At 50.4% G+C, this 67043-nt stretch overlaps 5 protein-coding genes and 1 pseudogene across 8 annotated transcripts; all 6 read right to left on the minus strand.

Moving 5' to 3' along the window:
- Positions 1 to 7451: 7451 nt before the first annotated feature.
- Positions 7452 to 8791, minus strand: LOC308657057 (eukaryotic translation initiation factor 2A-like; annotated as a pseudogene). Its single transcript has one exon. The product of its transcript is annotated as a eukaryotic translation initiation factor 2A-like (transcript).
- An 18255-nt stretch (positions 8792 to 27046) lies between these two features.
- On the minus strand, positions 27047 to 28471 carry S100A6 (S100 calcium binding protein A6). Its single transcript, XM_081306674.1, has 3 exons — positions 28320 to 28471; positions 27602 to 27760; positions 27047 to 27294 (listed from the first exon to the last, which is right to left on the minus strand). Exons 2-3 carry the CDS (start codon positions 27737 to 27739, stop codon positions 27154 to 27156), a joined length of 279 nt encoding a protein of 92 aa, XP_081162800.1. The 5' UTR covers positions 27740 to 27760; positions 28320 to 28471; the 3' UTR covers positions 27047 to 27153.
- An 810-nt stretch (positions 28472 to 29281) lies between these two features.
- S100A5 (S100 calcium binding protein A5) lies at positions 29282 to 32367 on the minus strand. Its single transcript, XM_081306673.1, has 2 exons — positions 32202 to 32367; positions 29282 to 29770 (listed from the first exon to the last, which is right to left on the minus strand). Exons 1-2 carry the CDS (start codon positions 32337 to 32339, stop codon positions 29627 to 29629), a joined length of 282 nt encoding a protein of 93 aa, XP_081162799.1. The 5' UTR covers positions 32340 to 32367; the 3' UTR covers positions 29282 to 29626.
- Positions 32368 to 35627: 3260 nt separating this feature from the next.
- S100A4 (S100 calcium binding protein A4) lies at positions 35628 to 37918 on the minus strand. The gene is made up of 3 exons (XM_081307830.1): positions 37852 to 37918; positions 36839 to 36994; positions 35628 to 35915 (listed from the first exon to the last, which is right to left on the minus strand). Exons 2-3 carry the CDS (start codon positions 36977 to 36979, stop codon positions 35751 to 35753), a joined length of 306 nt encoding a protein of 101 aa, XP_081163956.1. The 5' UTR covers positions 36980 to 36994; positions 37852 to 37918; the 3' UTR covers positions 35628 to 35750.
- A 1268-nt stretch (positions 37919 to 39186) lies between these two features.
- Positions 39187 to 41028, minus strand: S100A3 (S100 calcium binding protein A3). 2 transcript variants are annotated; one of them, XM_081307829.1, is made up of 3 exons: positions 40856 to 41028; positions 39977 to 40122; positions 39187 to 39519 (listed from the first exon to the last, which is right to left on the minus strand). In XM_081307829.1, exons 2-3 carry the CDS (start codon positions 40115 to 40117, stop codon positions 39355 to 39357), a joined length of 306 nt encoding a protein of 101 aa, XP_081163955.1. In that variant the 5' UTR covers positions 40118 to 40122; positions 40856 to 41028; the 3' UTR covers positions 39187 to 39354. The 2 variants fall into 2 exon arrangements, with proteins under 2 accessions (XP_081163955.1, XP_081163954.1); XM_081307828.1 differs by lacking the exon at positions 40856 to 41028 and having other exon boundaries at positions 39977 to 40840.
- A 10092-nt stretch (positions 41029 to 51120) lies between these two features.
- Positions 51121 to 55938, minus strand: S100A2 (S100 calcium binding protein A2). Of its 2 annotated transcripts, XM_081307961.1 has the most exons (4): positions 55888 to 55938; positions 55213 to 55371; positions 52484 to 52631; positions 51121 to 51504 (listed from the first exon to the last, which is right to left on the minus strand). In XM_081307961.1, the coding sequence occupies exons 3-4, from the start codon at positions 52622 to 52624 to the stop codon at positions 51352 to 51354; spliced, it is 294 nt and encodes a 97-aa protein (XP_081164087.1). In that variant the 5' UTR covers positions 52625 to 52631; positions 55213 to 55371; positions 55888 to 55938; the 3' UTR covers positions 51121 to 51351. The 2 variants fall into 2 exon arrangements, with proteins under 2 accessions (XP_081164087.1, XP_081164088.1); XM_081307962.1 differs by lacking the exons at positions 55213 to 55371; positions 55888 to 55938 and adding an exon at positions 53867 to 53999.
- Between the last annotated feature and the right edge of the window lie 11105 nt (positions 55939 to 67043).

The following is a 67043-nucleotide window of genomic DNA, read 5'->3' on the forward strand; positions in this document are numbered from 1 at the left end:
TGATAGTATCTCTTCCATCATGTCGTGCAAACTAAGTGAATTAATACCATCAAGGGCTTGGAACGGGGCCACCGTGCGGTATGTCCCAATAATGGTTAGGTACTTCCTCAAAAACCAGGGCATCTCCAGCGAACCAGCAGGTCGCACTGCAGCAGGCTCTGAGGACACAATCAAGCATCGACTAGCGCAGTACCAGGCACTGGCCCGAGATCCTCCTCCCTCCTCATGAATCCTCCTGTGTCTACAACTCCATCCGGCCCAAGTTCCAGGCCAGCCCTGCTCCCTTCTCTCCTGGAGCCCCTCCGACAAGACAGCGCCAGCCTCCTTCTCAGCCTATGCCCCTGGGCCACCCTTCTCAGTTCTGAGGCCCTTCATCTCAGGACTAGGCAAAGGTTGAAGCATAGACCTCCTTAATTTGGTTCCTTCCCACCCCTGCTTTAAATAAATAAATAATAAATTCAGGCTGAAAACTAAATGTGGATGTGGATGTGGATGATGATCCAAAATATTAAGACGGAAGTCTCAGGGAAGTATCACCTCCTTCAAGAAAATTTAAAAAAAAAAAAAAACCAGCCTCAGATTGGAAAGCAATCAGAATGCACCAGACGAGGGTGTGTCAAAGGTAGGTGTGACAGAGGCCAGGTAGAGGCAAAGAGAAACTCAACCTCCTCCACCCAGAAGCCCTGGGTCCACAGAGCCCAGAGCTGAGCCAGAAGTCCCTCCAAGGCTAAAGCCTGCAGCAGGGCGGGCCCTTTACAAGCATCCTGGGCTCTGCACCCACCGGCACCCACCAAGCTCTTCCCCACCCTCTTCGTGGGAGCCCTTTCCCCCACACCAACTTTTTTCCTTCTCCCTCCTCCTCCACCCGCCATCTCTCACTAAGGTAATGCTGTTGTCCCTGCTTGGGAGCAATGGCCCTGGCCTGCTCTCTGACCAGCTCCACTCTCCTACCTCTTTCTAAATTGAGAGCATCCCTGTTCTCAGCCCTCGCCCATCCCCAGCCCCCAACTACGGCTCTCCTGAAGCCCAGGGACAACCAGCCAGCACCTTCATGGCATTAGATAGAGGACGGGGGGGGGGGGGGTCAGGGGGGGTCAGTCTGACCCAGCCAGAGGAAAGCTACATGATGCCCGATCCTTCCCATTAGACAGGCAGCTCCGATGACCGGGAGCATCTTCTCCCAGACGGGAAGCTTCCTGGGGGTCATTGTGACTAAGGGCCAGAGCCCCTTTTTCTGCTGGGTTCTCAGGCCAACTGGAGGGGAGGCTAATGGAGTAAATCCAGTAGACCCCCAGCACATAGGTGAGGGTGAACTTTACAGGTGAAGTCCCAGCTATGAGGACGGCTGGTCCCAGGGGACAGGTGGCTGGGATCTCAGGTCCTGAACCATGCAGCAACAAAGAGGACCCACTCCCAAGGCGTGCTGAAGTTTCTCTCAGAGATTAATCCCATTAGCAAGGTACAGAACACATAAGCTCCTCCCTGGCTGCTGGCCCAGCATCCCCACCTACCTCCCGGGAGAACACACAGGCACGACCCGTCACTCCCCAGGGCCATAGCTCTATGACCCCAGTGGCCTGGGCGTCAGCCCATAGGCACCCCATGGCCTTCTCCACTGAAGGTGAAGCACCCCTGAAACTCAACAGTAGGTGCACCCCTACCTCCCCCTCCAGCTCCCCGCCCACCTTCTCCCACCTCTGCTAACCCTTTACTTTTACATTATCAGGTGAAGCGCTGACACACGGTTCTGGAACCACGATTAGATCTTCAGGCTTTGTTTACGGATTCATTGGAGGTGCAGGGTTTGCAGAGTGGCGTAATTACAGGATGGCAACCCAATTATTGTTTACTACAGAGCACAGAGTTGCTAAGATGACATTCCTTTGTCTAATGGTTCCAAGTCACAATCTCTGGTCTCTTTCAGGATGATATTCTAGGGTCAAGACCAAACATATTCTTTTCATTCTTTTTGCTACAGGTTGAATATTTGGGCTCCCCCTAAAAATTCACATGTCAAACCTAATCCCCAATAGTATTTGTAGTGTTTGTAATGAGATCTTTGGAAAGGGATTCAGTCACACAGTAGAGACCTAAAGGAGTCCCTTTACCCCTCCCACTACGGGAGAGCCCAGCAGAAAGACAGCCAGCCATCGGAAAACGGCCCTCACCAGACCCCGAGGCTGCTGGCCCCTCTATCTTGTACTCACAAGCCTCTGGAAGTGTAAGAAATAAATTTATGTTGTTTAAGCTACCCAATCTGTGGTATTTTTTTAAAAAAACAACCTGAATAAACTGAAAGGGCTAAGACTTTTTAACTCTCATTTGCTCAAAATCATGCTACATTAAAAAAATATTTTTAGTTATACATGGACACAATATCTTTATTTTGTTTATTTGAGTTTTTTTTTTGTTCTTTTTTGTTGTTTATTTGTTTTTTATGTGGTGCTAAGGATAGAACCCAGTGCCTCACATGTACGAGCCCCAACCCCACCCCAAAATCATGCTACATTTTAATGTGCTTTCTTCCTGGATCATGATCTCATTTTTATTTTCTGTTTTATTTGAACATCTCTAATTGCTTTGGTGGATTATCTTATTAAGAAAAGAAATATAGGAGCTGGCGTTGTGGCTCAGCAGTAGAGTGCTCACCTACTACAACTAAAAAATAAATATTTTAATAAAAGAAATATATCTTTTATATTACTATATAATATAATATTACATATATAAGGTCATATGTATTACCAAATAATATAACTAAAGATTCTTATTCTATTAAATAAAATTATTTTCCACCAAACAGAACTTTTCTGGAAACCCCATGTTGAATATTTTTAAGAATGCAGTTTTCTTCTGGTTCCTACATTTTCTCCTTTCCATCTAGGGCCATTGATTTTTCTACATATTGTTTTAGTCTTCCTCTTTTATACTGTGAGTGTTAATATTAAGGTGATATTACATCCTTAGGAATGAATGAAAGGTTAAGTTAGCTTTTCTAAGTAACTCTTTTTTTTCTAACCAAGGATTGAACCCAGGGGCACTTAACCACTGAACCACATCCCCAGTTCTTTTTTATTTTTTATTTTGCAACTCACTAAGTTGCTCAGGGCCTTGCTAAATTTTTAAGGCTAACCTCAAACTTGCAATCCTCCTGCCTCAGCTTCCTGAGCTGCTGGAATTATAGGCATGTGCCACTGTTCCCAACTCCAAGTAACACTTAAATTAATGCAGGTTTCCTGCATTGCTATAAACATATATGTTTCCCAGCTGGTTTCTCCCCTGCACAGGAGAGCTGCCTATAGGTACCATTTATAACACTGAAGAGCTGAAGACTGAGTTAACAATTGTTCATACCTACATAATGAAGCCTCCATAAAACATGGGGTTCAAAAACTTTCCCAAGTTGTCAAAAGCATCCTTAAGGGCTGGGACTGTGGCTCAGCAGTAGCACACTTGCCTTGCATGTGTGAGGCACTGGGTTCGATTCTCAGCACCACGTATACATAAATAAAATAAAGATCTATCAACAATATCACACACCAACTTCACAGGACAGAATCTCCTGCACCTGGACCATCCCATCTCTTCATCTGCAGTACATCTTTATCCTTCACCATATCCTTTATAATTAATCAGTAAATATAATGGCATAGCAAATTATCAAACATAAGGAGAGGATTGCAAGAACCCACAATTGTAGCCAAAACATATAGAAGTGTGGGTGACCCAGGGACCCACTACTGTCAATTGCCATCTGAATTGACAGCATCTTGTGGGACTAAGCCCTTAACCTGTGGAATCATGTTCCCAGCCAGGTGCAATGGTGCACACCTATAATCCCAGTGGCTGGGGAGGCTGAGACAGGAGGATCACAAGTTCAAAGCCAGCCTCAGCAAAAGCAAAGTGCTAAGCAACTCGATGACATTCTGTCTCTAAATAAAATACAAAATAGGGTTGGGGATGTGGCTCAGTGGCTGAATGTCCCTGAGTTCAATCCCTAGTACCCAACTTCCCCTCCTCAAAAAAAAGAACCATGTTCCCACTCAATGTGGTGGCACACACCTATAATCCCAGCAGTTTGGGAGGCTGAGGCGAGAGGATCTCTTCAGTTCAAAGCCAGCCTCAGCAACTCAGCAAGACCCTATCTCTAATAAAATATAAAAAGGACTGGGGATGTGGCTCGGTGTTTAAACATCCCTGGGTTCCATCCTTAATACAAAAAAAAAAAAAAAAGAATGATTCCCCACCACTCAGGAGCCTGAGGCAGGAGGGTCCCAAGTTCAAGATCAGCATGGGCAACTTACCTCGTCTCAAAATAAAAAGGTCTGGGAATATAGTTCAGTAGTAGAATGCCCATGAATCAACACCCATACCAATAAAAAAGAAAGAAGAGATAAAGAGAGGGAGAAAGGAAGGAAATACGTTAAGATTTTGTGACTCTTTCACATAATCCATTTTTTTGGTAATACAAATAATTTCATCCTCTAAATTGTGCAATAGCCAGGCATGGTGGCACACACCTGTCATCGCACCGACTCAAGAGGCTGAGGCAGGAGGACCACAAGTTCAAGGCCAGCCTCAGCAATTTAGTGAGCCCCTAAGTAACTTAGCAAGACCCTGTCTCAAAATAAAAAGTAAAAAGGTCTGGGGATGTGGCTCAGGTTAAGTGCCCTGGGTTCAATCCCCGGTAAATATCCTGTATGTGAGTGTGTGTGTGTGTGTGTGTGTGTGTGTGTGTACCCTTCATTATATTTATATATATATATAAAATGAAGATATGTGGGTTCTAATGTTAATTATATTTAATAATATAAAGGGCTAATAATTCACGTGGTAGATGCTGTAGCTGTAGAGAAAGTAGTTTAAGATTTGTTATTATTGGTGGCTTTTGTTTTTATTGTTTTTTGGTTTTGCTTTTGTTTGGGGAGCTCTGGAGAGCCCAGCACTGTTTACTTTTTGTTTCGCACACCCCTGCGCCACTTCGTCCGCGCTCACCACCCAGGCGGGCTGCAGGGATCCTCAAGTCAGCCGGGACAACTACCTGTGGCTGCAATGACATGGCCCTTCTTCTCTCTGGCACTACTTCCTGCCCTGTTCTTTGGGAGCTGTGGGCTCTTATTAGATAAAGGAAGATTGGAAAGAGGAGGGAGCTCAGAGCCCTGGCTGCCCCTTATTAATAGATAGGAAGAAAAACTCAGAAATTCAATCAAACAGACGATGAAGACTTGTCCATTGAAGGACCTGGGGTATGACTCAGTGGTAGAGCTCTTGGCCCGCATGTGCAAGGCCCTGGGTTTCATCCCCAGCCCCACTAAAAAAAAAAAAAAAAAAATGAAGGGAGGGTCGGTAAACCCTGTATAACGGGGAAACTCCTTCTCCCCCCACCCGCCCCTGTGAAGGAGGAAAGGGAGGACTCCCCTTTTAAGCACCACTGCCCAGAGAGGGTTGCACACAAGGTGGGAGGATGCGAGGTTCATTGAAGTGTCCAGATCCAGGGTCCTCCTCCTGCTGGGTGCTCTCTGCTGCCACCCTGTCTGACACCCTATGAACTCTCTGGCTTAGGAAGGGATTGCATAGGCTTCCAAATCATTATTATCTAGCTTCTCTACCATGCTTGGATTTTTTTTTAAGTGCCAAAAAATAAATAAAATCCTGCCAAGATTGCAATGCCCGTGTTTTTTTCTGTCCCTGTGTTAACCACCTCCACTAAAGCCGCAGCAGGCCTGGTTTGAGGCTGGATGTGGGGGAGGGGGGGGGCACTCCAGGAACCGCTCAGTGAAGCCCAGAGGAGGATAAACCCAAAGGGAGGGGCGGGGACTGTGGCTCCGTGGGAGAGCGCTTGCCTAGCACGTGTGAGGCACTGGGTTCCATCCTCAGTATCATATAAAAAAATAAATAAATAAAAAGTGAAGGTATTGTGTCCATCTACAGCTAAAAATAAACATTAAAAAAACCCACAAAGGGATGCCCATCCCCTACGTATCTCTAGGCCCTCCCAGAAGCAGACCTTTGGGGACAACAGTTCTCAAAGTGTGGCCCCCAGATCCGCAGCGCCTGAGAAGTTGCCACAAATACATATCCTCAGTCCCCTGGACTCGCTATGTTAAGGGCCTCTGGGAGTGGGGCCCAGTGAGTTCCCCTGTCACCAGCACTTGGGGTGATTCCAATGCAGGCTCGAGTCTGGGACCACTGCTCAGAAACCAGCGTCCACTCGCACTTTCACAGGCTGCAGAAACTGTTCTTAGAGCAGAAGAACCACGCACGGCCCTCGGCCCTCGAGTTCGGTGCCCATCACGCCGGGTAGTATGAGGGTGTGGTTTTCTCCCCATGTTCATGGGGTTTTCGCAAGGACATATGGCTCCAGGGGCCACTGTCTGTCAGTGCCTCCTGTGTTGCAAGGCTCAGAGGAGGGTCAACAAGGGGCCAGGCCAGGGCCCATGGCACCAGGAGACAGGGCCCGAGGGTCAGCTGGGTCTGCGTCACACGGTCACACTGTAGCAAACAGAAGTAGGGCAGGAAGATCGGGAGGACCCCAGACCAACATGGAAATGGGAGAAAGCTCCACTAGGAAGGCGGGGAGGTATAAATGGGGAAGAGACGCCAGTGGACAGACGCCAGTGGGAATGAATGCAGGGATGACGCCAAGGACCCACGGGTGGGACCAAGGCAGAGGACAGGAGCTGACTTCAAAGAAAAGGAAATGGGTGAACGACACTCCCCTCACCCGGTGCTAACAAGGCTGGGCAGGTTGTGCTTTTCAACACAAGCCACCACCACCCCCCCAAGGCTCTCTTCCTGCAGTTTTGGTCATCTTTCGGTCACATAAGCATGGAAGAAAGAAAACCAAAAATCTATAAAGGGGCAACACACCCCGACTCCCTCGGGTACCAGCTCTGGACCCCCTCCTCTCTGGAAGAGTGAGTCTCTCTCTCTCTCTCTCTCTCTCTCTCTCTCTCTCTCTCTCTCTCCTATTTCTTAAATAAAATTTACTCTTTTATTCTTGCCTCAGCATTCCTCTGGTATTTAATCTTCAACACTGGGTGAACAAGGACCTGATCCTTATTTTCAAGGCCAGTATTACAACCATGCAGCTAACTACACATCCTTAATTCCTCCCACCCATCCATGCCTCTACCTACTTGTTCATCTGTCCATCTGTCTATTTTTCCATCCATCCACCCACCCAATAAGCAAAAAGAAAAAAAAATTGATCATTAGTGAAAAACTCCTAGGGGTTAAGTTCTATACTAGGTGCTGGGCATCCAAAATTAAATACACTAACCAGTCCCTGGAGCCTGGGTGTGGTTCTCTATTCTATGCTCATGCATAATTCATTAAAATTACAGACCAACATTAAATATGAGCACATAGATGTTCCATGAACCCCAACGAGTTTGACAGAAACTGTGTTTGCTCTGTTTTATGGTAACCACCTTGCTTTCTGGGAACCTTTAAATACCCAATTCCGAATCTTCCAGCTCCTGGAGAAGGCTTTTCTCTTTCTCAATTTGCTCTGACTAATTTTTTTTCTAACTGCTTTCCAGCCTGTTCTTTCAGTTGTTCAATAGCTTTCAGCTTCTTCTTTAGGTTTCTGTTCGTCTGTCTGTCTACTTCAGGGTCACCAGAAGATGACGGAGAGTATTGATGTGATGTGCTCTGTGGAGCAGGAGTAGGTGCCAAATCTGGCTCTTGTCATTTTTTGCTTCCTGCTCACCAGCGTTCTTAGCTTCATGCTTCCTTTGGTTTTTGAGGGCCGTGTTTTGATGACAGCTTATCATTTCCTGGCTGTGGGTTCACATTCTGAGGTGGCTCCTCTTCATGCAGTTTGGAACTGGTGACTGGTTTATTTCTTAAACCTGGAGGTCTGTAAGCTGTGGCAACTTCAGCGTCCTCACCGGGCTCTTCATTCAAAACTGCTTCATAACTGGTAACTGCTTATTCTTGTTGCTGGGAATATCCCATCAAAAAATGGCTGCCAAGAAATCTCCCACGATTCTGCGTTCGATGGCACCTTGTGCTTGTGCAAGACAGAGCCAGTGTGGTGCCAAATCTTGTACCCATTATTAATGCATAACCTGGGAGCACATGTGGCTGTTAAAATATGCTCACTGTCTGGGCACCGAGCAAAATAATAAGTTTGTAGTTTTTAACATCCCACACTTCCATTTTTCCCCTCAGATTTCCAAATCCAGCTGGGACTCCTATATGTCCAGGAGTGCAGAAATAGAGTGCACTGCAAGACCCCATCCCAAAGTCAAACGCAGGGTCACATTCCAAGTTGAAGATCATTGCCTTGGCAGGCATAAAACCATAAAAGCACAAAACCTGGTAGAGCTAGAATCACACGCTACATCCTAAATGGGGCCATTTTTTTGGTAACTGCACTCTCCGTCTGTTGCAATGTAGTGCCCTTTGTTCTCCGTAATATGAAGCTCCTGTCTTGTTAATATCACCAACACAGCAGTAGCTTTTTTATTCCATAGCTCTGTAACCTTATCGGCTTTAAAGAAATTTTATTGGCTAAAGCTGCATGAGGTCCAGCAGAGTTGGGGTGCTGACACAATGTAACAATTGAAGGTGCCCCTTTACTCCCTGGGACATGGACAGCCACCTGAAATGGTCGTGGCCCAGGTGGTAAAACAAAATCATCCACTTTTTGCAAATGTAATTCACTTACAATTGTGTCCAAGTTGTTGTTTTCAAAGAAGTGAACTTCATTGTTGACATTTCGGGCACAAATAATTTCATCTTCTGACCAGGATGGACACCAATTTTGCATTTTTTTTTTTCTGTATGAAAGATTTCAAACATGTCCCAGTTTTCCTGGGACAGTTTTCACATCATTAAGCTGCAGGTTGGGTAATCCAGCTGGGCCGTCTTTAGAAGTTTTCTCCATTGCTCCAGGAAAATAACGTTCCCTCCTCACTAAAGGCATAGACCTTTGCAATTTCCCCAGATTGCCTTGGAAACACTGTGCTGTCTGTGAAATGCAGTGGTCTGTCCACTTTCTGATCCTTGGACTGTCAATAGCGGCATGGACAGAGCCATCTTGTCCCAGCAAAAGGGACCCGTTTGGTGTTAAACACCTAGCAACAACTGTCATAACTAAAGCACAACAGTTCTTTCAGTGTAACTTAGGATATCACCTGTGCCAACCCCATCGAGAGCAAGGAACACTAGAGGCTTTGGAAGAGGAATTCTTAGGCAGAAGGACGACCTGAAAACTATCAAGACTCCAGAGTCGGAAGATTTTGTAGTCAGCTGTAGGCCTGCAGGTCTTCCTAACCCCCTCATAGGCAGACTTGGCTTGTTTACTAGCCCTAAGTGACAGAAATAAAGGGACCTCTACCAAACAGAGGCTCTGCCAATAGAAAGATATTTTACAAAAATAAGATGCCGTTAGAATCTTGACGATACCTGATGGAGGCATCTGTTACATTATAAAAACTAAGTGTGGTGTTTACAGTCCTGATAACTCTGGCAACGTATCTGTCCCCAATAGAGGCCACGTCCTCACTGGCTTTGTCACGGAAAGAACCTCTGAGCTCGTGCACTTCCTGGTGAAAAGTTACTGGTTTCTCTCGTCCTCGTGATAGTCATTGATGGGTTCCAGATGCTGCGACATTCGTTTTGTAGAATCTCGTTCCAGCACTATGTGTTTTTGTTCCTCTCATAGAAGCCCTCCCTCCCACGTGACTTAAGGCCTGTGCTTTCTCAGCGAGACTTTTACTATAAACCCCTTGACAGACCCAGAACATTCCTAAAAGGAAATCACAAACTGCTTGCCCCTCTCAGCCTGAAGCAGCTTTACAGCAGTCAGGGTGGCCTTACCCAGAAAGGAGAATGTGACCCGGGCAAAGACAGGCAGCTAATCATCCGAGAAAGGAATGGAGAGATAACTCTCTCCAGAGGAGAGGGAGGTTGCCCTTTCCAACACAAGCCATCACCCTCTGGAAGGCTCTCTTCCTGCCTTTTGGTCACCTTTCGGTCACATAGGCATGAGAAGAAAGAAACCAAAAATCTATAAAGGGGCAAGACACCCCCCATTCCCTCAAGGACCAGTTCTGGACCCCTTCCTCTATGAAGGATTCTCTCTCTCTCTCTATCTCTATCTCTGTCTCTATCTCTATCTCTGTTCTGTTTCTTAAATAAAATCTACTTTGGGCTCTTGCCTCAGCATTTCTCAGGTGTTTAATCTTCAACACCAGGGGAACAGGATCGCATTCTGATTTTCAAGAACGTTCTCACTTGCACTCGGAGCTCACGAGTCCTCTTGCACCATCCTCTGTGCCACCTGACTCACCGCCTGTTCATCAGCTCCATGAATAAGTGTTTCCACTCCCCCCACAGGGCTAGGAAGTCTTTTGCCAGAGAATCCAAGGAGCCCATGAGTCAGCTCCCCAGACCAAGGTCCGGACCCCTCTTCCAGGTCCGTCCTGAGCTGTGGGGCTGACCCTGAAGACAGGAAAGGGGGGAGGAAAGAATCTGGACTTGGGCTCGGAGTTCACAGAATCCTTTCCCCCAGGGCAGCTCTGCTGGGCCGGGCCCAGGGCTGAGCTGGTCCTCCCCAAGAGACAGAGTGAGAGGCTGACGTGCAAGACTGAGATGTGTCCTCAAGATGGGTCAAGGACCACGCCTCGTGGGGTCTGGTGGAGACGGGAGGGTGTCATCTCTGTTATCCTCCAACCACTGCCCCACCCAGGGCTGGACACGCCATGGCTCCCACCTCCCACCCACCCTCCCCTCCTGATGTTCCCAGCCAAGCCAGGGAGCCAGCCTGACCAGCACCTCTGAGAGGAGCGGCCATGCCAACCGCGGGGGCCTCGCTGGGGCGGAGAACCTCCCGAGAGCAAATGCCCTCCTCCTCATGCTCCTTAACCCCACGTGGGTTCAGGCACCGTCCCTATTTCAGAGATGTGATAATTCTGAATGAGAACCAGCAAATTTCCCAAGGACAAGCAGCCAAGAAATAAGACAGCCAGGATTCAAGCCCAAGTCTGTAGAGGGGATCCACAGCGGAGTCCCCCCACGGCTCCCTGCTGACCTTCCTCCCTTCCACCTGCCTCCTTTCTCACCAGGAAACCTCCCAAATCACAGCCCCTGGCTGATAATCCTGAATCCAGCCAACCAGGCACAGTGGCACATGTCTGTCTCCCAACTACTCAGGGGACGGGTGCAGGAGGAACTCGAGTTGGCGGCCAGCCTGGGCAACACTGTCTCAAAAAAAAATTTTTTTTTAAATAAAAAGTACTGGCCTCCGTGCCCCCGAGTTCAACTCCCAGTTATTGAGGGCAGGGGGACGAAATCCATCCATTTACTTATTCTTCCTACAAAACCCTGTCTTACGGGATGCTAAAATAGAACCTTTTCACTGTCTCCATTTTCACGGTGACTCCAAAGCTGAGGGATGTTAAGTTCCTACACTTTCTAAAGAAAGGTTCTTGACCAGCTGTAGAGAATGTTCTAGGCAGGAGGTAATAAAGTCCATTGATTTTATCCATCAAGGGAAGGAAAGGCTGAGATTGTTCAAACACAGGCCCGAGCTTCCCCCTCCAAGGCAGGGGAGCCGGAGCTTCCCTTCCCCTCTAAACTGGGGCAAGGACCTTGAAGACCACCCACCAGAGGGCTGGACTGTGTCCTGTGGGATTGGAGATGCAAGAAATGGCTCCTGGCTCACGTCTAAAGCAATCTGGAAAGGAGAGCCGGGCAGCTCCAAAGCACATGAGGGGAGGCAGCTTGAGAGGTGACCGGCACTTCCAATGACCTCCAGCAATTATTAGGGTCCCACGGGCAGATATGAATCCCCACCAAAGGGACCTGCCTGCAGGACTGACCCCCAACACAGTCTATGTAGAGCCTTCTGCTGGAACCCGGGGGCAGGAGGCTAAGTAATCAGTTCACAAGGAGGGGGGAAGCTCAGGGAACCCCCAAAAGCCACCCCAACTGAGGGAGTCAGCATTTGAATTTCCACCACCCCAGGAGGACTCCAAGGTCAGTATTTTGTTTGTTTGTTTGTTTCTGTGCTGCGATGGAACCTAGGGCCTCCGGCATGCTCTGCAAGAGGTCTACCACTGAGCCCTATCCCTGTCCTTCAAAACCAAATTATAAATGCTCCTGTCAGAATACCTTCGTGATCCGTTCTCTGTCCCCTCCCTCTCCCTTAGAAGGGCCAGGGTGGAGGAAAAGGAGGCTTGAAGGACAGAGAAAGGCTGCCGCATGCTGCAAGGCGAGCCCTGGACCCGCAGGAGAGGCACCTTGACCGGGATGGGACCCAACTTCTCATCATCTGAGAATCGAGACCCCAAGTGACTAGGGAGGCCATAGGAGGGCTAGGTTATAGCTCAGTGGTGGAGCGCCAGCCACCTGCACAAAGCCCTGGGTTCAATTCCCAGCTCTGCCAGGAAGGAAGGCAGGCAGGCAGGCCTGTGATCCCAGCCATTTAGGAGGCCGAGGCAGGAGGATCACAAGTTCAAGGCCAGCGTGGTGAACTTAACAAGACCCTGTCTCAAAATAAAAAACAAAAAGGGCTGAAGATGCAACTCAGTGGCAAAATGTGCCCATTGGTTCTACCTCAAGTACAAAAAGTAAATGAAATAAAATTAAAAACTAAGCTCATCTTCCCAGATTTGTAAGGGTCGGAGCCCTGTGTAAAACACCTTTTTCAGGCACTCTCCGTCAGCTCTTTATCCCACAACCCTCACAGCATGGACGTGTGTTCAACCATTCAGCCAAGATTTAGTGAGCAGCTACTATGTGACAGGCCCTGTGCTAAATAAAGATGAGGATGACATGGTGCCTTGAGATGAGTAAACTGCAGTCTGAATATCAGGAGGAGGGGGAGAAGAAGGGAGACAGAGAGACGCATAAACCAGTCCTTAGCACTACAGTGTAATAAAGACTACTATAGAGGCCTGTATTATTTCCAATGGGAGATAAGAGCAGGTGGCCCTTACCTGTGCCTAGGACCTGAGATGTCACCAAGGAAGTGGCATAGAAGGTTGTGGGGGAGGGGGTTTCAGGCATTGCCAAGAGACGGAAGAAATTGCACACACACAAATCATGGAGGTGCAAAGGACTGGCAAGATGGGGAGGCCAGAGCAAGTGTCCTGGGTGTGGGCAGTGCTCCTTCTTTCTGCCAGCAGGGGGTGACTTTAGCAAACTGTTCAGGGAGGAGGTGTGGGCTTGGGTCCGTGGAGCTGGGCTAGCAAATATTCTGTCCACTTTGGTTCTACGATCAGGGTTTCTTCTGAAATGCCTGTTAGCAAACACAACTCACCAGAATCAAATTTTCTACCTGAAACATACACAGTCCCCCACTCCTGTACCCTCAGTCCTCTTGGTAAAAGGGCAACACTAGCTGTATTATGCTGTGGTGAACTTTTCTTGTTTCTGGTTGACTCCTTCAAAGGACCCCACATTAGCTGCCTCAGCCATCAGACCAAATAGCTCCTTGCTGCTGCATCTTGTCCTAACTCCACGTTTCTCTACACGTCACTGAAACAAAGGTTTCTTTGGTCTCCAGAAGTACTTCTACCCAGGGCCCAGACCCAGGCCTAGGGAAGGAGACAAGTTTCAGAAACAGAAAAAAAGTCAGCGACGAACTCGTGAAGGTCTTGGTGCAAACCTAAAGACCTAGGACTGGTTCTATGGTGTTGTAGGAAGGCAAGGTAGGGTTTTTGGAACCAGCTTTATTTGCCAAAATAACGAATGTACCACAATGTAAAAGTCTAACTCAGCTTTTTTCCTTACCCTGGGTGGCTACACATTATCAGAGCTCGGTGACTTGACCCTGAAGAGGAGCAGAAGGGTCTGGACTCTGCCCTAGTCAGCTGTTCAAACACCTGGCTTTAGGTTCTTGAAGGTGGTCCCTTGGCAATCCCCCCACCCCCTCCTCTCTCCCCAGGGCAGAACCACAGTGAGAGGGAACGGATGGCCAGCAGGGGGAGCCAAAGGGCCAGTGATGAACAGAGAAGAAAGCCACTGGTCCCCAAGCCCTAATACAGCTGACCCTATGGGCTGTCCTTCCTAGCCCCATGCTCTGACCTCAAGTGGACATCAAAACAGAAAGGAGACATTTTCAGTCCCACATTTGGGGCAGGGGACCAGGCAAACACTACCCTCACACCAGGTTTTTTGAGGGCTCTTCCCGGTTCCTTGAAGAGATTTTATTTTCCAAGCCTGCTCATATCCTGATCAAATTTTGAACAGTAAATTCGCATGTTCCTAAACAAATGCTGCAGCTCTGAGATGCAAAAGGCACTTTGTCAAAACATAGAATAATCTGTCAGCACGCAGTGCAGGTCACAGAACTGGCGGATCTGGCGATGATTCATCCTCTGGAGAGTAAGTGGCAGACAAGATGCTGTACTTAGGACAGATTTGCCACAATCTGTAACTCAGGCAAGGGCACCCAGAAACAGAAACTGAGTGTTGGAAACTTTGGCAAATATTGAACATCAACAGGAAGAAACTGGGTGTGGTCATTAAAACGGTAATTATGCCTCTGTGGGAAGGTTTGGTAAGAAGTCAGGAATATTTGCCTTTGGGGTGGGGAATACATTGAAAGGAGTTTTCTTCCCTCCCTGGGAGCGGTTCCCTCTACACAGACTTGGAATATCCCCCCTCACCTGAGAGACTCGGAGCAGGCACAAGGGCCTCTCACTTGGCTCAAGATTTAAATCCTTTGCCCTTTCTTTGATGGCTTATAGTGTTTTCTCATTTTCTTTCAAAATTTATTAAGCCCATAGTTCCATTATTTTAATGTTATAAATTTTGAAAACTTTCACATAGAATACAAATATCTATTTCGGATCTAATTAAGGTGCCAAATACCAAGACACAGGTGTCACCTCTCACCTCATCTAACAACCATGGAGAAGGGGCTCTCCCAGGCTCAGCCGGTTCTTCTGTGGCTGATCACTTAGGCTGACATCAGGGTAGGGCTTCCACCATGGAGGCAGAAGCAGAGGGAGGGAGGGGGTCTCCAGGAAAAGAGGAAGAAGGATGGGGGTTCGTAACGCGGGACACGGAGCGAGCAGGGCTGGGAAGCTGTCGGGAAGTCTCCATTGGTTGTCCAGGGTTCCTGGGCATCAGGGGGAGAGAAGGCACCATGTGAGGCACGTGGGCCAGTCCCCAGGGGACGCCTCCGCACTGATGTCTGTTCAAATCCTCCTGTGAGTGGGGACTTGCCTCTCTGCCCAGTGAAAGCCTGGTCAGTGGCAGCTGTCACCCTGACATGTACCCAAGAACAGCTTCCCATAGCACCCCAGGACAACTGCACAGCCACACGGCACCCTGGACACCTAGCCAGGAGGTGGAGAGGGACTCCCCCTGCTCCCCCTGGAAGGATAAACCCAGTATGGGGAGGGGAGAGGTCAAGTACATACCATGAGGTCAAGTTTAAAAAGTAGACCCACGTGGTACATTCACCAGGAGCACAACCCTGTGAAAGTCAGAGGCACAGGAAAGTAGAAGGGACACCCAACTGGAAAACACAGGTAGAACTCTGAACTGTTCATATTTTTATTTTCTTCTCTGTAACAATGTCTCTTCAAAATTCCTAAAAATTCCTAAGCTTACGGCCCTTTGCTCCTTCTGCCCCACCCCCCAGGACGCAGGGCTCTATTCTGCAGTATGGAGAAAACATGCTTTGCCCTCTGGCCCCAGACGTAAATCATTACCACTTAGGAACTGGCCAGCAATGCCCCTTGCGGGCCCCTTGCAGGATTCTAATGATAAACCAAAACCCGAAAACTCTTTCTTCCCATAAACACACCCATATCATTATTGACAGAATCCACTTTTATCCTGGTATCAAAAAGTATACTAAAGGGCTGGGGATGTGGCTCAAGCAGTAGTGTGTTCGCCTGGCATGCGTGCGGCCCGGGTTGGATCCTCAACACCACATACCAACAAAGATGTGTGTCCGCCAAATACTAAAAAATAAATATTAAAAATTCTCTCTCTAAAATAATAATAAAATAATAAGTATACTAAAAATTCATCACTAAACTGACTGTATTATATTTTTCCCCTCTTCAGTTTCTTTGCTAAATATCTCACTGTCCCGGAGACTTCTGCTCCTTATTCTCTAGGTGTCCACTGTGTCCTTGGCCTTCTGGATATCCTTGACATCCCGTGGCACCTCCAGGGGCCCTCCGCTCAGGCTCTCTGCAGTCCAGGCTGCACACCGGCTTTCCGGACCTCAGACACCTGAAGTCTGAACGTGCGGTTGCTCCTTTCTCTTCCTGGTTCCTTGTGGGGATGATTCTGTCTTCCGGATCCCAAGCACGTCCCTCGGGAAGACCCGGCTTGACTTCCCCACCACAGTGGGAAAATCTGCTCCCATCCCACCCACCAGCCCCTGGCCCTGGAGCGCGCACCCCCTCCTCCACAGACGGCAAGCCCCCCCAGGGAATTCCACCCCTCCTCTACTGACTGGGCCCTGGTGCCTCTTCTGAGTGCCCAGACCCACAAGCGTCTCCTCCTGGTCAGCCTCCTGGTTGGCCTCCTTCCCAGGCGTTGGGGTGAGTGGGATGGTTCCAGTGTGCCTGGGACTCATCCTCCACACTGCTGGGCCTCCGCCAGCTTGGCTCTTTCTGTGGTCTTTGTTCTTATTGTTTATCTCCAAATAGTGACCACTCTAGGTGACAAACTGAATTACACATTGTCCCGACCACAGTCCCTTTGAATCGTTTGGGTCTTGAGCTCTGGTGACTACTTCTGCAATGCGGCTGTGATGTCATTTCCCTATGACTGGATCTGTCAGCTTTGTGCTCCTGCGGTTGTCATTTTGACATATGGCTACTTAGTTTAAAAATAAAGAATTCAGCTGGGCGCGGTGGCGCCCACCTGTCATCCCAGCCACTGGGGAGGCTGAGGCAGGAGGATCGAGGATTCAAAGCCAGCCTCAGCAATGAGCGAGGCCCTAGCAACTCAGTGAGACCCTGTCTCTAAATAAAAATATAGAAAAGGGCTGGGGATGTGGCTCAGTGGTTAAGAGCTCCTGGGTTCAATCCCTAATAATAATAATAATAATAATAATAATAATAATAAAGAATTCGGTGCCAGGCAGTGACACACACCTGTTATCCCAGCCACTCCAGAGGCTAAGGCAGGAGAATTACAAGTTCCAAGCTGGCCTGGGTAGTTTAGTGAGACCCTGTCTCAAAATAAAAAATAAAAAGGGCCAGGGATATAGCTCAGTGGTAAGGTGCCTCAGGAGGCAGGGAGTCAAGTTGTACCTTATAAGGAAAACAACCTTCCTCTGCCCTGCCCCAGGCCCACTCCCCAGAATGTCACCTTTAACAAGTTTACTGCTACTCCTTGACCCAGACCTGACCTTAGTCACTTCAGCCCGATGCTGAATGAGTCCTGGGTGGCTGCTCTGAGGGACACCAGCACGTGGCTTTCTCCCTTGTAAGGAGGTGACAGGTGCTTGGTTCCCAGCTGTGCACACCCTGGAGCTTTGAGGGATCTGGTAATAGAAAAGCATCACTATCCTCTCAACAAACTCAAAACTACCTGATAAGTATTTACTATGTTATTACTACTTTACTATATTAATAAAACTCGTTATGATTATCATCTACTGTAATACTAAGTATTGTACACGTGTTACTTCCTTTCGTTTTCACACCTCTAACAGGAAGGTATTTGCATCTCCGTTCCCTCCACTCCCATCCGCTCCACCCCACCCCTGTACTGGGGATTGAATCCCACCAAGCGCGCTCTCCCACTGAGCCACACATCCCCGCTTCTTTTTATTTTTTATTTTGAAACACAGTCTGGCTAAGTGGCAGAGGCTGGCCTTGAACTTACAACTGTCCATGGCATCTCCGTTTAAGAGAACAGAAGGGAGGCTCAGAGGGGTACAATTAGCTTGCACATTCTCAGGCTTCCAGCCAGGGCACAGTGTGTGGGGGCGTTTACAGTCCTGGGGTGAACAGATGCTGCAAGTGCTGTGGTCAAGCTATGAGACCCAAGGACCACGCGCACAGGGAGCTGGGCTCCAGAGCCCAGTCACAGACTGGACAGCTGGGTATTCCTGTGTGACCATAAGTAAATAACATCCCCCGTCCCCTTCTCTGCTCAGGGAGAAAGATGGGGATTGGAAAGATCTATTTGGAGCTCACACCAAATACTCCGTTGGTTCAAGCAGAACTATACAGAGCTGCCAGGTAGAGTGGCTCACGCCTGAAGTCCTAGCAATTTGGGAGACTGTGGCAGGAGGATCACAAGTTCAGGTTGAGCCTGGGCAACTTAGAGAGACCCTATCTCAAAATTTAAAAAGGGCTGGGAATGTAGCTCAGTGATGCAGTGTCCCTGGGCTCAATCCCTAGCACTGGGGGACTATACAACACTAATGGAGTGACCCTTGTAAAGAATCTCTGAGGGCCGGGCGAGGTGGCGCACGCCTGTAATCCCAGCAGCTCAGGAGGCTGAGGCAAGAGGATCACAAGTTCAAAGCCAACCCCAGCAAAAAGCCAGGCACTAAGCAACTCAGTGAGACCCTGTCTCTAAATGAAAAATACAAAATAGGGCTGGGGATGTGGCTCAGTGGTCGAGTGCCCCTGAGTTCAATCCCTGGTACAAAAAGAAAAAAAAAAAAAAAGAAGAAGAAGAAGGAGAAAGAGAAGGAGAAGAAAAAGAAGAATCTCTGAGGGAATTAAGGCCATGATAAAGTCAGAATCGCTACTTCACAAGTGTTTTCGTTAGCTTTTCACCACTGTGACCAAAAAGACTTGAGAAGAACAATTTTAGAGGAGGGAAAGTTTATTTGCTATTCACGTTTTAGAGCTCTCTTTCCATAGATGGATGACTCCTGGCTCTGGGCCTGAGTGAGGCGGAACACCATGTGGAGGGGTGAGGAGGAGGAAAGCAGCCCAGGAAATAAAGAGCTTCACTCAGCAGGGACAGAAGGTAAACCCCAAAGGCACACCCCGTGACCACCTCCTCCAGCCACACCCTGCCTGCCCTCAGTCCCCACCCAGTGAATCTCAGTGGACTCAGAGGCGGATTCCATTAAAGCTCCCATCACCCCATCATTTCACCTCTAAACTTTCTTGCATTGTCTCACAAATGAACTTGTGGGGAACGTCTCCTACCTAAACAACAAGGAAGAGGGTCAGTGACATTAAAAGTGCCGTCATTTGCTTTCTATTATAAGAAAGGCCGTCCACTCCTGGGTATCTGTCTCCAAGACAACTGAAAACATCTGCCTGCACAAAAGCTGAACATGAATGTCCGTGTAGTCTCATCCATAATAGCCAAAAAGTAGGGGAATCCAGCTGATGAATGGGTCAGTACTATGGAGCCATGTATTCAACCAAAGGAAGAATTAAGGGCCCTCACGTGCCACGGGACAGAGGAACCTTGAACACACGGTGCTAAGTGGAAGAAGCCCGTCACAGAAGGCCACAGACTGCTGACTTCATTGACATGAAATGTCCAGAAACTGTCCTGGCTTATAAGCGTCTTCATCAACAGCATCATGAAATATCATCTTTGATATTTTTCTGTGGAGGAAGGGCCCAGAGGCTAAGATGCCCAGGGACATGGGAGTCATAGGCCCCTGCTGCCCCGTAATTGGTCTGAGGAACCCAGCGGGGGCCTTAAGGGGCTGCACTCCTCCTGCCAGGCACCCTGCTCGAGGACCTGGGCCCCACCCTTCAGAGCTGGAGAGTCAGGTGGGGAAAGCTCCAGGAACATTCCAGAAAGCCAAGGGACGATGGATAGGACCTCCTCACTGTGAGTGAAATGGAGTGCCCCAAGCGGGGAGCTTGGTGGGGCAGAATTGGAGCCCGGGAGAACCGGGGGAGGAAGAGGGAAAAGAGGCATCCTCAGAGGGAGCCCGCGCCCCGCCCTCCTGTCTGGAAGCCCAGAACTGAGCCTGGAGGAGAGAAGGACCTTCCTCCTTCAGTGACTCTGGCCTTCCAGTGGAGCACGAGTGGAAAGCAGACGCCCCAGGGGACTCTCCACCTTCAGCTCTGGGGACAGAGGGCAGGGCTGGCCTTCCTCCGACTGTGGGAGGACACAGACAAGGAAGTTGGGCCTTCAGGAAATAGGAGATGGGTCTCCCTGGACATGCCCCTGAGCAATGGGCAGGGGTCCTAGGCTCCTCTTTGTTCCCACACACTTCACCTACCACCCCAGGGAGAGCACCACACTAAGCCCAAGTTCAAAGTCCCAGCACCCACTCCGCGAAGGGAGGGTTGGAGCAAGACCCCTTTCCTCCCCCGCCCCTCTTCAGGGCCCACTGAGTCTGCTCCTGCACTAGGTCTCCAAGTGAAGGTCCAGGAGAGTTGGAGCACTAGGTGCAGGAGTGCCACATTGCGCCGCCTGGCCACCAGGAGCCAAGAATATGCCACCCCAGTCTCCCTCCTTGGTTCCATCCTACCTCCCAGGACTCCACCCTGTTGTCCTTTGTCCAGCAAAACCTCCATGTCCATCTTTGAGCACCTGTCTACCTCCCCCGCCATCTCCTCCACCCCAGACCCTCAGTACCTCAACATCGGCTTCTGACTCTGTCCAGTCCAGCACCTCCCCAGCCTCCAAATCTCTTGATGTCCATCAAGGCCCCTCCTGTTCCAAACCTTCCTAACCACCCACACCCAGGGCTTAGAGGTGGGGGCTTTCTAACATGCGTCTGTCCCTAGGACCCTTCCTTAAAGTAAGACTCTATGGAGAAGCCTGATGAGAAATATTTAACGGAATATCTAGTTTCTCCCGTGGAAGTTTTCTTTCCTACAGTTTGTCATTGCAGGACTAGTTCTGCCTCGAGGGGGGACCTGCCCTGCAGCTGCACCCCACAGCCCTGGTCAAACCTGTTAGGACGTCTGTAGGAGAGGCCACACTTCGCCTCTGAGTCAGAACGGACATCTTCTATCTTCTGGAGGAAAACAGTCCTGGGGGTAGGATAAGATCTCTGCTTGACGGAAAGCCAAGAAATGAGCCTGAAATGGTAAGTACACAGGTCCCTCTCCTCTGGACTGGATGGCCCCAGCCACCTCCTAGGTTCAAGGTTTCTTTTCCTTCTGGAAGTTTTTAAGGGAAGACTGTACTCTTGAGTCCTTCCACCCCTTACATACCCAGAACCGTGGATGTATCACTTCCTAATTTCTACCCATGCATCTCATTAGTGTCATGATAGTTTCAGAATCCTAAATCTAAGCAGATGTTTTCAAAAGGAGACCAACTTTTAAAGTGCTTAGTGGCATACACACGAGCTTTGCACGGCTGAGCTAAATAAGTACGTGACTATTTCTCATACACGAACCTCCACATCCGTGAAAAATAGGATCTGTTTTTGAGAGATGCGAAGCTAGTTTGCACATACCTACATGCTATGTCAGGTGGCAATGGCATAGCAGTCCCTACGCGTCTCTGTAAGGAACAAGATGCTCTCTATTTATGTGACGTTAGGTGCAGATTCTGCAGAAACATTCCCACCACCTGCAGGGGGCTGTACCTTTCACAGCTCTGTCAGACCTTTACATGCACAGTTTAAAAAAAAAGAAGAAGAAGAAAAGAAAAGAAAAAGAAAAATGTAGGGCTCTGACTGCGACTGCAATACCGTAAGGGGCCATGAGACACTCTCTGAACCACACCCCATGGCAGGGAGGCTTCTGAGCCATCCCTGAGGACCCACTCCTGATCTTTATTTCCAATTTCACTGGCCAAAACTTTTTAAACGATACTGCCTAAGGCTATCAGAGATGCTGGAAAGGCTGTCTCACTTCTAATGGGAAGTGTGAGGTGTTATTGATGTTCTGGAAAGTAATACAGCAATAGGAATTTATATTAAATATGCATAAGCCCTGCACCCAGCCGTTTCACTTCTGGGAGTCTGTGCCATTAAAAAAAAAGCATCCATTTAAGGATGTATATAAAGATATTTACTCTGCACAGTGGTGCTCGCCTGTAATCTCAGTGGCTCTGGAGGCTGAGGCATGAAGATTGCAAGTTCAAAGCCAGCTTCAGCAATTAGTGAGACCCTAAGCAACTCAGCAAGACCCTGTCTATAAATAAAATATAAAAAGGGCTGGGGATGATGTGGCCCAGTGGTGAAGCACCTCTGGGTTCAATCCCTGGTTCCAAAAAAAAAAAAAGTATTTCATTGTGAGAAATAGGCATATAAGTAATATGCATTCAGTTGACGAGTTAGGAAGGAAAGCATGTAGAAGTGTCCAGAACCCCATTAACTTCTCCTTCACAATCCCAAGGTGCACCTCCACCAGAATACCCACACCCCTCCTCCCTGTCAGGCTGGACAGTTCTACTCTTCATCCTAACCACAGTTACACCATATCACCGATTTTTTTAAAGGTATCATAAACCACCAGGTGCTGCAATGCACACCTGTAATCCCAGTCACTCAGGAGGCTGAGGTAAGAGGAGCAGGAGTTTTAAGGCCATCCTGGACAACTCAGAGAGACCCTGTCTCACAATAAGAAATAAAAAGGGCTGGAGACATTTCATTGATGCAACGCCCCTGGGCTTTTCAAAATGTGGGTTTTAAAAATGAAATTCTGGAGCAGAGTATGGTGGCACACACCTGTCAATGGGTAAAAGTAAGTATCCTAGCCAGAAACGAGGAAGAGGCTCCCAGGCCCTGGCCACTGGCATCCCCCTGAGTCCCCTAGCTACATAACATCCCCGAGCCTGCTAATCCAGGTGTCGCCTTTGTGCAAATGTAGAAAAGGTGTCTCATCCTCCTGATGTGTCAGCCAGGCACCAAGGTGGTGGTTCAAAAAGTGCAGCACACACTGAATTTCAGCCTGCACTGACTCCCTGTCAGAGATTTTTTTGTGCAGAGCACTCTTATATAACTATCCTCAGCAGCCCTGCCTAGGGTACCTCTGGGGACCCATCCACCGCCAACAGCCCACCCAGCACTGGTACCCCACACTTCTTCAGACTGGCAGCCTGGCTCCCGGATAAAGCAGCTGAGCCATGCGTTTTTTGTGAGCTATCTTATTGCAGCTATACAATCCATTAAAATCACGTTTCTAAGTAAACTGAAATGAGTTCCTCTATGGCTGTGGGCAGAGAATTCCCTTGAGTCAGATAGGGTATCTCATCCTTCCCAGTGTCTCCTGCAATGAGGATGGTTTCTGGCACACGGAGGCACTTCCTGAGCATAAATGCGTTGAATAAAAGAACAAATGATTGCTATTATGGTTTGGATCTGGAATGTCCCGCAGAAGCTCACATGTTGAAGGCTAGGTCCCCAAGGCAGCAGTGCCCAGAGTGATTAGATCGTGAGGACGCCGAACTCATGGATGGATTAATGCACTGATGGCTGATGGACTCATGGGAAGTGGTGGAGACTAGGCAGGTAGGGCATGGTTGGGGGAAGTATGTCACTGGGGGTGTGTCCTTGGGGCCTCCTCCCTCCCTCTCCTCCCCCCTAACTCCCTCCAGGCTACCATGAACTGAGAGTTTTAATATGCCCCACCTTTCTGCCCTGACGTTCCACCTCACCTGAGGCCCAAAGCCGACTGTGAACTACAAGTTCTGGAACTAGAACCTCGCGGCGCAACGGTAGCACGTTTGACTCCAGATCCAAAGTTCTGAAATTATGAGCCAAAATAAATCTTTACTCCTCCAAGTTGTTTGGGTCAGATATTCTGGTCTCAATGAAGAAAAGATGACTAACAAAAATGGCAGAATAAGTACCTTGGTCAGCCAGAAACATCTAAAAATGTTACTTAAAGTATAAACATTTTTATTATGCAGTAATGTAAATTTATTTATTTATTTATTTTCAGTACGGAGAATTGAGCCCAAGGGCACCCTACCACTGAGCTACATCCCCAGCCCTTGTTTTTATTTTTCATTTTTTTTGATTTTTGAGACAGAGTCTCACCAAGTTGGCCAAGCCGACCTTGAACCTCCAGTTCTCCTTCCTCAGCCTCCCAAATAGAGTGACTGGGATTAAAGAAGTGCACCACCACACCTGGCTGAAAGTCCTTATCAAAGTGCCACAGTAAACAATTCAGTAGGATATCTTAAGAGGTTAAATCTAAATAAAAACAGAAACTCCAGAGAAATAAGAACAGCTTGGAAGCTGGGTTTTGCCTGAGGGCATCTGCCAGTACTCAAGATCTTTTCCGAGGAGGGAGCATATTGGGGAAGCCCTGTCTCCTGGACCCCTACATAAAGCTGAGCTTTTAAAAGCCCCACATGTAGGGTAAGTGTGAGGTAGAGATGAACCTACACATCTAGAGACTCAGGAGAATTTGCCTTCTTTAAATCTGGGTCCTGAGTTTGAGGGGGAGGGGACTCTCAATTAAACAAGCTAGTCATCCCTCAAGTGTGCCCCCAGAATCTGCTAAGACAAACTTGCTATAAAGAAACCACCTTCAACTAAGAGGCCTCCAGAAATTTCCACCCACAAGGTTTCCAAAGACTGTGTTCACAGTCAAAAATCACAAAACAAAAGCGGGTGCTGGGTGAATCGGGTGCTGGGTGGAGCGGGTGCTGGGTGGTGGTGCATGCCTGTAACCCCAGCAGCTCAGGACACTGAGACAGGAGGATCAGGAGATGGGAGGCCAGCCTGAGCAACATAGTGAGACCCCGCCTCAAAATAAAAATGGAGGAGTGGGAGGGACACAACCTGGAGACATATCTCAGTGGTAGAGCCCCCCTGGGTTCAATCCCCAGCACAGGGGGAATTTGCTCACAGTTCCAGAAAGAAAAGAAAAGAGAGGAGAGGAAGGGAAAGAGAGTTAAGGGAACATTAGCAGACAAAGGCTGAGGACTTTCCAGACAGAGAAAAACATCATTTGGGGGGGGGGGGGGGCTGGGGTTGTGGCTCAGCAGTAGAGAGCTCGTCTAGAATGTGTGAGGCCCTGGGTTCGATCCTCAGCACCACATAAAAATCAATAAATAAAATAAAGGTACCAAAAAAATATTAAAAAAAAAAAACATCATTTCCATGGGTTCAAGAAGATTTATGAAGCCCAAGCAGGTTACACACAAAGAAATCTAACCCTGGAAGCCAGGTGTGGTGGCACACATCTGTAATCCCAGAGACTCTGGAGGCTGAGGCAGGAGGATCATTAATTCGAGGTCAGCCTCATGAATTTAGACCCTGTCCGAAAATACAAAATACAATAAAAAGGGATAGGGATGTAGTTCAGGAGCAGAGCGCCCCTAGGTTAGGTCCCAAGTGTGGGGAGGGGCAGTCTGTGCGCCTATCCACACTCAATCCCACCCCTTGATTGCTACACCCACCAGATTCCATTGTAAATGCCGCTTCCCTGCTCCCCACCGCAAAAACAAAATATTCTTTTTTTAATTCTAAAAGTATGTCACTAAAGCAAACGGAAGAATTTGCTACCGTCCCTTTTCATTCCTGTAGAGACGCAGAAGTTCAAGGACAGGTGTTCTGTGCACCTGTGCTTCTCTCCAACCTCTGGGCTGCCCACCCTCCAGAACCCCCTAGAAAAGCGGAACATAGGCCCTGGCCTGAGCAACGGCTCCCCGCAGCCTGGAGCCCACCTGCCCACTGAAACCAGACCAAGGTCTCCTGGCCTCTAAGGACCCTCGCTTGACTTTGCTGGGAGTGGGTGGGTCTCAGGTGAAGTTGATTGCTGGGCACCAGAAGATCCTTCTGCCTTAACCTCCTCTGAGCGCCAAGATCCATCTCCAGGACTGTGACCCTGTGCGCCAACCCTAACACGGTTGACCCCTCCGCAGGGGCCCAAGAAAACCTACCCCGCGCCCCGGGCCCCTCCCGCGACTCTCCCCCAGGGGCCCTGCTCTCTGCCCGCAAGAGGGCGCTGTCTCCGCGCCCCAAATTGTCTGCCCCTGGGCGGCGGCCGGGAATGGGGCGAGTACTTTTCCAGGGAACTGAATAGCGCCGAGACGCGGTCCTTCCTGATAACCCCGCAGGGCGGCGAAGGGGAGGCAACCCTGGGAGGAAGGGTTCCAAAAAGGTGCGGCTCTCGGCGGCTTACCCATCCCCGTCCAGTGGGCTGAATTCCACAAAGTTGCACCGGGAAGAGGGGAAGGCAGTAAGAAGGAAGTGGTCTCCATCTGAGGTCCAGATATTTTTTCCCCAGGATTTAGGGAGAAACTTGCCCTGCTTGGACAAGGCCTAGAGGCAAGGAATGTCCAGCAAAAAGCCCCTTCATCTCCCCGACCCCACCCTCCTGCCTGAAAACACTGATGCGGACAATAGACCCTAAGTCAATGAGTCATCTTCTCTGAAGGGGGCTGAGGGCTTGGCTTGGCTCCAGTGGGAAGGCTGGTGATTCATTCAAATGAAACTTCAGGGATCGGCTGGGTCAATATTAACAGAAGCTGCGTTTGGCTCCTCCCAGGGGCCCCCATGGTGCCCCATGTGTGAGCACCTCATGATTCACAAGTTCATGGGGCTGCCAGCTCCTCGGGCCACGATCCCCAACAGAAAGGACCCCATCTCTGAACGCAGGGAGAGAGAATTCTAGTGGGGTCCTCCATGGGCTGGTGATGGGGCTCAGTGGTGGAGCACTGACCTGGATGCTTGAGGCCCTGGGTTTGACCCCCAGCACCATGAAAATATAAAAATAAAATAGAATGTAGCTTCAATCAACTCTACAGTCTTTAGTGGTCTCAGAAACCACCTCAGACCCAGACTCACGCATCTCAGATGTGCCAGCTACGCCCCACCTCCCGATGGTGAGAGAGTGGATGGGCCCCACCCCAAGGCCCATACTGCACTGTTACCACACCCAGAGCAGAACATGTCTTCAGGGAGCTGCTAGGACAATCTCTGCTCCACTTCTAGGGACCCCAAGCTCCTCGCAGCCCAGACACCACTTCTTCTCCAGTCTCACCCTAGATCTCTACTGGAGACCATTTGAGTCTTAAGATGGCTTCCCCAAGGCGGGGCGTCTTTTCTAATTCACATACAGTCTCCTGATGAGCTAGCAGCAGCCTTACAGGGCAGATGGCCAGTGAGTCAGTCCAGAGGTTAACAAGGAAGCAGACTTCCTGATGGCTGGTACAGCCAGACCAAGGAGGAATCAGAAATCATTGGAAAGCCATGTCACAAGGATAGATTCAACAATAACAACAACAACAACAACAAAAATTTATTGTGCAATTACCCACCACTGGATTGGACTCAGACAAGCCCCCAGAGGGCATCTCCACCTTCCCAATTTATTTGTAGTCCTTGAGGGCATCATTGTAGATCAAAGCCAAGGCCCCTAGGAAGGTGACATACTCCTGGAAGTTCACCTCCTGGTCCTTGTTCCGGTCCAGGTCTTCCATCAGCCTTGAAATTTCAGCATCCTGCAGCTTCTAAGGTGTCAGAAAGGAGAGTGCGGACTCAGGAATGAGCCCCTGGATGCTCTCCCTTCCTCCTCCCAGGCAGTTCTGCTCTCATACATTGGCTCTGCTCAGGGACATCCACCTTGGGTTCAGCCTGGCTTTACCTCTCTTCAGTCCCTGCTCCTCCCTTGGGGGACTGAACACCAGGATTAGACTATCCCCACCCGGGAGGGAATGGATCTGCAGCTCAGGGAGGCCAGCGGCCCAGGGCCTGAGTGTGGCAAGCGTGGGCCAGATGGCTGAGTGGGCAGAGGGGCCTGGGGAGGAGGCTACTCACGGCGCCGATGGAGAGCTCCTTCTGGATCAGTTCCTTGAGCTCCTTCTTGCTCAGGGTGCTCTTGTCACCCTCCCTGCCCGAGTACTTGTGGAAGATGGCCACCAGCAGACCAATGGCCTGATCCAGGGGGCACGCCATGACTGAGGGCTGGACCTAGAGCTGGTGACAGAAGGGCTGGTCAGCGTCACAGCACCAGGGACTTCTTGCTCACCACACCCCCCCAGAGCTCTGTCCCCACGGCCTGCCTGAACCACCCAGCCTCAGGCCACACACAGGTGGCATCAGGAGGCAGCGCAGGAGAGGTGGGAGCAGACTGAGGCCAGGGGACAGCGCCCCAAGAGGCCACCGCGGGGGCATAGAGACGGTTCAGGGTTCTGAGGAGCGAACGGGCCGATCAGGCCGTTCCGATCAGGCCGAGGACTCCTTTCCAGGGCTTCCAGGAAAAGGGAAGGAGTGTGACTGGGCAGCGGAGGGGATGGAGGCTGCCCTCACACCTCGCAGGGCCACACACGGCGACAATGACACACCCAGGACACACCCTCCCGCACCCCAGGAAAGCCCGGGGCTGCCGGGCACAGCCCGCCTCTCCCAGCCGACCCTCTGGCCCCAGCACCGCGGACGGGGCCAGTGAATCCCGACCCCGACGGGGCGGCAGGGGGTGGCGAGCGGGGACGCCTGGCCCGAGGAGGACCCCGGCGCTGTCCCGGCGAGAACTCACCACGATCCAGGCAGCGGAGCCAGACGGGAGCGGCGAGGGGACGGGCTGTGTCGCAGTCCGGCTGGCCTTATAGCGGCCGGCCGCATCCGGGAGGCCGGCAGGGGACTGCCCACCGCCCCACCCCGCCCCGCCCCCGGGTCCCCTGGATGTCCACGCCCAGGGCTGTTCCGGGTAGGACGGGATTGAGAAAGCCTAGCAGCCGGACTCGGGTGTCTAGGGGAGACCCCTGCAGGCCAGGTGACATCAGAGTTCCCCCCAGATTCTCATAGTTCACTTTGCCCTTCGTGGTCTATGACGGGGCATGGAGAGGGAGCTCCCGGGGAGGCGGTCATCCCGGCATCTTCCGCAGCCACCGGCCGCCAGTGCTCGGATGTGGCCCTAAAGTAGTGTGGGGAGGGGGAGAGGGAGGGAGGATCTCACCAGAGACCGGTGTCCCCCACCCCCTCAGGGTGATCAGGGTCAACTTTAGAGGAGGGAGAGAGAGCAGCCAGGGGTCGCAAGATGATTCACAGACTCGAGATCACCCGTCCCCACCAACAACAAATTCCTCTCGATATCAACACTCCACCCCCCACCCCCCCCACCCCGGAATTCCACTCCCACAACCATCTCACGTGGAACTGCGCACCCGCCTGAGCCAAGTCCGCCCCCCGCCCCGCATTAGTTATTCACTCTTGAGTGAAAAGTTTTCCAGATCCTCTCTTGAGAAAAAAAAATCTAGAGCGGGGAGGCAGAGGGAGAAGAAAGCACTGGCCCCCAGAGACAATTGGGGCAGGGGAAGGATGCTTCTGAGAGGGGATGCAACAGAGGGAAAGGGCTGGAGCAGAGCCAGACTGCCCGGAGAGCTAGCCACAAGCCAGAACTGATTGTCATCACTGCCTTCTGAGCCACACCCAGCTCTCCGGCCTCTTCACTCTCCAAGTACTTTCTCTGTTAGTTTCCTCTGCAGCCTGCAGAGAGCCTGCAAAAGCCTCCCTGTTTTTCAGGAGGGCAAAACTAAGCCAGGACAAGCTCCATGACATTCACACCGAGGGACGGCAAGTGGGGTGGGCGCTCAGGACCCTAACACCCAGAAACTGTCTCCACTCACTAACGGAGGACATCTACGTGCCCTTTCCCACCCACACCAGAGGAGACAAGACACCTTCAAGAACAGCCTCCAGACACTTGAGATGGAAAATCTTTATTGCCTCTGCTAGAAGAGTCTATCAGGAAGGAAGAGGAGGGTCAGGGGCCAAAGAGGGTCGTCAAAGGAGCTAGAGAGGTCAACAGCTGTGGCAAACAGAGAGGGCAGAGGGGAGCCCCGGTCATTGGTTGTCCTCCAGGAAGAAGTCATTGTAGGCCATGCACAGCGTGGTCAGGAACACCGAGTACTCCTTGAAGTCAATCTCCTGGTCGCTGTTTTTATCCAGGCTCTTCATCAGGTCGTCGATGCTGGTCTCCTTCATCTTCTGCAAGGGTCCAGGTGGAGGGACAGCTCAGAAACCCCTCCCCGCCCTGCTCCACCATGCAAGACACCCTCAACGTGATCTCCAGCTAAGTCAGCACCCCTGTATGCATGCTGATCCCCAGAATCTCCTCCCACCCCCCCGCCCCAGCCCACACCTGGCTCAGGGTCTGGCGCCTGGTAGGGATCAGTGACCTGACTTCAAATAAATTACAATAGGAAAGTTAGCCTAGTCTCTCCTCCTCCACATCTTCCCCTGTTAGAGAAGTGATAACCTAAGGCTGGGGATGTGGTTTAGTGGTAAAGCTCTTGCCTAACATGTTTGAGGGCCTAGGTTTGATCCCCAGGATTGCAAAAAAAAATAAAAGCAAAGGACTAGCCAGGCATGGTGGCACAAGCCTGTAATCCCAGCTACCTAGACTCTGAGACAAGAGGATCACAAGTTTGAGGCTAGCCTGGGCAACTTAGCAAGGGGCTGGGAATGTAGCTCAGTCATATAGCACCCCATGTTCAATCCCTGCTAATGCAAAAATCATGATCGTCCTCCACATGCTAATACCTAATAAAAAAGAGCTTAAGGATTATGTGACACTGAGCATCATCTAAATCTCAGACTTATTCTGTCCTGTTTGTTTGTTTTGTTTTGTTTGTTTTTGCCATGCTGGGGATTGAACCTAGGTGGGCTGTTCCACTGTGCCACATCCCCAGCCCTTTTTATTTTCAGACAGGATCTCACTGGGTTGTGCAGGTTGGTCTCCAACTCGGGATCCTCCTGCCTCAGACTCCTGAGTGGCTGGGATTCCAGGTGCACCCCTGGCAGTAGTCTGTCTCCATGAGAACAGTACATGGAAGCTGAGAAGCCCTTCTGTGCCTTCCCGTAGGAGAGCTGGACTGAAGCTCAGCCTAGCATGGGGTTGTGCTGTCGGTCTGGTCCCCTGTTCTCTCACCCTGGTTCCACCAGAAGGGTGGAGACAGAGCCCTGGGGATGGGACGGGAGGGAACCGCAGACAGGCAGATGCTGCCTTCCCCTGTCTTTGCCCTCAGCTCCAGATCTTCCTAGGATCCAGGATGCCGGCACAGGTGGAGGTGGAAACTACCTCTTTGCAACAGGATCCTGGTTCTTCTCTGGGCTCCTGTGATAGCTAGGCCCTCCCCGGGGACTCTGTCCCCTAGTAACTAACCCCTGATGAGCTGGTAGCTAACCCTCTGCCTTCATCAACTCCAGGACAGTGCGATCCAGGCAGGAAGGTCCGAGAGCAGACCGGGGACACCTGTCCCTGCTGCATCTTCTGCCCATGGGGGCACCGCTCTAGGGAACTTCTCTCTGGGGCCCTCCAGAGTTCAGGATGTGACAGAAGGATGTGTCTCCTTCCTGCCCTGTGTTCCCCCGCCTCCAGGCCAAATTGTAAAGGAAAAAGGGAGGGTAATGCGCAGGACTGCCCTGAAACTGCAGCTCAGCCTCTCTCTGGACAAATTCCATATAAGTTTCTTGATGTTTTTATTCCTCCCCTGCATGGTACTGGGGATTAAACCCCAGGGATACCCTACCACCAAATTACATCCTCAGCCCTTTTCATTCTTTATTTTGAGACAGGGTCTCACTGAGTAGCCCAAGTTGGTCTTGAACTTGTGGTCTTCCTGCCTCGACCTCCTAAGTCTCTGGGATGACTGACCTGTGCCACCGCAACCAGCCTGAGCCTTGATTTTTTTTTTTAACTGTCAAAATAAGATGATGTCTACTGTGGGCCTTCCCCTCTGTCAGTCACCTCCCTTCTACCTTCTCCATCTGATAATAATCAGCTCTGTCTCCTTCCTACCCTGTGTTCACAAATTAACCCTTAATCTGCAGGTCAGCACCATCTGAGAGGCTCTGCCAGGCACAGCACACAGAATCAGGCAGGGTCCCCCCTTGACCTAGATACCTGGCACTTTCACCCTGCAGGATTCCTAGCACAGGCTCCGCCACTTCTGTCACAGCCTGGCCCCACCATCAAGAAAGCATCCAGGGCTGGGGCTGGGGCTCAGTGGTAGAGCGCTTGCCTTGCATGCATGAGGCACTGGGTTTCCATCCCCAGCTCCACATAAAAAGCTAAATAAACAAAATAAAGGTATTGTGTGCATCTACATCTAAAAATGTTTAAAAGAAAAAAGAAAAGAAAAGAAAGTATCTGCCTCTGATTTTATAGCCCTTGCGCAGGCTTGCGGTGTAGCCCAGGCTCAGCCCTTCTCCTTCTCAGCAAGCCTGACTCATGCCCAGCACAGAGATCTAGAACTCTGTTAGCTTGAGAAGTCCACCCTCTTCCTTCTGTCGCTGGCCATACCTTTCATCCATCCCCACTCCTGGCTTAGACCTGAGTCCACCAAGGGCAGATTTGTGACCCCCAAAAGGACCACTCAGACTTTGTTGCGGGGGGTGAGAAGAAATGGTCACCTACCTCCCCAAGACTTAGCTCCTTCTTGATCAACTCCTTTAGTTCCTTCCTACTCAGGGTCAGCTTGCTACCCTCTCTCCCCGAATATTTGTGGAATGTGGTGACCATAGTGGTCAGGGCCTTCTCAAGTGGAGTCTCCATCACAGTGTGCAGCTCTAGAGCAGGGAGAGGAGAAGTCAGAGTCCTCAGGAAGCCAAACCTTCTGTCCACCATCATCACTAGCCCACCCAGAGCCCCTCCCTCAAAGGACTGGGGACTGGAACCCATGATGAGACCAAAATCCAACAGCAGAAGGACATTACAGTGAGACTGGCCAGCCCCCAAAGGAACTGCGGACTCCTCCACTAGGGAGATGTTGGCAAAGGGGGCTAGGGACAGAAAGAGGACAGATAACCTCCCCAACAGAGCTAGTCACAGAGAGTAGAGCAGAGAAGGGGCCAAGGTTTTTTTCTCTGCCCTGTCCAGCCTGAGCACTGGTTTTACCTCCTCTCCTCCAGCACCTGAATCACCTGACATCAAGGAATGTCTTGCTGTAAAGTAGGGGACAGGGCAACGGGTGTCCGAGGGCAGGAGGGGCTGGGGCTGAAAGCTCATAACAGGAAGCAGGAAAGAGGTGATTGGACTTGCCTATCTGACCTCTGGTCTCAGGCCAGTGACTTGCACCCAGGAGGCCTGGAGGCCAGAGGACTATGGACATCTAACTCCAGGGTCTTTCTGGGACCTGGACCAGAGGTGGGGTTGGAATGAGGGCCTCAATGCTGTCAGCACAGCCACCCCTCGGAGATAGCTGAGCTTCTGCAGCTCAGACTCAAAACCACTTCCCCTCAGGGAAGGAGGAGGCCCTACCCACGGACCTTGAGCAATGCAGCCGGCCTGGTGGTGGAGAGCCCTGAGCCAGGAGGAAGAATGTCTGGCTCTTGGCTCCAGCCCAAAGCCCACCCGTCAGTCCTGGAGCTGGACCCATCATTCATCTCCCACCTCCCCAAATCCTCATCTTCCCCCCCCCCCCAGGCTCAGCCAGGACATGATGGCAGTCACACGTCCCAGCACTCTGCCCTCTCCTCCCGGAGCACACACTCTCTTGCATAGCCGGGCCTTCCCTGAGGAGGTCTCCGTGGCTGGTCACCCTGCAACCTGTCACCCAGCTCAGGCCAGCAGAGGTGAACAGAGATGAGAAGGAGGGACTCACCAGGGAGGGCGCGAACCCGAGGAGTGCAAGCAGCCGCCGCCGCCTCCCTCCCAGTTCTCTGCCTTTATTCCCTGGCTCCCAGTGCCCAGGGGATCAGGGAGAAAAGGCCAATGAGGAGGGGTCAGGGACGCGAGGACACCCAGCAGAGCCTCCTGGGAACGACTGGGGAGAAACCCCTGCTGCACATTTGCCTTCCTTGTATACAGGTGGGGGGCACGGAGGGGGCACACATATCTACAGTTCCAGAAACGTCATTTTTCTAACCCAAAACCAGAACTCACCATCTGATAGAGCAATAGGCAGAAGAAGGGAAGTCTGGCTGTTTTGGAAACAGAAGCCTAGGAGGAATGAGCCAAATAAAAGGTATCTCCCCAAGGCCGAGGGCAAGGCTCCACATTGGAACCCGCCCTACCACCCTCTCCAAGAGCAGAGGAGACACCTGGAGATCCCTGACTGTCAGTGGAGGAGGTATTTCCTATAAGTCAGGATCGTTAGCTAGCACAGAGCCAAAGGTTTTATTTGTTTTGTTTTCTTGGTTTTTTTTGTACTAGAAATTGAACTTAGGGTGCTTCACCACTGAGCTTCATCCCCAGCTACATCTTTTTTATCTTGAGATTCTTGCTAAGTTGCCCAGGCTGGCCTCCAAATTGCAATCCTCCTACCTCAGCCTCCCAAGTTGCTGAGATTACAGGCATGTGCCATTGTTCCCAATAAGCCAAAAGTTTTTAAAGGGCTCTTAAATGAATGATTTTTTTTTAAACGTCACTAAGAAATTCTTCATGGGAAAGAATTGTTGGAGACTCTGGGCACAGAGGACTGAGAATCAGGGATTGGAGAGGGGACCCAGAGAAGGGTTAGCACTTTGTGATGACATAGAGACTGTGGCTAGGAGAAGGGGTCCAGGTTCAGGGTGCAGTCATGGATGGGGTGAATGTCAGGGAGGGTTACTCAGATGATGTAATACCACCAGGCCAGCTGATGGTAACAGAAGGGGCTAGGGGGTCAGTACCCACCACTGCTACAGTCCTACCCTGGCCTGCCTGGATCTTCCTGCTGCCCCTACACCACCCACCCCCGGCTGCAAGGCTAGTGAGGCAGCAGGGACTGGTTGCTAAGCAACAGGAGTTTCCGAAGTAGAAAATGATGCAGGAGGAGGCTCCGGGGAGGGCCTCCCAGGAAAGATGGCAGATTGACTCGGAGAGAGCAGGGGAGGAGGCGGTTTTTCCTGGACCAGCCTCTGTAGTCAAATTCCAGGGGAATATCTGAGTCACCTGCCACACTCCTCCGAGGCCAGAGAGAAAGGCCCAGAGTGATGAGAAGGGAAGCCTCAGAGGTCAAGGGGACCCAACCCTGCAGCCTCTGGGCTGGACTTCTGTGCACCCCTTCCTTAAAGGTCCTCACATCATCCAGAAATAGCTTTGAAATCTAACTTCAGTCTCACTCGCTGTAGCCCGAAGTCACTAGCCTTTAGCCTACCCTCAGGGAAAGCACCAGCAGACCTCTTTTGGGGGGAGGAGATCTCAATTTCATTCATCAGATCATCTGTCTGGAATTTTATCTCTAAAGCTATGGTCATTCCCCATCATCTCCCTCACTGCTACCCGTCACTATCCCTCCCTCAGCCCTTCTGAGGCCCCTGGTCCATCGGTGAAGGAGCCTGATAACAGATCTCATCCCTGACACTCTGGGGGCAGATACAGTGGATTGGAGCATTACCCTATTCTCCAGCCATTGCCGGGAAAGGGACAGAAGTAATCCTTCCCTGGGGTTCAAAACCAACGAGCTAGAAGGGTGATAGAACAGGGCCAGGAGCCCAGCCCACTCACCCCACAACTCCCGCCCTGTGACTCAGCCCTGTTGTCTTCCCTCCAGACCCCAACCAGGAGCAGATGTGACCTTCAACCAGGAGCAGATGTGACCTTCAACCAGGAGCAGATGTGACCTTCAACCAGGAGCAGATGTGACCTTCAACCAGGAGCTGATGTGACCTTCAATCCCAGCCTCACTATGAAGTTGGAGGGTGGGGGGCGGCTAAGATCCCACAGCTGGGGCTTCCCCAACCTCTGGTGGTCCCTCTCCCTGCCTCAGCTCTACCCAGCATTCACACACGCGCACACACACCCCTCTGTCACCCCACATCTCCCCCCCAAAGTCACTAAACTGCAGCTCAAGTCCCAGTGCTTCCCTCCCCCACCCCGTGACACATCCCTCGGCCTCGAGAGTCCCTCAGGTCATCAGCCTTATAGCTTCCAAATATTTTTTTATTGAACTTGCTCAGGGTTCTGCACCACGGCATGAACTCATCTGCCGACCTGGGAGACCTCTTTGGCAGACCTCGACCCCCAGCTGCATCAGAGGGACCTTTACTTCTTCCGGGGCTGCTTATCAGGGAAGCCTTCAAAGAACTCGTTGCACATCATGGCGATGCAGGACAGGAAGACGCAGTACTCCTGGAAGTCCACCTCGTTGTCCCTGTTGCTGTCCAAGTTGCTCATCAGCTTCTGGAATGCAGCTTCGTCTGTCCTTTTCTGGAGGGAGAGAAGGCTACGGTAGAAAACAGAAGCCCAGGGAACAGAGCCAAGTCTAGACCAGCTTTCCACCTCCAGACTCGGTGGGCGGGGGGTGGGGGGAGCTCCTGGGGAGGGATTCTGAGTATGCATTGTAACTGGGAAATGAGGGGACCACTTCTTCACCCAAGATTGTTCCGATGATTCAATCAGATAATGGTCCTGAAAGCAATGTGTTTGCAGGAGAAGTCTGTAAGTGTGTGTGTGTCTCCATAGTCATGCCTTCACAAATAGAAACTTGAACACCGTTCCTTGTTGGGTGGCAGGAGTCAGACAGTCCTGGTTCTAGATCACATTTTTTTCTTTTTTGTACTGGAGACTGAGTCCAGGAGTACTCTACCACTGAGATACATCCCCAGACCTCTTTCTTGTTTTTAATATTTTTTTTAGTTGTTGATGGACCTTTATTTAATTAATTTATTTATATGTGGTGCTGCTAGGAAAGCCCTCTACCACTGAGCCACAACCCCAGCCCCAGACCTCTTTACATTTTTAAGTCAGGGTCTCACGAAGTTGCCCAGACTGGCCTCGAATTTGAGACCTTCCTGCCTCGACCTCCCACATCATTGGGATTATAAGTGTGCACCAGTCTGGATTGCAACCTTGTAAATAACTACCTTGAGAAGTCACTCACCTCTTTGAGACTTAGTTTTCCCTTCAGTAAATTGTACAAAGTGTGTGCAGAGTCTGACCTGTCACCTGCTGACTCACTCCCAACCCTCTCCCTGCTGGAGACCACTGAGGTAGCCGGATGTCGACTGTGTTTCTAGGCCCCCATTCACCCAGCTTAGTGACAGATGCCAGCTGGAGCTAATGCAGGACCCCACCCCTCCTCCTGGGGACTGCCCCACAGGAGGGCATACTCCCAAGCAGGACCCACTCACCCCCAGGAAGCTGGGCAGCTCCCGGGTCAGGAGTTCCTTTAGCTCTGCCTTGTTGAGCTTGAACTTGTCACCCTCTTTGCCAGAGTACTTGTGGAAGGTGGACACCATCACATCCAGGGCCTTCTCCAGGGGGCAAGCCATGGCAGCAGTCGGGACCTGGGGGCAGGAGGCATCTTACCCAGCAAACCTCAGCAATGTACCTAGAGCCCCACTCCACTCCCACTTTGAGGGGCACTTGGTGAGACTCTACTCCCATCCCAAGGGACCCCGAAGAAGCCGGCTCAGCTCCTGGTGCGGAAGAGGTGCACCGTGGGGAACATGTGCTTTGGGCAGTGGCTCTGGAAATCCAGGCAGCAAGTCCCTGGGCCTCCCTCCAGGCTGGCCTCAACAACAGCGTTTTCCCATCCCTCTGCCAGCCACAAGTGCCCCGCCCCGGCTCATTCTTCTCCCTCCCAGCACAGGCGCGGCTGCTGGAGGCCTGCCCAGGGGCCTGCAGCGGAAAAAAACAGCTGCCTACATCCTAGTGCCCAGCACCCTGCACAGGGACGGGCAGGAAGAGGTGGCAGAGGTGGGGGTGCAGGGGAGGGGAGGGAGTTCTCTTGGGCTGGGCTGCGGGGTGCAGGCAGAGGCAAAAGCCCACAGGTGCCTTCGCTTTGCCTCCCACACCCAAGTGTGTACACAAGAGCTTGTGCAACCCAGAAGACACAAGCCGGCGGGCCAATCATGGGGCACATGCACCAGACACACTGTGGCAGCAGCACATCCAAGCCCTGGCCCCTCAGAAGCTCTCTGAGAGCTCGAATCCAGCCACCTCCACCCCGTTTTCGTTTTTTCACTCTCTCGCGCACACTTGTGCACACACGTCCACGCGTGTGCACGCACACCAGAGCCTCCACATCAGAATCTCACATCTGGATCTATTTAGTACATCTGCCCCCCCCCACTCTCCCCTTCTCCTACCCCAGCCTCGGCCTCGAACACCCTTTGCCTGCCAGTCAGGCCACACAACTCACCAGACCAAGAGGGAGGAAATGCTGGGGAGAGCTGTGGGGAGAGCCCAGCAGTCTGACCTATTTATACCCAGCCAGGCCCTGCCCATGCAGGGGATGGGGGAGAGCGGAAACTGCCCTCCTGCTGTGGTAAGTGCCACAGCCCCCTCCACCAGGGCGGGAGCCAAGCTTCCCATCCCTGGTCCCGAGGCGCAGATGGGCACGGGGTACACCAGCAGGGACCCCCAGAGGGAGGGTACCACCCAGTGTCCACAACTTAGCCTGAGTGTCGGGGGTTGAAGACAGGGCAGTCTGTGCTGAGGTGTGGGGACAGGGAGGGAGGAGCCCACCAGATAGGACAGGTGGGAACGTGGCGGCCCAGGAACTTGGGAGGGGAGCCCAGGACAGTTAGTCAGCTCTTCTTCCCTCCCCAGACCATGATGGCGGTGGTGTGAGTGTGGGGGAGCAGGTCCAGGAGGGGATGGGACACCCCAGGTATTTCCCTGGGAACGCTCCTGGGGGAGGTGTGGTGGAGTGGTGGGTGGGAGTGAGCTGTGGGGCTCAGGAATGGATGCAAGGTTCAGAGAAGGGGCCAGGAGGGGCCGTTAAAGATGGGGATGGGTGTCAGGAATAAAGAAGCCAGGTGGCGAGGGGAGCTAGGGGTGGGCAAGAAACGGGCTAACCTCTCAAGGTGCGGCAGGAACTCAGGATTGAATAGGACCAGTAGTGGGCATTAAGGCCCCCAGGGGACTGTGGTTTCAGGGGTGGGGTTTGTCTCAAAATACCCCCCTCCCATACAGAGAAGCTTCCCTGGCTGGGAGCAAACACCTCAGACACCCTAATCCTATTAGTGCTGCCCTCTGGGCTCCCACAGCCCCACCCCACCCCCTCGGCCCCACCCTCCTCCTGGGAACATCCGGTCGTGAGGGTTCAGTTTCGCCCCCTGCACCCCCACCAAGACCCTCCCTTTTTGAGAGCCCAGGATGGGGGCTTCTCCCTCAAAGACGAGGCAGAGGGACTCCCCAGGGTACCCTGGATGGGAGTGACCCCACCCCTCCTGCTGGACCATTGAGACCAGGGCATCTGCAGCATTTGAAACTGCCCTCAGGGCCCTGGGGAGCTCCGACTCCCGCCCTCAGCCTCCTTCCTCCAGTGGAAAAGTCCAGAGAGGAGCAAAGCTCTCAGCAGCACTCCGTCCCAAGGCCCAGCATGTCCTCTCAGAAGAATCGACCAACCAGGCTGACACCAGTGCTTTATTAGGGTTAGACAGGCCCTTCCCCCCTGGCATCGGCTATGCACACCCTGCTGGGCCTGGCCTCAGAGCTGACCCCTCCGTCCACAGCAGGGAGGCAGCGGGGGTTGATAGCTGCGCCCCCCATTTCACCAGCCAGGCATCTGGGCATCCTGGGAAGGTCTCTGAGCCCTGGGTAAAATGGGTGAACCTGGGCCATTCCAGATCCAAAGAGTGACAGGAAGAAGGACAGGCAGGACGTGGGAGACTGCCCAAGGCCAGCCCCCGGGTGGAGGCTACTCAGCACAGGGGGGCTCTGGGCGGCAGTCCTTGAAGTACTCGTGGCAGTAGAGACAGAGGCAGGCCAGCGAGCGCACGTACTCCGCGAAGTCCACCTCGCAGTCCTTGTTGGTATCCAGGACACTCATGAATTTATTGTAGTCGCACTCCCGAAATTCAGTCTGTGCCAGGACAGGATGGGAAGGGATGCATGAGCAGGGTTAGGAAGGCAGAAGAGCCCCCCCCCCCCCGCATTGCTTCCCCTCCCCCCACAACCCACAGCCTCCTGGGGACCAACCCCAGCCTCCCTCTCCTGGTGAGGAACAGGCCCATTTCTGTCCCCCTTTCTCAGCCGTTTCCCCAGGGCCTGCTCTTCACTGTCAAGTGCCGGCTTTTTTCATCTTTCTCCACTGAGCTTTCACTTGATCCTCCCCCAACCCTGCAAAGTAGCAGCAGTGACCGTCACCCCGTGTTATAGATGAGGGAACGGAGGCTTGTGCTGAGTCAGTTCCCTTCCTCCCCAAGCCTCTCCTCTGCCCGCTTGCTGCCCTACACTCGTGCTTGTCCACTGGTCCCTCTTGGCAAAGTACAAGCAGAGCCTCTGGGCTGTCAGGGAAGGGCGGGCAGTCCGGGGCTCACCGGGGTCCAGGTGGGCATCTCCTTCTGCAGCAGCTCCTTGAGCTCCGACTGACAGAGCCTGTACTTGTCCCCGCAGCGTCCTGCATATTCCTGGAAGGTGCACACGACGGCAGCTACTGCCTGCTCCAGGGGTCGGGCCATCCTCACTGTCACAGAGCAAGGGTGTGAGCTGCAGCAAAGGCCAGCCAGCCCCCTGCTCTCCTCTGCCCACGGAACTTCCCAGGGACCCCTTCCTGGTGTTTCCCAGGGGCTCTTCCAGATGTAATCTCCACCAGGCGTCAGGCCCCCCAAGCTCTCCCTCCTCCCAGCAGCCCTTCCCGACCACACTAGTTCCCTTCCCGCTGCCCCCATGGTGATTCTCCTGGACAAAGAGGTCTCACTTCCCAGCATCAGTGCAAACTCCTCGAGGAGAGACTGCCGCACCCACCACCCTCACCCCCACGGTGGAGCTCCCTGCGGACTCCCTGACACTTGCCCACCGTCTCCGACCCACAATGGCTCAGTCCCCTGCTCGGCGTCACCTGCTCCCACCCTAGAGGTCTCCTCTCCTCAGGACCCCAGAGTCCCTTCCTGGGGGAACCTGAGTAGGAGGTCCTTGCCCTCAGGCCCTTGGGAAGCTGAGCACGGGCAGGGAGGGTCCAGTCTGAGAGGAACCCCCAGACCCCCTGCCTCCTGCCCCGAACTCAAGGAAGCTGCAGTCAAGAGAGTCACTGGGAGCCTCTGCCCTGCCAGCGAGCACCTGGGCGAGCCATTTCTCCCTCGGGTCTCAGAGGCCTTAAGGGGGCTCTGTCCCACCCGCAGGCCTAGCAGGGACATGAACCAGAAGGCCTCTGGGGAGTTGGCCCGCTCGGGGATTTGCCAATCTGTGACCGGCCTTACGTGGTGGAGGCCATCCTCAGACCCCTGGGGGGTCTTGAGATAGAAGACCCAGTTCTGATGGAGGGGAAGCCATCCTGGAATTGCACCCCTCCCCTCAATCGCACTGTCCCCTTCCGTGCCCTTCCAGGATAATTTCTGCAGCCAAGGGAAACCCTGGGCAGCCAGGAAGACGAGTTGTTTCCATGTGAGCCCAATGACTCACTCCTGCTTCCCCAGGGGACGGGATCCTGCAACACAGGACAGACAGGGCCATACTCTCTCCCCAGCCATTCCCCTGCTGCTGGGGCAAATGGCCATCCTGATTGGCAGGGAAGTAGGGGGCTGGGGTGCCAAATCTGCTGGGTCCTAATTCTCTGTGACAGCCCAGGGTTAGCGAGATATCCATGTTCCCTGGAGAGGAAGGGCCACGGTCCCCGGGAGTCAGGAGCCTCTGAGGTGCACAGCATGCCCTTCTGGGCTCCAGCCAGTCTGCCTGGCACCACCTGTGCTACTGTTTCAGAAGCTCAGGACCTGGAGCCTGGCAGGAATCTTTCCCTCCAGCCCTGGCTTGTCCCAACCCATCCCCGGGAATGAAGCAAGGGAGCAAGGAGAGGGCAAGGAGCCAACTAAGGGCTCCACCAGAACTTCTAGCCCACTGCCCCCTCCTGGAGCCAGACTTCAGTTCTGCACACACACACCCAGGCCTGAACCTCCAGAGAGCCCTTCGTGACACCGGAGAACCCTTGAACCACCATGTAGGACTTCCTCCACCCCATCACCCGTGTGGTCCTCTCTCTGCCCACCCCCATGCCCAGATGCTGGGTCAGGAGACAGGCTGGCCACCGGGGAGGTCCCCTGAGCTACACTATCACCCGACCCAGGGAAGGACCAAGCGGCCACCACTCACCACAGGTGTTGGCGTTTCAGTTCCAGAAGCCTCGGGACAGGGCATCCCTATTTGTAGCTTCCCGAGGAATGAGGGCAGTAATTATGAGAGTCCCAAGTAGGTCAATGCTAAGGCTGCCCCCAGGGGCTCACCTGCGCGCTTCCCCCAGCAGTCCCCATTACAGGCCCACCGCCCACCATCCACGCACACATCAAAGGCCGGCTCTGGCCTCAAACACCACTCCCCATTCACCCCTCTCCCGCCCCCGAGTGGGAACTGGGGCCTGTGTCCTTCCAGACATGGCTGGCTAATCCCTCCCCTCCCTCTCCCTGTCTCTTCCCTCTGAAGAAGCACCCACAGTACAAGGTGGGGACACACGTTTGCCTCTTTTAGGTTGCACCCCAGAGCCTCGGTGCAAGGAGGCGCCTTGGCGACCATCGGGGGGAGCCCTCATCCTCAAATGGGAAGAAAGGCCAATGGACCCCTCTTTGCCCGACCTCCACATCCCTGGCTGCCGGCTTGCTGGAGGCTGCATGTGAACTGCTTGCTCCCCTGGGAGAGGTTACTGGGGGGTGTCCTGATGCCTACGCAAGAGGATGCTCCTCCTAGGGGGCCTCCTGCAGGCTGGGCTTGAGTTTTCTAGCCCTCTGCCCCAGGTGATGCGAAGGAACCTGGGCTTCAGACTCTGGAGAGCCACTTGGGCTTTGTTCCTGAAGAGTCGCTCTGCTCTGCTCGGCACTTGGACAACTCTCCTTGCGGGGTGTGTAGGTCCTCTGCCTTCTAGTTTAAGCATGTAGCCCTTTAGGGTTCCAGCATTATGTGGGGTGTCTTTCAGTTGTGTTGCCTCCTCCGTGAACCCTGGGCTTCAGCTTCCCTCTTCCCAAATCCCCAAAGCCCAGATTTGTCTTGGCTTGGCCAACGCCTTCAGGGCATGAGGCCCGGTGCCCTGTTCACCTCCCGGATTCTGCTTTTCGCTTAGATTTTGACCTACTCATTATTACTGCCTTGGCGAGTCTCTGAAAAAATAGATAATTTTAATTATATCCAGAATTTCCTCTGGTTGTTGTTTTTTTTTTTGTTGTTGTTGTTGTTGTTGTTGTTGTTGTTTTTGCTTGAGCAGATGACCAGATGACCAGAAATGGAAATCCTTTCACGTCGGTTCTCTGTTCTCCCTCTACCCCTAAGTTCCCTGTTTCACAGAAAGAGACTGAAGACCTAGGAGAGGGGTAGGGTGGGGTGGGGAGGGGACAACCAGGACAGTGAAGACATCCTCATGCCCACAGAGGCAGCCCGAGAGCTAACGACACTTGACCTCACCTGGGCCCAGCACCCAGCCTCGCCTGGGTCGTCACCTCCACGGCCTCCACCCCCTGGAGACGGGGCAGAAGGGAAGGAAAAGCTGTGATTAACCCTGTTTTATAGGCAGGGAGTTACGGGGAGCAGGGGAAGAGGGCAGAGACAGTCATGCCTCAGAAGCAGGGGCCCTGTTGAGCCAACAATTAATTTGGTTCTAGGTCAACCACTTCTTCCCCCCCTTAAGTGGGTCACTTCTGCCAATGACGGAGGACAAAAGTAGTAACTACCACATAAGTTTGTTGTGGGGCTTAAATGAGTTAATAAATACAACGTTCATGGAATAAATAGCTGACCAAGGGGGGTTAATTGGCCCAAGGCCACATACCTGGTGAGTGGCAGGCTCAGGATCATGTGAATATTCAGAGGCATCTGTACTGGCACCTGGCACCATTAACAAAAGGGGTACAGTCCAGGGGCTGGGGTTGTGGCTCAGTGATTGCTAGAGCGCTTGCCTAGCACTGGTGAGGCCCTGGGTTCGATCCCTAGCACCACATTAAAAAAATTAAATAAACAAAATAAAGGTATTGTGTCCATCTACAACTAAAAATATTTTAAAAAAGAAAAAAGAAAAGAAAGATACAGTCTCTGCTCCAGGGAGATGAATCTAGCCGGGGAAACAGACAATAACAAATGAATGTTTAACAGGCTGGTGACATAATGTCAAGAGGGAAAATAAAGCAGAGTTATGAGAAAGAAAATGGTGTTGGTGAGAGGCTGCTTTAGATGGGTGGTCAGGGGAGAACCCAGAGCCAGGCTCCCAAGTCCACATGCTTATCTACAGCCTTTAATGTTGCTGGACATGGCTGCCCCGCCCTGGGATAAGCAGCTGTGTGTCCCCTGGGAGAGCTGGGAGAGGCCAGGCAGCCAGCAGAGGGGCGAGGAGCTCACTCTGGAAGGTGACTCCTGAGGGTGGGCTGGGTACAGACCCGTGGGAATTGGAGGACCCTCATGGAAGGACCCTAGCCAGACCCTCCCTCAGAGTTCCACCGCTCTCCACCAACTGACCTCAGCACGTGTGCCTTTACCTTTTTAGGGCACTACTTTCTTTGCCTCTGAAATGGGTCTGGAAGATTTCTACCTTACAGGTCTCATGTGAAGCTGGTCGTGGTCCAGCAAACTGGGAGGCTAAGGCAGGCAGACGGCAAGTTCAAGGCCAGCCTGGGCAACTTAGGGAGACTGACTCAAGGAAGAAAAAAGGGCCAGGTGTGGTGGCGCACAGCTGTAATGCCCTGGCTCAGGAGGCTGAGACAGGAGTCATAAGTTCAAAGCCAGCCTCAGCAAGACCTTGTCTCAACATAAAAAAATAAAAAGAGCTGGGGATGTGGCTCAGTGGTAAAGGATCCCTGGGTTCAATATGTCAAGAGCTTTGTAATGTTTTGAACAACCAATAATATAATATATATATATATATAGTTGTAAATTAAAAAAAAAAGAATCCCTGGGTTCAATCCCCAGGACCAACAGAGTGGGGGACTGGGGAATGTAGCTCAGTGGTAAAGCAACCCTGAGTTTACTTCCCAGTAGAGAAAAAAAGAAGGGGGAGGAGACGGAGAAGACTAAGAATCCAGTGTCGAAGGGCTTTGTTTCACTTGCTGTCACTGTGGGCCATGTGAGAGGTCTCTGGGTCCCCTGCCGATGCTGTCTGTCTGGCGGTGCGTCTTAGAGCATTGTCCCCTGCCCCTCGTCCCCACTGTCAGTGCCATCGTTTCACTAGGTTCCCTGGAAACTGCATCATCCACCTAACGGTCACTGTCTGTCCTGTGCCTCAGGGGAAAATAAAATGAAGTGTCCCGAGCACCTGGGCAGTCCCTGCATTTGTGCCAAAAAGGTCTGAGCCCTGGGGACAGAGTGATCATTCCAATCCCATAGCCCCACGGGGCCAAAGAACCTTTCCCAAATGCCTGACCTCCTTTCTCATCTCCTGAGCCAAGCATGGGGAAAGCATGGGGAGGGGTATTGGATTACTGCAGATAGGGCTGGAGCCAGGCAGGACTCTACAGAACTCAGAAAAGAAGAACTGGGCTGGAATCCGGGAGTCTGTGAAGCTTAGACCTACCACTCTCTTTTGTTTTGTTTTTCCCTCCCCCAGTACTTTTCCCCCCAGCTATATCCCCAGTAATTTTTATTTTATTTATTTATTTATTTTTTAAATTTTGAGACAAGATCTTCTGAAGTTGCCCAGGCAGGCCTCAGACTTTTGATCCTCCTGCCTCAGCCCCCTGAGTAGCTGGGATTACAGGTGGGTGCCACCACACCTGGATATCTGTCCTTTTTTTTTTTTTTTTTTTTTGACTTCCAAGTCAACAACTACGTCCATTTCACAGTTCAATCACTTTTTTGTGTGTCAGAGCTTGTGATTGAGGAAAAGCCTAAATAAACCCTCCAACTTCACTCACTCTTAATTAACTTTAAAAAATCACTCATTGTGCCAGGCATGGTGGCGCACACCTATCATCCCAGCCATCTGGGAAGCTGAGCAGGAGGATCACAAGTCCAAAGTCAGGCTCAGCAACTTAGTGAAATCCTGTCTCAAAATAAAAAGTTTCGGTGGTTAAGCACCCCTGGGTTTAATCCCCAATACAAAAAAAAAATCAATAATTTGGGAAGTGATACAACTGAACAATATATTATGAGTCTCCCACCAGCTTAGCTGCAGGTGACACTCCGTCATGTGGGTCTTTTCAAGGACTTACTGGCCACTTTTGCTAAAAATACTGACTCTTCACTTGCGGCTGTACAAGTGTCTGATCAGTGACTAAAACAGGATGGAAAAGTGTGACATCTCTGCTTCTTATTGTTCTGTCTCCTGTGCCTTGACTTTTGGTTAAGATTTCCTCTTAAGACAGTAGAGTGAATCGACATCACTTTCCCATGTTCATATCGGAATTCAGGACCAGTGAAACTCTACATCATGAACAACCCAAGAATGGAAACTGATATTCCGTGTATGTTTGATATGTCAAAATACATTCCACTGTCATGAATGACTAAACAAATAATCAAACAGAAAAAGATTTCCTCTTTTTTTCACCCCCAATCTGACCATTGGGTCAGATTTGTGTTCAATTCCACGTGTAGACATATTAGTCATTTAAGGAACATTTGTCTGGAACAAGTACAAGATGGATTTTCCCTAAATTTCCCTACTTTCTCTCCTCCCACTTCAAGGCTAAAGATACCAAGATAAAGATTTCCAAAATTCACAGGGGCATGGCGCCTTGTGATTACATGCAGCACCCCATTCCCGAGCTTGGAGAGGCACATGGCCATCTGCCCTTGATCCTTCCCAAAACCAAGGAGTCCCCTCCCCTTGCCTGAGGATAAAAGGAGCCTGAAACCCAGACTAAGTTCTGGCGGTTGGGTCTCGCCACCACCCAGGGCTCTAGCCCATCCTCTCCTCTTGCCGGTGTTCCCAACAACTTGTAATCAAGAACTGAGCAACAAGTAAACAGACTTGACTTTGGTAAGAAATCTACCTTTGCCCTCCATTTCCCTTTTCTTGGACTGTTAATGAAACTGCTGGGGGCTAACCCAAAGGAACAAAGGCCAGCAGGATATCACAGGAGGTGAGAGTTCCTAACTCTCCTCCCAACAGCAGTCCCAGAGGGAAAGGGAGAGTCTGGCCACAGGTCTTCCTTCTCTGCCTCAGCACAGAGATTTGGAGACAGGGGGGAAGGAAAGAAGAATGTTGGGAGTGGCTAGAAAAGTGCCTTGTTAGTTTGTCAAACACCCAAGCAGAATGGAGATCAGCTTTCTTTGGGACATGCCCAGCTGGGGACAACTCCAGAGGTAGGCAGCTAAAGCCAGTTTCCACCAACCAAAGCAGTTCCAGAATCCAGGGCTGAGAAGCCAGGACCCACGGGGACCAGAAGTCCAGAAGAAATCAGACTGCAGGATCCAGCCACCAGGGAGTGGTCCTGTCCCCCTGTTAATCAGAGCGGGAAGACCAGAAGCATCTGGCCTCTGGTCAGCCAGGTCCCTTCAGCTCACACAAAGCCCAGGGCTCTGGACTTGGCTGCAGGAAGCAGAGGAAGGCCCAGTGCCCCCCGCCCCAGTGCCCCATGGACATGCAGACTTTTCTTACAGACATGGCTCAAGTTCTTCTTTACCCTCTCTGGTCCATTTCCTCATCGTGGTGTGCAGAACCAACAGCACATTCCTGGTCCAGTCTTGGGAGGATCCTGGGTAGGCCCCACAGAGCACCTGTTGAGAGGGGTGTTCCACAAACGGCTGATGCTGCCCCCTCTCAGTTTCTCCATCTGTAAACAGGGCCTAGTGATAGTCCCCGTGGGGTTGCCATGAGGCTGAGATGACAGTGTGCAGGAAGGAGCTCTGAGAACTGCACAGAGATGCTGACCGCCATCTCGACTCCCCGCCCCGTGTCTACGCGCTCCTTCCCTGCAGGGTCTGAGGACAGTGGGCTTCTGTCTGTTTGTGGCCTCAAAAAGAGACCACTTGTCCTTGCAGGCCTGCCCAGCCTCGCCTCACCAGGCTCAGTGTGCAGTTAAGGCCAAAGAGTAGGTGAGAACCAGAGGGTCTCCAGCGCCTTCTCCGGGGTCCTTTCCATCCTAGAGAACTGAGCCTGAGCTCCTCTGCACGTGGTTCCCAAGCAGCTGATTTCCCAGGGAAGGAAGAAAAATAAGAAAACCATTCAGAAAAATACTGCCTATTATCTGTCCACTATTCGTCCCCCTCTTCCTTTTTCATTCAAGCCAATCCATGTTTTAGCCCTGCTCCATGGTACATGCCCATAATCCCAGCCACTCAGAGAGGCTGAGGCAGGAGACTCGCAAGTTGGAGACCAGCCTGGACAATTGGAGACCAGCCTGTCTCAGAATTAAAAAAAAAAAAAAAAAATTAAAGGGCTGGGATGTAGCCCAGTGGTAGAGTGCCCCAGGAAGATTCTGCTAGTACAAAAAACTAAAACAGGTGTCATTAGCTTTGGGACCAGGCAACGGGTGAAAGCTGAGGGGACCTTTAAAAGGCAGTTAGTAATAATTAGTTGGTAATCGTTTGAATGACAGCCAAAAAATAATTGTTCCTGCAGCTGGAGAAAAGGGAGACCCTGTTAGGTAGTGGTGAGATGTCTGGCAACACCATCATCTGGTGTTGATGGGAAATAGAAAAGGCTCCTGATAACATTTCTAGATCCCAGACAAGAAGACTTTAGAAGAACAGTGAAGTTGCCTGTCTGTCTCCTCTGGCTGCCTTTGATTAAAAATGAGAAGAGAGAGCTGAAGTGAACAGGGATCTATTCTGTTTTTTAGCAGAACTTAGAGGAAATACTGAGGTCCCATTGGAGTTTTTTTCCAGCCAGCAAAAGCGTCTCAAAGTAATAAAGGGTCTCAGGGCAAAGGTCAACTCCAGGGCTCTGCCTGTGCAGGGGTCTCAAGGTAAAACTGAAATCAAAGGTGAGGCCTTTTCGTGAGACTCAGGAAGATTTAAGGGGAACTTCCTAAGCTTTCTCAAATAAAAAATACAGCTTCTGGTAATTTTATTTATTTTTATTGGGAGTTCATAACCCACTTGAATCTCATGTATGAAATATGATATGTCAAGAGCTTTGTAATGTTGTGAACAACCAATAAAAAAAAAACACCATATGATAAAAAAAAAAGTGGCCGTCACTTTTCCTCTCAAGGAATCTTAATCACATCATTAAAAACATCAAGTGAAGAAGTCTCGTGGTTCCTCAAAAAAATAGATAAATAAACAAACGCAATTACCATCTGATCAAGCAGTCCCACTCCTCACAAGAACTGAAAGCAGGGACTTGAGATACTTGTACACCCAAGTGACTATGGAAATAAAATGTGACGTGGTCACATAATGGAATATTATTCAGCCTTAAAACGAAGGAGATTCTAACACATGCTACAATATGAATGAACCTCAGGACATCCGTGAAATAAATTGGTCACAAAAGGACAAACACTGTGTGATTCCATCTCTTCAAGGTACCAAGAGTATGGGGAGTCATATTTAATGGGGACAGAATTTCAGATTGAGAAGATGAAAAGCATTCAGAAGCTGAATAGTGGTAATGTTTGCACAACAACGTGAATGGAATTAATGCCACCGATCTGTACACTTAAAAATGGTTAAAATGGTCAATTTTATTTTCTTTTTTTTTTTCAAAATGGCTCAGTTGAGTGCTGAGCTTCAAACTGCTGATTTTATTTATTTATTTATTTATTTATTTATTTATTTATTTATTTATTTAGAGACAGAGAATTTTAATATTAATTTATTTTAATTTTTGGCAACACAACATCTTTGTTTTTTTAACATTTTTTTAGAGAGAGAGAGAGAATTTTAATATTTATTTCTTATTTATCGGCAGACACAACATCTTTGTTTGTATGTGGTGTTGAGGATCGAACCAGAGCTGCACGCATGCCAGATGAGCGCGCTACCACTTGAGCCACATCCCCAGCCCCTCAATTTTATTTTCTGTGTACTATAATTTTCAAGATTCAATAAAACTACCAAATGAACAGTTAAAAAAAAAAAGAGAGATCAGGCTCAAAGAGATTTGTAGCTGTGGCTTTCATCTAATTATAAATTGGTGCACAGGGAGTCCACAATATTTTTAAAGGAATTGTATCATCTTGGAAAGAAAGGAACAGAGAAAACTCAAAGAGAGAGAGAGAGAGAGAGAGAGAGAGAGAGAGAGAGAGAGAGAGAGTTTTGAGTCTTCAGCCTTTTATAGGGAAGAAATAGAGAAAGCTACTTACCTATAAAACAGACATTTCTCTCTCTTCTCATCCCCATCCCAAGTATTGAAGATTGAACCCAGGGGCACTCTACCACTGAGCTATATTCACAGCCCTTTGTATTTTTTATTTTGAGACAGGGTCTTGCCCAATTACCCAGACTGGCCTTGAACTTGGGATCCTCCTGCCTCAGCCTCTCCCCAAGTAGCCGGAATTACAGGTGTTCACCACCATGACCAGCCCAGACATTTCTTACGGAAAAAAAGAGTTGATTCAGAACATGAAGCCAAGAGCCAGGATCCAGGAGAACCATGTATAGAGAGTAGCACTGGGCTCTATCAAGGAACTGATGACTGGTATGTGACTCACTTCAGACTGCACCACCAAATGATCCACTCCAATTTCCAATACCAAGCGCATGAGACATCCTAAATGAGACCCATTAGCTAAGCCCAGGCTAGCCACAGAACTATTAGAGACAACCAATTTGTGTTTTAAGGCACCACATAGTGGGTTGGTTCATTGTACATCGACAGGTAACCCATAAAGCATCTCTGAGCCACTGAGCCAAACATGACCTACCTATCCAGATGGCTTATTGTGTGAGGCATTAAAATGCTGATTTATTTATGACATTACTAGTCAGGCTTTCTATAAACCAAATACATCACTAACTGGTAGAGCATTTGGTAACTAGAAATAGAATCTAACAAGGAAAGGAACATAAAATGTGAAATTGGAAAAAGACTACAAAGAAAACCATATGAAGACTGGAAGGTTGGTAACCCTTGTTATGACATGGCAAAGCGTCAGGTCAAAGTGTCACCTGATGTGCCTTAGGACGCAGAACCTGTGGCAACCTGGCCTACGGTTTTAGAGAAAATGGTAGGGGAACAAAAAGAATTCGGCAGGAGCTAGCTCCCTAGGAGCTTTTAACAGAGATCAACAGGAGAGGAATGAACTCAAAATAGAGCTAGCCAATCTGGAAGCAGATGTAAAAATAAGTATAGCTTTTATGAAAATAAGTACACAGCCTAGGGCCTATAATCTGACAAAGAGTCCTCAAAAATGAAGCTTGGCAGGGCTGCTTAGGCTAATCCATGTCTCCCACCAGCTTCTAGGCCCACTCCTTGCTCACGGTATTGAAGTCTGTCCTTTATTCTGAGGTTAGACACTTCTGGGTTGGAACTGAACTTTTCTTTTTATGAGATGTTAGGAATGGTCGATGGTATTTGCCTTTTTTTAAAAAATATCTTTATTTGGCGAAATAAAATGTTGAAAAAATATTTTGATTCCCAGACTTTTATTGGTGTCTGAAATCTCAGAACGAGGGCCGAAGGCACAGCTCTGACCTGGAGAGTCAAGGTGCAGATTTAACGGGGTGGGATTCAGGAAGCCCCCAGTACCCAGCACTTTAACTGAACCAGCCAAGTGATGGGGCATCACTGAGCAATGAGAGTATTATCAACAAATAAAAATCTTTATTGAGTACAAAATTAAAAGGGACGGAGAATCCTCCTGAACCCAAGAGATTGGTGGCCCAAGTCCAGAGTTGGTCCTCAGGGCCGGTCTGGGTAGCCCTGGAAGAAGTCATTGCACATGATGGAAACGAGGGCCAAGAAAACGGCATACTCCTGGAAGTCCACCTGCTGGTCGCTGTTCTCATCCAGGTTGCCCATCAGCTTCTTCAGCCCCTCCTCATTCACCTTCTCCTGAAAGCCGGAAGGACTGGGGTCATGGCCAGGCTGGCTCCTGCCCCACTCGGCACCGAAGCCACAGCCAGAACCATGCCCCCAAGCCAGGGCCCAGCGGGACTGGCTGCAAGGGACGTGGTGGGCAGGGAGACCCCGCAAGCTACAACACGTGTCCAGTGAGCAAGACAGCTGGACACTCTTGGTGAAGGTCTCCCGCACACCCTCCTGGGGGTAGGGAGATGCTGGACACGCCTCTAAGTGCCCACCGGCTCTAACCCCCACTGTGGCCCAACCAGGTGGATATCATGACCCCATTTTGCTGATGAGGACACAGGCTTGCTGCTCCCCCAAACCAGCATGGGATTCAGAGAAAGCAAATGCTCTTTATATAACCAAAATGATTTGGAAATTGAAGGAAGGGAGGAAGGGACGGACGGAGGGAGAGAGGGAGGGAGGACGGAAGGACAGACCTGCCTCATCTGGTCAAAGCCTGAGACCTGACTTTACCGTTAGTCAGTACAAGGGTATCAAGGGGCAAATGGGGAAATGACTGCATTTCTCTGCAAAATGTCCCAGAGTGCATGTCTTTGCTGCGTTGTCCTGTCTACATGCCCTCTTGGGTTGGCCAGTAAATATGGAAAATAAGAGGAAGGGAAAGTACACAGGCTAGCTGTGTGATCTTGGGCCAGTCACTTTCTCTCTCTGGGCTTTGAGTTGCTCAATTCTCCAGTGAAGAGAATTGACAGATGGACTCTGAGGGCCCCAACAGCACACAGTTCCCAAGAATGCTGCAGGGGACAGCCATAAACAGAATGCTCACACACGGGCCTTGTTCCCACTCCAGTGAAACCAAGAAGCCAAAGTCGTGGTGGGAACCCTCGACCCCACCCTGGCCTCTGCATCAGCAGGGACCCCGGGAGTGAAGAGGCAGAGACTCACCGTGCACCCCGCCCGGCGCCCCCACGACCCCACCCACCCTCCCAGCCTGCCCCCTCACCCCTACAAAGCTGGGCAGCTCCTTCTGCAGAAGTTCCTTCATCTCCCCTTTACTCAGCTTGAACTTGTCGCCCTCTTGGCCCGAGTACTTGTGGAAGGTAGTGACCATCACCTCCAGCGCCTGCTCCAGAGGACTGGACATCTTGGACCTGGGGCCGTAGAAGTGGCAATGATGTTGATGTCACCGAGACACCTGGGGCCACAGCCCAGCCAGCAGGACCCACTTCTGCCCTGCCCCCCCACTTCACCAAGCCCCTCTGTAAGGGGGGCCCCATCTCGCCCTCACAATGTGGCTCCTGTGGGCAAGGGTCGTGCCCACACCTGGCATGAGGGCAGATGCTGAGCCTTCCCGTGTCCCCCCAGGGCACAGTCACACTAGGAACACCTCTGAGGGCAGGGCTCCCCCTCTTGAGTGTCTTGGGAAGGGAACTAACAGGGTGACCAGAGCTGTGCCAAGCTCCGGGAAACACAGGTGTGCACAGGGCTGGCCGGTGGCTCCCTGCACCACCGGGCAATAGCCATGGCTCCCAGAAGTCTGAGGCTCCCTCCAGGGGTCTCTTGTGCCTCGGGCCAGGGCTGCCGACTGCCTGGGAGCCTCTTTGGCAGGGATGTTGCCTCCCTCGGACTAGGGGCTCTCGGAGATGAGGACGTGTCTCCTTGCTCACTGGAGGCCCTCAGTCCTGGAGTGCTATGTGTGCTGGCAAGACACGGGCAGGGCAGGGGCCACCGAATGCCCCCACCACGAAGGACCTTGCTGGGATTAGAACTAAAGAAACTAAACATTTCGTGCCTTGGGGTCCAGGTAGAATCTAGGGTCACAAGGATGGACCTTAGAGGGCATTTTCCATTTGCCGCTGAGAATGCTGAGGTCAGCCTGCACAGTCAGGCAGGTCCCAGCGCAAAGCCAGACGAGCTGTCCTGGAGGCAGGGAAAGCCCTGGGCCCCGCGGCCAGCCCCGCCTGCCAGCCTGCCCTCACTTAGGTGGGAGAGCATGGGGAGCCGCCGTGGGCAGAGCTATGCCGCTATTCCAGGCCAGAACCCGGGTGGGGCCATGTGTCCAAGACCCCTGCTCCTTGTTCCTCAGCCTTACTAAGGATTAGCCAGGACTTTGCAAAAACAAAACCAACTCAGAATTCTCGTTAAAGTACCCCTCACACACATATCTAGACCCCTAAAGAAGGACTCCTACAGAATAGCATGCCCCGACCAAGAGACTCGAGGAAGGCCACGGATAACCCCCAAACTGAGACCTCACAGAAGAACCTGGAGAAAGATCCCTCAATCTGGCTCACAGAGGGTCCCCCCAAGTGGCTCAAGGCCAATCCCACCGAGGAAATCAGACAGAAAACTATGGAAACAAGGATCGAGTCAGAGATGCACTCACCAGATGGGGTGGCAGAGAGAACCAGGAGGCTAGAGTGGCCAGGCACTCAGGAAGGGGATTTATATGTCAGCCCCACAGCCTCAGACTTGGCGCTTTCAGGAAACAGAACCTGTTCTGGCCTGACGGCCCCACAGCCTGGCCTCCTGCCACCCCACTCACCCTGGGCTGCCCCCCTTCCTCCCAGAGATTGCTGGGTCCTCCACCAGCTGGAGGAGGACCCCCCCCCCAGCTAAGGGCAGCCCCTGAGCCCACCCAGGGCAGGGCAGCTAGAGGGAGATGTCATGGGAAAGGGGCAACATGGGCCAGGGGTCAGGGGCTGCTAGGCCTGGTTCTCATGATCTGCCTGTGAGTCACAGCTCGCTCAGATGCCTTGGTGACCCAGAGTAGGCGGGAAATTCGCAGCCCCAAGGTCATGTGCATGCATGTGTGTGCATGTTTATGTGTGTGTGTGTTTGAGCATGTGTGAGAGAGAAGCCGTCTGGAGCTGCCCTTAGAAAGCTGGGGGCCAGAGAAGGCAGCTGGGGGCATCAAGAGAAGGAGGTCAATGCTGACTTCAAGAAGTGGAAAAAATAAATTTTTGGTTTTTTGTTTGGTACTGAGGATTGAACCCAGGTGCACTTAACCGCTGAGCCACATTCCCAGACCTTTCCATTTTGAGACAGGGTCTTGCTAAGTTGCTTAGGGCCTCACTGAATTGCTGAGGCTGGCTTTGAACTTGCAATCCTCCTGCCTCAGCCTCCTGAGCCACTGGGATTACAGGCGTGAGCCACCGCACCCCACCTAAAATTACTTCTAATGTAACTTTAAGGTAACAAAGTGACTGGGTGCAATTAAAAATACCTCACAGTGAGAAATGGGGATTGCTGTGCATGCAGCCTCAGATAAAGTGGTGCAAACATCTGTGTGGAGCACAAGGGAGCCCCCAGGAGGGGTCCAGGGCAGAACAGGAAAACCTTGGGCTCCTCTTCTCCAGCGTGGAAGGTGGGGGAGTGGGTGGGGAAGACACCCCTACCTGAAGCTGGAAAGAGGGAATTGGGTAGTTTCCCCAGCCAGGAGGCCAGGCCTGAAGCAGAGGCCCAGCGACAGCCTCCCAACTCCCCGCATGCCCTCTCCAAACCCAGAGAAGGGTGAGCACTGTGGCCTTCAAGCCAGCCCAGGGGAGAGGTTTTTAGGGAAGATTCAGCTTCACCACCACCCCTCCCAGGGCACCCACCTCCTGCACTCTGTGTACCCTAAACCCAGTTGGGCACCGCCCTTCCTGTCGGCCTAGCTCCCCTCCCCACTCAGATGTCAAACAGATTTTCCCCTCCTCCAACCCCCCAACACCCCCCCCCTTGGTGACTCACCCGTGGTTCCAGACCCAGATGCCCAGGCAGTGACTCAGCGGCACGCCCTACTCCCCCAGCACCAGGGCAGCAGCAGCCAGAAAACCCGGGCCAAAGTACTGGCATGGAGACCTCCACTGAAGGACCCAGGTCTAGATATGGATGATGGCACCACACAGCCTGGGCAGACCAAGAGCACAGAGGTCAGACCCTGAGCCGGCTGGTCCTTCCTGGGGGCCACTGTGAGACTGAGGGGCCAAGGCGAGCAGGAGATGAAGTGGGTTAGGATGAGGGCAAATGGGATGTGGTGCACAGCCATTAGGGGCTTCAGAGGGTCCCTCCCTACTCAAACTGCAACGGCTCTTCCGTAGGGCCAGCATCGAGGTGCTCCACACTCCGGTCCCCCCTGCTTTCCTACTTCCCTGATGATGCCCACTGCCTTGCTCACTGAGCACGTACAGGGCTGGACACACCTGCCGTGACCCAGACCCTTGGCTGATGACATCACTTGGCTCAGAATATGCCCCCACACCCACCCACATTATGTCTCCTTCTGCCAAGATCCCTTCTCCCCTTCACAGAGCCTTCCCAGGCCCAGCCAGATTCGGTTTCCACCTGTTCTGTCCCACACAGAGCCTTCCAGAGCACTCCCAGCTACACTGAGTCTTTTGTGTACCTGTTTTCTTTTGCCCTCACCTGCTCATGGTGAGCTCACCCAGCAGGGACTGGGCCTGATTCATTTCTGCATGAGCAAAGGGTCTCACCCACACCAGGTGCTGAGCAGTGTTTACGGCCGCTGAATGGCAATGAGGGTCACTGGGGGTGGCATCTAGGAGCCAGGAGGGAGTTGTCCTCGCCACCTGAGGTCACACCACTGTTTACACAAGCAAATAATAACGTCTCCTCTGGGTCCCAGGAGTGGAACTGAGGCATCAGGCTGGAAAACAGAGCTTCAGAGAGCTACAAATCCCTGAGGAGTGACCACAGGAAACGTCCCATCACGGGGACCAGCTAAGGAGCAGAGCAAACTCCCTGGTGGGGAGGGATGGAGACAGGAGGCCGACAAAGAGAGACTAAGAGGCAGTCATGGAAAAAGAGAGAAAGAGAGAGAGGGTAAGGAGCTCTGAAAGAGAAGTTGGGGCCAAGGTCAAGCAGAAACGGAATGGGGACGGAGTGACTGGTTTGGAACCAGAAGGGGGAGAGGGCTCTGGGGAGTCCCCCCGTATCTGGAGGCCTGTCCATAGCCAGGTGTCTCCCCTCCGGAACTGAAGCCAGAATTGTGCCCACCCAACGGCAATGCTTTGCGTCTGTGAAAATCAGACTCTCTTGCCACCAGCTTGCTGTGTGACCTCAAGCAATCATTCCCCCCGCGGGGGGACAGGTCTGTTGGATGAATGAGAGGCCCGAGTCCTGTTCCAACATTCTCCACTTCTCTACAGGCAGAGAAGCAGGACACAGGCAGGCAGTGGGGATGCCCAGGGCAAGGATGTCCAGCTGGAGAAACTGGACCTTCGCATTCCATCCACGCCCCGGTCGTGCTCCAAGTGAACAAGTGTTGCACCAACGGCTGCTTGCTTTTGCCCAACCGGCTCATGCCCCCTGGTGGTGGCTACGTGTCATTGCAGCGCTGGTCTCCGCTTGCGACTTCCCCACCGCTTCTCCCTCTGGTGGCCAGCCCTTCCCAGGCCCTGCTCCTGACTCACCCTGGACCAAGCCGCGCTGATTCACCTCCAAGGAGCCTTCCCACACCCACACCTGCCTCGCTTCAAAGGAGTTTCCTAGCAGTTCCTGCTAAGAAGCCCAGGTGGGCTGAGATTCCCCAGAAATCATTTCAAGTGGCCGAGCGACAGTGAGTCACAGTGCATGGGCCTGTGATCCCAGCAACTCAGGAGGCTGAGGCAGGAGGATCACAGGTCGAGGCCAGCCACGACTTAGCAAGGCCCTAAGCAACTCAGTGAGACCCCGTCTCTAAATAAAATACAAAATAGGGCTGGAGATGTGGCTCAGTGGTTGAGTGCCCTTGAGTTCAATCCCCAGTACCCACCTGCCCACACCCAAAAAGAGATAATTACTCCAGAATCACAGGGAACTTTTGATAAAGAGGAATTGATATTAAAGTTACAAAGTCTGGATGTCTGTGGAGCCTGTGTTCCAACCCTTCCCAGGACAGCATCACAAACTGGGAAATGCCACTCCAAAAACGGTTTCTAAAGTGAAGAAAATTGAAGTTGAGAATAAAAATAAGTGGTCTGCTGTCCCACTAGACAAGTTGGAACCTATGGCTCATATACAGGTCCCTTCCAGTGGGAAAGGGCTGTCCAGAAATTTCACATTTCTCATAGGGTGACCCACATTAAAGACCTCACTGAAAAATACCACATATCCCTTCTGGCAACAGCTCTTCCTATTCTAAAATTGCTAGGTAAAATATTTACCCTGGTAGAAACAGATTTAGAGAATGCTCAGGAAAAAAAAATGACTCCAAAATACGCTGCTGAGCCTTTCAGAGAACTTTCATAGCATCGAGGTTGTGTGTGTGTGTTTCTGCAGCCTGGGGACTGATCCCAGGACTGAACCCACAGGTTCAGCAAGTGCTACATCCAGCCCCTTTTTAAAAAAGTCATTTATAGCATTGATTTTTAATAAACTAGGTAGAAAACTTGCAGAGAAATGATGGTTGTAAGTGTCAACATGCCAACCATGAAGGAAAGAAGTCAGATTTCCTGAACTTTTGGTTCCACTAAAAGAAAAGAGAGTTACTAATTAACTCTCTTCTTGTTGTTTCTTCTCTCTCTCTCTGTACTGGGGAATGAACTTAGGGATGCTTAACCACTGAGCCACATCCCCAGTCCTTTTATTTTTTATTTTGAGACAGGGTCTTGCTGAGGGGTTGAGGCTGGCCTCGGCTGCCTGAGTTGTGGGGATTACAGGCAGGTGACACTGTGCCTTACTTAATTAACTCTCTTCTGATGAGAAGATTTTTAAATAAATTTCTTAATACAAATTAGGACAACACATTACTGGAAACTATATTCAATTCACTTTTTTCACAAAACTACTTAGAAATAAAAAATATGCTTATTTTCAAATACCAATTAATCAACACAAGATATATCAAATAGCTATATCATTTGGAATCTTAAAATGGTAACAATTAGCAAATACATTCACAGCAACAATCATTCAAATATCATTCTCAAACATCAGAGATTTATTACATGTTAGCTATCTAAGAGTTTTTCAGTGGTAATACATTAAAAATTATACATGTCGGATAAAAGCATCAATGCAATTATTTTATAATTCAGTTACAATCAAAATGCTAGCAGGGCCTGTTTTCTCCACACATGCCAAAAATCAGTTTCTATAATGGCAGGATATACTCAAATATTAACTTAGCTATGCTTTCTAAAAATAATTTTTTCAAGAAATAGTCTTTCTCCAACTGAGTGCGGTGGCACAACTGTAACCCCAGCATTTTAGGAGGCTAAGGCAGTAGGTTCAAAAGTTTGAGGCCAACCTCAGCAACACAGCAATATAAAAGGGGTGGTGGAATGTAGCTCAGCAGTAAAGGACCCCTGGCTTCAATTCTCAGTACTGAAAAAATATATATGCATTTATTTTTTATTATCTCTCCAGGAATCACAGTTCATCTCCTTTCTATTTTATTCTCTTTCAAAATTAGGGACTTGTTTTTAGCTAACATTTGAGATCAGTCATTCATTTGCCACTACAAACTTAGAGTTTAATGCCTATGTTATCACTAACTCATGAATATTATTTAAAATGATGGGGCTGGGGATGTGGCTCAAGCGGTAGCGCGCTCCCCTGGCATGCGTGCGACCCAGGTTCGATCCTCAGCACCACATACAAACAAAGATGTTGTGTCCGCCGAGAACTAAAAAATAAATATTAAAAATTCTCTCTCTCTCTCTCTCTCTCTCTCTCTCTCTCTCTCTCTCTCTCTCCCCTCTCTCACTCTCTCTTTAAAAAAATAAAAAATAAAATGAGTCCCACGAAATATGGTTTTCTACCCCATAGGTTACAGTCACCTTGTGTATACATTAAAGGATTATTTATTACATTCTGTTGTCACCAAGGAAAATATGCTTTGTAGCTTAAACAAAAACTCGTTCAACTTTAATATTTCACTTTCATATTAAATCTCCTGGCCTGAAAAAAAATAAAAATAAAAACTTTAAAAAGCATGACCTTTTTTTCTGGAACATTTCCCTGTACCACTAAGCACCAGAATTGGGAACTTGCCGTCTCCCCAACTCACCATTCCTTAGGGAATGTCAGTGTACAAAGGCCCATAGTCCCTGAGTTCTGTCACCTGACATCTGATTCAAGAGAGCCTGGGACGCTTCCAAACTGGCTACTGATTCTTCGTGGCCTCCCCGCAGCCAGGGGCTGGCTACCGTCCCAGCAAGTACATGGGTCTGGGTGTCAGGCAGGCTGGAGTCTCAAGCCAGGCTCCGCCATTGGCCAGAACAGAGAGCCAAGAAAGAACAGTGTCTCCCGTGAAACTAGTGCTAACAGAAATCTACATAAATCAGGGTGATTAACCACCTTCCCAGAAACACCCAACTTGAGAAATATGTCCTAAGTCTCAGAAAAAGACTAGAGGCAGTTTCAGAAAAAGCAAGGTGACTCAGAAGTATAAGCGGTGGTTTTTAAAATTATAGGGTATTACTCATGAGGAAGTGATCCCAAGAAAGACATTTTAAAAGATCAACTTGTAAGACTAGAAAATGGCTGTGACACAGGAGTTAAGACTTGACTCTACCATTTCTAATTCTATTAATGGAGACCTTTCGGCTCTACGACACAAGTTCAACCCAAGTTCACCAAAACCAAAGGGGTGTGGCTGCTACGGGGCATAAGGTCACTACCATCGTTCACGACATCCATGCACCACACCCTTGAGGGCCAGAATGGGGACATAACCCCATTCATTCCTCCATCATCATCCATCCATCCTTCTCTCGGGCTGTGTGTCTCTCTTTCCATGTCAGCTCCCCTCTTGCTGTGGCATAGCAGGGCCTCTCTGTGTAAGGAGGAACATGATCACCTAACCCTCCAGTTTTGAAAACCCAATCTCTCTATGTTAATCAAGGGAGAGTCTGATTGGCTCTGCAGGGTTCACACACTGGGCCATAGGCCAATCCCTGTTTCCACGGAGACAGAGTGTTATGATTGACTGGTGTGGATTAGAGACACATCCCTGTGCCCAAGGGTCTCTTACTAAAGGGAGGGAGCCAGTTACCTCAGCAAGATCACACTCACCACTTAGCGGGGTGCGGTGGCACACACCTTCAATCCCAGCAGCTGCAGAGGCTGAGGCAGAAGGATCCCTAAGTAACTTAGCAAGACCCCGACTCAAAATAAAAAATGAAAAGGGCTGGGGATGTAGTTCAATGATTAAATGCTCCTGAGTTCAATCCCATATATACACATACATACCCCATGGTGAGTGATCTCACCATTTGAGTGGTACTAGGGAGTGAACTCAGAGGCTCTTTACCCATGAGCCATACTCCCAGTCCCTGTTCATTGTTTATTTGGAGATGAGACCTCACTAAACTGCCCCAGCTGGCCTCAAACTTATGATCCTCCTGCCTCAGCCTCCTGAGTCGCTGGGATTACCACCACCCAGCTTCTCCCATCATAATTGCCAAAATATCTAGGTCCAGCTTCAAAGACAGTGGAGTTTGGTGGCTGGCTCTAGTCCAGTGTCTTCCCATATGCCGTTTCTTAATAAGAAATCAATTCCTCGGGCTGGGGATGTGGCTCAAGCGGTAGCGCGCTCACCTAGCATGCGTGCGGCCCGGGTTCGACCCTCAGCACCACATACAAACTAAGATGTTGTGTCCGCCAAATACTAAAAAATAAATATTAAAAAAAATCTCTCTCTCTCTCTCTCTCACTCTTTCTTTAAAAAAAAAAAAAGAAATCAATTCCTTACATGGGGAGAGACACACATGTCATTCAATTTATCTGTGCAACCCTGTAAGATTATCCACATCCAGTTCCCCAGCTCTCTATCTACCAGCCAGTCTCTGGCTTGCATTTGAGACTTTCCTCCTGGAAAGGAACAGAGCTGGTTCCCAGGATGTTTGGATGTATCATGAGGTCACAGGATGAACAAGACCTAGTGTCTTGGAACCAGATCATCTCTGAGTGAAGTGATGGAGAATGACCTTGTGAACCTGCCCGGCTTCTGTCCAGATAAACATCTGCTCCCGAGAAGGAAGGACAGAAGGCCGGCCGGCAGGAAGAAGCTAACATTTCCAGAGTGCTGACTCTCGGGCTTTGTTCTAAGTACTGAGCATAGAGTCTCTGATTTGATCCTCCCAGCCTCCCTACCTTGGGAACAATGTCTATGATTCATCAGATCAGGACACTAAAGCTCGGGATTAAGTGTAGGGCCAGGATTTGAACTCAGATTGGCCTGGCGAGGGAGTGATGAACCAGCCTAATGCCATGTTAAGATGGGGAGCCATCTCGTCACAAAGTCACGAAAGTTCATTTCTGTTTTACTGTAAAATACTAAGATTTCTATTTGGCCTGACCATAATTGGATGTTTTAAACACTTGCTTGGGATTCCTGCCCTTGCTTTGAACTTCCCCATGCTGGGCTCTCCTTGACCAGATGACAACCCTCCCTGAAATTCCAGCTGCTCCTGGTTAACTCTGATGTTGGACTACGTCTGCTCCCCACCTTGAGATGTTAAACAATGTAGATCCTTAACCTGCTGTCTGCCCTTGAATAATGCTTGCCAGAACCCTGTCAGCTCCCTGTTAGTTCCCAAGACACCCCCCCCCCCTTTGTAACTTTTTGTGCTATCAAAACCTTCTTTTCCCAGACAACTGCTGCTTTAATTTGGTGTGAAGTTGGAGGCGGTGGTCTCTGCATGGCGGAGAGCACCGCTCATCCATCAGTCCTGCCCCTGCTTCGCCCAAGCTTCCTGCCCTGCCCCCCCCTTTCCTCTTCCCCCTCCTTCCTCAACTGAGGCTAAAACTGGTTCTCTACACCTCTCTCGCTTGCTTGCTTCCCTGTTTCCTCCCTTCCTCTCTCCCTCATTCTCAGTCTTATACCCCCTCAGTTTAGACAGCTCCTAAAATCAAAGAGTTGGAAACGGGGTTCAGCCAGCTCCACCCTCCCAGCCAGAAGCTCTCCTCCCTCTGTCCGGCCTGTAGAACCCCAGGTTGGCCAAACACCAAGCCAGCCACGGTCCCCACTGAGCACACGCCAAGAGCCACTGGGTTTTCCTAGGAATCTCACCTAACTGACCCTTCTTCTCCTACCTGGAGAACCTGCCTCCCCGCAACCTGCCTGGGACAGCGGCTCCCTGACCCGTGTCCTCCTGAGCTCCTGTCTCTCCCTTCTTCAACTATTATGGTCAGAGTTGAGTTCCCCGTTCTCTTTTTGTTTACCTTTATTTTTATTTTTTAACTTTTTAATTTTTTGCAGTACTAGGGTTAAACCCAGGGCGCTCTACCACTAAGCTACATCCCTAACCCTTTTTAGTTTTTTTTTTTTTTTTTTTTTTGAGACAGGGTCTTGCTGTTTTCCAGGCTGACCTAGAACTTGGGATCCTCTTGACCCAGCATCCCAAGTAGCAATGCGGTTTTGCTACTGCTCGATCCTTGTCCCCATGTCAATCCAATTATGAGGACATGGTTTTGAGAAAAAAAAAGAAGGTTTATTGCTTCGCTAGCAAAGGAGAAACACAGGGTTCTCCTGTCCCAAAAGCTGTGATTCTGCTCATCAGCAGGAACAGGCTTTTAAAGAGGTGACTCCAAGGCTACAGTGATCTCTGTTGGAGTGGTAATTCGCTTGTTAGTTTGGGAGGGATTCATCTCTGAGATCTTCTGGTGCCATCCCTAAAGTCTGGATGACTTCGTCCCTAAGGTGGGTGTGTGCTCAGGACAGATAACTCTGCCAAGGATGGGGAACAAAGATAATCCTGTTTCCCCTGAGATTAGAGAGGGGAGGGATTAGGGAGGAGCAGGGAGAGAGGAGGAGAAAGCAACATGTCCATAAATAAGTTGCTGAGGCTGGGGCTGTAGCTCCCTGGCTGGGCGCTTCCCTAGCACGTGTGAGGCACTGGGCTCCATCCTCAGCACCACATAAAGAGAAACAAATAAAATAAAGGCATTCTGTCCATCTACAACTACAAAAAAAAATTTTTTTTAAATAAGTTGCAGTGGCAGAGCACAAGGACTATATTCAAAGCATAAAGTGGAGCACTGTTACAGTTTCTTTTTAAACTATCTCTTCCCTGCTGTTCTGGGTGACAAACTAGAGAGACACCTCCCTCAACCAGTTCTTTTTTTTTTAGTCATACATGACAGTAGAATGAATTTTGACATATAATACATACATGGAATGTACAAACATCAATCATATTGTCTATTCTATTCTGCTGCCCTTCCTATCCCCCCTACTCCTCCCCTCCTCTCCCATCCTTTCTCTCTATCCAATCTAATGTGACACACTTTTTTTTTCTTTTTCTCAATACAACATCATATATGTATTCTGTATAGCAATGAGGTTCTCCTCCCATCTTCTGTGCAACTCCCTTTCTCCCTCTTTTTCCCTCCCACCTCTCTTCTAGTGGTAATCTTCTTCTCATGCTCTTCCTCCCCATCCCATTTTGAGTCACCCCCCAGCATTTGTTTTTAGGGATTGGCTAACTTCACTTAGCATAATCTGCTCTAATGCCATCCATTTGCCTGCAAATGCCATGATTTTATTATTTTTTAGTGCTGAGTAATATTCCATTGTGTATAAATGCCACATTTTTTAATCCATTCATCTATTGAAGGGCATCTAGGTTGGTTCCACATTCTAGCTATTGTGAATTGTGCTGCCATAAACATTGATGTGGCTGTGTCCCTGTAGTATGCTCTTTTTAGGTCTTTAGGGAATAGACCAAGAAGGGGAATAGCTGGGTCAAATGGTGGTTCCATTCCCAGCTTTCCAAGGAATCTCCATACTGCTTTCCAAATTGGCTACACCAATTTGCAGTCCCACCAGCAGCGTTATGAGTGTACCTTTTTCCTCCGAATCCTCACCAGCACTTATTGTTGTTTGACTTCATAATGGCTGCCAATCTTATTGGAGTGAGATGGTATCTTAGGGTAGTTTTAATTTGCATTTCTCTGCTTGCTAGAGATGGTGAGCATTTTTTCATGTATTTGTTGATTGATTGTATATCCTCTTCTGAGAAGTTTCTGTTCAAGTCCTTGGCCCATTTGTTGATTGGGTTATTTGCTTTTTTGTTGTTTAACTTTTTGAGTTCTTTGTATACTCTAGAGATTAGAGCTCTATCTGATGTTTGAGGGGTAAAAATTTGTTCCCAGGATGTAGGCTCCCTATTCACCTCGCATATTATTTCTCTTGCTGAGAAAAAACTTTTTAGTTAGAATTCGTCCCATTTGTTGATTCTTGGTTTTAACTCTTGTGCTATAGGTGTCTTATTAAGAAATTTGGGGCCTGCCCCCACGCCTCAGCCGGTTTTTAACCTCAAAAATTATTATTTCAATCAAAGGGACATTGGATATCTCTTTTGGGGGTATTCTGCCCAATGCTTTGGGTTGCATGATTCTGTTCTCATTTAACACCCCCTATGTTTAGATTGACACACTATCAGCTGGGCACGGTGGGTGCACACCTGTAATCCCAGAGATTTGAGAGGCTGAGGCAAGAGGATATCAATTTCAAGGCCAGCCTCAGCAACACAGCGAGGCCCTGTCTCAGAATAAAAAATAAAAAAGGCTGGGGATGTAGCTCAGTCGTAAGGTGACCCTGGGTTCAACCCTCAGTAACAACAACAAAAAAATCCATACACTAACTGTGTAATAATGGTCCACTTTATACTGAACAGAGATAGCCCTTGCTGCTCTGCCACTGGGACTTATTTTTTAAATGGACGTATTTCTTTCTCTTTCTCTCCCCTCCTTCCCTAATCTCTGCCCCTCCTTAATCTTGGAGGAAAGAGTTACTTTTCTTCCCCATCCTAGGCGGGGTAATCTGTCCTTGAGCACACACTCACCCCAGGAATGAGATAAAGCATATTTGGGGCACCTAAAAAAATGACTATCTCCCAAATCAATAAATGAACAGAGAACAAGTGAAACAGCCTTTGAATCACCTCTTTAAAACCTATTTTTCCTCCTCATGGTTAGAATCACAGCCTCCAGGACAGGAGTCTCCTGGGTTTCTCCTTTGGTAGCAAAGCAATAAAACTTATTTTTCTCAACACAGTGTCCTTGTTATTGGATTGGCATCAGGAACAAAGACCAAGCTTTCAGTGACAACTGTATGTGGCAGATGGCCCTTCATGGTCTGTGGCTTGGAACTGTATGTTTCATTAAACAGGTCATCGATCCTCTATATTTGATTCTGTTTAGGTTTTTCTCTTCTTTTTTTGTACCAGGGATTGAACCCAGAGGCACTTAACCACTGAGCCACATCCCCAGCCCCCTCTTTTTTTTAATTGAGTAAGGGCCTCACTAAATTGCTGCGGCTGGCTTTGAACTCACGGAGCTCTTCCTCCTCGGCCTTCTGAGTTGTTGGGATTACAGGCATGGGCCAGTGTGCCTGGGTCTGTTTGGTTTTTCTTAGTAAAGTTCAAAAGCAAAGGAAAAAAGAAGAAAGAAAGAAAGAAAGAAAGAAAGAAAGAAAGAAAGAAAGAAAGAAAGAAAGAAAGAAAGCCCTAAGTACTGCTATCTTTTGTTGTGAGGTCACCAGACTCATCTTTAAGACCCAAATCAACTGGATGCATTGTAATCCCTGTAATCCCAGCAGCTCAGGAAGTGGAGGTAGGAGGATCGCAAGTTCAAGGCCCCCCTGAGCAACTTAGTTGAGACTCTGTCTTAAAATAAAAGATACAAAGGTCTTGCATGAGCTCAGCAGCAGAGTGTCAATGGTTCAAGTCCCAGTACTGCAAAGGAATTGGAAAGGAAGGAAGGAACCCTGTTGGCATGACGTGACCTTCCTATTGCCTTGGCACATGGCCTCCTAGTCGAGGATGCCACCAAAGGAGACTGGGAACATAAGACCAAGTTTTCTGCCAAGCACCAATATCTCCCCGTTCACCCCAGTAACCCCCGAGGCCTCCCACACTCACACCCCCCTCTAGACCATCTTCCTGTAGGAGACATCGAGCTCCGTTCAAAGTAAATAACAATCAGAAAGGAAATAACTCAGGAGCTTTGCTTTTAAACACTCTTTTTTTAAAGTGAGAGAAATGGAGGAAAGAAATGGAACAAGGACTTGGACTCTCGACTTTTGCCTGCTCTTGATCCATGGGTGGCTAACGCATCTCTGCCTTCCCTCCACACCCCTTTCCTTTGCTCTGGTCACCTTGGGTTCCAAGGTGACAGGTCAGCTCCGTACACATCCTGGGAGGGGTCAAGCCACTTTCTCACCCCAGACAAGGCTCCACTTGACAATGCCGAGATGATGATGGACAGACCTCACGTGATCAAGATGCCCAGCTTTGGCAACTGTGCAAACCCCCAACCCTGCCCTCATTCCCCTTCTATAAAAGCTCCAAGTCATTGTTGGCCCCTCAAAGGATGTAGGTCCCCTTGTCTTTCCAATGTGGTTAGCAATGATTAAAGTTCCTTTCATGCTTTCCACCATTACCTTTCCTGTTTGTTTTTGGGGGGTTAGAGGCCCTGAGATAGGGATTTAGGATAAGAGAGAGAAATGTGGAATCTTAAGGTAAACACCCTCAAGCCCTTGAGATGCAGAAAACACAGTTGTAAATCCTGGCCCATGCCCTTGTAAAATGAGGGAAATACGCAAGCCCAGGAAAACTGGTGCAAAACTGATG

The sequence above is a fragment of the Spermophilus citellus genome (genome assembly GCF_964194105.1).
Source record: "Spermophilus citellus genome assembly, chromosome: 9".
Classification (NCBI taxonomy): domain Eukaryota; kingdom Metazoa; phylum Chordata; class Mammalia; order Rodentia; family Sciuridae; genus Spermophilus; species Spermophilus citellus.

What these genes read in the sequence shown, in the direction of transcription:
- S100A6 (XM_081306674.1), bottom strand. Translation starts at nt 27,739, where the DNA reads ATGGCGTGCCCCCTGGATCAGGCCATTGGTCTGCTGGTGGCCATCTTC. An exon ending in AGGAGCTCTCCATCGGCGCC is followed by an intron (nt 27,295 to 27,601) that starts GTGAGTAGCCTC and finishes CTGACACCTTAG; the next exon opens with AAGCTGCAGGATGCTGAAAT.
- S100A5 (XM_081306673.1), bottom strand. Translation starts at nt 32,339, where the DNA reads ATGGAGACTCCACTTGAGAAGGCCCTGACCACTATGGTCACCACATTC. An exon ending in AGGAGCTAAGTCTTGGGGAG is followed by an intron (nt 29,771 to 32,201) that starts GTAGGTGACCAT and finishes GGACCCTTGCAG; the next exon opens with AAGATGAAGGAGACCAGCAT.
- S100A4 (XM_081307830.1), bottom strand. Translation starts at nt 36,979, where the DNA reads ATGGCTTGCCCCCTGGAGAAGGCCCTGGATGTGATGGTGTCCACCTTC. An exon ending in AGCTGCCCAGCTTCCTGGGG is followed by an intron (nt 35,916 to 36,838) that starts GTGAGTGGGTCC and finishes CTCTCCCTCCAG; the next exon opens with AAAAGGACAGACGAAGCTGC.
- S100A3 (XM_081307828.1), bottom strand. Translation starts at nt 40,366, where the DNA reads ATGCTGGGAAGTGAGACCTCTTTGTCCAGGAGAATCACCATGGGGGCA. An exon ending in AGATGCCCACCTGGACCCCG is followed by an intron (nt 39,520 to 39,976) that starts GTGAGCCCCGGA and finishes GTCCTGGCACAG; the next exon opens with ACTGAATTTCGGGAGTGCGA.
- S100A2 (XM_081307961.1), bottom strand. Translation starts at nt 52,624, where the DNA reads ATGTCCAGTCCTCTGGAGCAGGCGCTGGAGGTGATGGTCACTACCTTC. An exon ending in AGCTGCCCAGCTTTGTAGGG is followed by an intron (nt 51,505 to 52,483) that starts GTGAGGGGGCAG and finishes TCCGGCTTTCAG; the next exon opens with GAGAAGGTGAATGAGGAGGG.